The 72,089-nt window shown below is 37.9% G+C and overlaps 2 protein-coding genes and 1 pseudogene across 4 annotated transcripts in view; all 3 read left to right on the forward strand.

Moving 5' to 3' along the window:
• The first annotated feature begins 18,524 nt into the window (after window positions 1-18,524).
• LOC106878871 (uncharacterized) lies at window positions 18,525-54,888 on the forward strand. Of its 3 annotated transcripts, XR_016242565.1 has the most exons (12): window positions 18,525-18,725; window positions 20,209-20,359; window positions 23,343-23,460; window positions 29,018-29,474; window positions 34,788-34,939; window positions 38,470-38,581; window positions 45,001-45,129; window positions 48,188-48,246; window positions 49,569-49,683; window positions 51,044-51,187; window positions 53,256-53,443; window positions 54,620-54,888. XR_016242565.1 is itself a non-coding variant. In XM_089354997.1 (11 exons), exons 2-10 carry the CDS (start codon window positions 20,229-20,231, stop codon window positions 51,172-51,174), a joined length of 1,404 nt encoding a protein of 467 aa, XP_089211123.1. In that variant the 5' UTR covers window positions 18,525-18,725; window positions 20,209-20,228; the 3' UTR covers window positions 51,175-51,187; window positions 54,620-54,888. The 3 variants fall into 3 exon arrangements, 2 of the variants coding, with proteins under 2 accessions (XP_089211123.1, XP_014783698.2); XM_089354997.1 differs by lacking the exon at window positions 53,256-53,443; XM_014928212.3 differs by lacking the exons at window positions 45,001-45,129; window positions 53,256-53,443 and having other exon boundaries at window positions 18,546-18,725.
• Window positions 48,836-48,954, forward strand: LOC128248431 (5S ribosomal RNA; annotated as a pseudogene).
• A 7,584-nt stretch (window positions 54,889-62,472) lies between the features above and the next one.
• Window positions 62,473-72,089, forward strand: part of LOC106878869 (uncharacterized) — a 31,022-nt gene continuing 21,405 nt past the window's right edge. Inside the window, exon 1 of the mRNA XM_014928210.3 lies at window positions 62,473-63,319. The gene's annotated coding sequence lies outside the window, so the exon portion shown is untranslated. The remainder of the gene's footprint in view (window positions 63,320-72,089) is intronic.

Below are 72,089 nucleotides of genomic sequence, written 5' to 3' on the forward strand. Positions count from 1 at the left end.
GAATATGAACTTAGATCGTGAAGACGGACGAAATGCTGCAAAGCATTTTGCCCGCCGTGCTAACGATTCTGTCAGCTGACCGCCTTAATAATACTAATAATAATAATAATAATAATAATAATAAGGATCTTTCTGATTTGGCGGACACCATTTTTTATTTAGTTTTTATTTAGTGTGTTTTCTACCGAAACACTTTAAAACTTCGTATACTTGTATATTTTGTCTTATAGAACAGAGAAAATTTTTTATATTCGAAGTTTATCTCGAACCAACAACCCGTATCCTCAACCTACCAATGCCGGTAGTACTGCCAGGCCAAGAATTTCTGGAAATTATCCATAGGAACCGGCCCGAAAGTCCCCTGGAACAAACCAGACAGTTGGTTTTCATCGGCGCCCAGAGTTTCCCAAATTTTAGGATGAGGGGTTATTCAATATAATTGATCCTAGTACTTTATTCTATCGATCCCAAAATGGTGAAAAGGCAAAGTAAAACTTGTCGGGATTTAAATTCACAAAGCAAAAACCAGAAGCAACACCTTATATATTTTCCCTATAGCATCCAGGCGCTTGCAACAAAAATTCCATTCAAATCACAAATTACCCACACGGCTATCCAAGAACAGAGGACACTGTTCTTATGGACGCACTGGGACAAGATTTTTACCACATTAGTGATAAAACACGTTGACTCTCATCGAGGGAAACTTTTTTTATATAGGCGCAGGCGTGGATGTTTGGTAAGAAGCTTGCTTTTCAACCACCTGGTTCCGCGTTCAGTCCCACTGCATGGTACTTTTGGGTAAATGTCTTCTACTATAGATTCGGACCGCCCAAAGTGGATTTGGTAAACGGAATTTGAAAGTAGTTAGTCGTATATATCAATATCTATGTGCGTCTTTGTGTCAGTGTTTGTCCCATATCACCGCTTGACAACCGGTGTTGGTATATTTATAAAAATAACATTTTATAGCCGGTGACGAAATACGAACTTATGAACCCTCCAGTTTGTGTTCTGACTCCGTATCAAAAAAGATCACCCTTGTTTGATTAATTCTCAGAAAATCCGATTCTCTACAGATTACTGTCAATGACGCTAATCCACCAGATAATAGTTCATTAAAAGTATTGATAACTTTCATTAACACAATGTCTCAAATTTACGGTGAAGTTCACCGTGGACTATAATCGACAATGGTACTTGTTTGCTATGATATTTTATCAACACCCGCTGAGATAACACTGGAAAGTTGTCATCGGCGTGATTAGAACCCACAACGCAATGATCCGTAACACACTGCGAGGTTTTAATTTTTTTTTCTTACGCTCCAATGATTCTCTCAATCCGCTGTTCAATGCTTCATTCAGAATATTAACATAAAAAAAACTTGTTTTGATGTACGACGACAAACTTGAAAACACAAACACACACGCACAAACCGATATACGGGCAGAAAGACAGAGCAATAAACAGGCAGGCAGACAAGCAGACAGAGAGGCTGAGCTAGAGAGTAATTGTTTGCAAACATAAACAATACAATATACTAGCTAAGAGGACAGCTTAAGAGGAATCAGTCCAAGGACAGCCCTAGAATTATCTATAAATCAATGAAGTAGTTAGTGTACAACGCCGAGCAATTAACGAAAAGGTTACGATGTAATACCGTAGACACATGCACACACACGCACACATATGTATATATATATATATATATATATATAACATATTATGTTCAGTGATAATCCGACATGATACTGCACAAGATAATAAAACTACAAGCAGCTTCAGTAGTGTGTTGTTTAATGTCAAGGTGACGAATAGACGCAGCGAATATGGCGCTATAAACAAACAAACAAGCGAAAAATTACAGTGACCGAACCCTCAAGGCCGATGTGCGGGGAAAGGGAAAGTAAAAAGAAAGTATGTCGACGTTTCGGACTTTTGATCTTCGTAAAAGAAGGAAAAAAAGAGGGAAAGAAGAGATTGGAAGAGTGAAAAATATGACGTTGCATCAGACATATATATGTGTGTGTGTGTGTGTGTGTGTGTGTGTGTGTGTGTGTGTCTGTCTGTCTGCCTGTATGTATATGTATATATATATATATATATATATATATATATATATATATATATATATATATATACATATATATATATATATATATATACATGTATATATGTACATACTTAAGCATATACACAGCTGTGTTTATATATATACATATATATACATATATATTTATACATGTGTATATATAAATATATATGTATAGATGTATATATATATATATATATATATATATATATATATATATATATATGTTCATACTTAAACATATACATAGGTGTGTGTGTGTGTGTGTATATATATATATATATATATATACACATATGTATATATATATACACACACACATACACACATATATATATATACGTACATGCTTAAACATATACACAGGTGTGTGTATATATATATATAAAACTATGTATATATATATATATATATATATATATGTGTGTGTGCGTGTGCGTGTGTGTATATTTATATATATATATATTAATATATGTATGTATGTATGTATGTTTAAATATATGCATGCTTGTATTGATGCATGTATGTATGCATTTATATACGTATGCATGCCTGTATTTGAATGATGTTCCTTTTCTTTTGCAGAATTCAAACCAATCGCTAACACAGTGAAAGGTTCTTTTATTTAAGTCTAAACAACTCTTTGTGTTTAGTGGTTAGTCTATATGTGTGTGTGTGTGCGTGTGCGCGTGTGTTTGTGTGCGATAAACCCTGCACCTATGAATGAGGTGTGCATGTAGACTTCATTTCTGTTTTCATGTGTGTGTATGCCTGTTATTGCATTTAGTATAGGCGCGTTTTTGCCAGGCACCTCAAATGGAGAATCCCTGGAATGCTTTATAAATTTTCACTTATGCCTCCAATCGGTTGTATTTGAATATGGACCAATTTACTTCGTTTGTTCTTGGAGAACCTCGGCATTTTATGCTATCATTTAATTTTATGGATACATAACCTTGGCAATAGGTACAAATGGAGAAAAAAACCATAAACTAGGTATAAGAGCTGTAAATTTTTCCCTAGTTCTCCATAGATATTTCCCCTTTTCCAATATTTTTGACAAAGATTGTATGTATGTATGTATGTATGTATGTATGTATGTATGTGTGGAGGCGCAATGGCCCAGTGGTTAGGGCAGCGGACTCGCGGTCATAAGATTGCGGTTTCGATTCCCAAACCGGGCATTGTGAGTGTTTATTGAGCGAAAACACCTAAAGCTCTACGAGGCTCCGGCAGGGGGTGGTGGCGAACCCTGCTGTACTCTTTCACCACAACTTTCTCTCACTCTTACTTCCTGCTTCTGTTGTGCCTGTAATTCAAAGGGTCGGCCTTGTCACACTGTGTCACGCTGAATACCCCTGAGAACTACGTTGAGGGTACACGTGTCTGTGGAGTGCTCAGCCACCTGCACGTTAATTTCACGAGCAGGCTGTTCCGTTAATAGATTCAACTGGAACCCTCGACGTCGTAAGCGACGGAGTGCCAACAACATGTATGTATGTATGTATGCGTGCATGTAAATATGCATTGTTCTTCTCTTTCTCTTTTCAATTTTAGAGTAACTATGACAGGCCATCTACATGGAAGCAAGGTTATGAAGAAAAGTATCTTGGTTTAAACATCATCCTTTAAATCTTAAGGCCTTTCAGATTTTTATCGTCCCAGATATTGTGTTCATTTATAACATTTGAATTAAGGATTTGTATTCTCTCCTCAAGAACCCAAGTTCAGCCATACTTTGCTCCAGACGAGTTGGTACGCATCCTGTTGCTCTAATAATAATAGGTATGAAGCTGAAAGTGTATATTGGGTATTGAATTTGCTAACTCCTAATCAATGATCCATAGATTTACTACTACTACTACTACTACTACTACTGCTACTGCTGCTGCTGCTGCTGCTATTATTATTGCTACTACCACTGTTATTGCTGCTGCTACTACTACTACTACTACCACTGCGTCGAGTAGTGTGGGGGTATTTGGCAACGGTCCTTGTTAGATAGTTCTGCCGTTGCCAATCAAACTCCATTGAATTAAATGTTCTTAGACATTTCCGTCCAACTCTGACTCAATTACTTGAGAATTAATTAATAGATATTCCTCCTTCATTCATTAACTGACGTCACGTGATCTGGTCACTGAACAAACGTAAAAGTCTCTTCTGTAAGACAAGCTCTGTGGGTGGCCGCTGGATAGTTGGACAGTTAAGCAGACGGTCTCTAATGGTGGGTTTGAGAAGGAAAGTGATTTATCGTTTTCAAGGACATAGCTAGACTGGATTCGACTGGACTGGAGTGGAATCGGTTGATTGAGCCGGACTAAACTGAAATAATCTGGTGATGTGCGTACTGTACATTGGGTTATATCTCCTATCCGTCTTGTGGAGGCGCAATGGCCCAGTGGTTAGGGCAGCGGACTCGCGTTCATAGGATCGCGGTTTCGATTCCCAAACCGGGCGTTGTGAGTGTTTATTGAGCGAAAACACCTAAAGCTCCACGAGGCTCCGCCAGGGGATGGTGGTGAACCCTGCTGTACTCTTCCACCACAACTTTCTCTCGCTCTTACTTCCTGTTTCTGTTGTGCCTGTAATTCAAAGGGTCAACCTTGTCACACTGTGTCACGCTGATTATCCCCGAGAACTATGTTAAAGGTACACGTGTCTGTGGAGTGCTCAGCCACTTGCACGTTAATTTCACGAGCAGGCTGTTCCGTTGATCGGATCAACTGGAACCCTCGACGCCGTAAGCGACGGAGTGCCAAATACCTATCCGTCTTGAGACGCAGCGCAGTGTGCTTGAGTGTGCATGCGTAGGTTTTATTCATTTTTTCAAATTTTTTTTCTTTAGTCTTTTATTTTATTGCCTTCTGTTAGTGTAATACAGTCATGCTGGAGCACCAACTTCTTACATAAATACATGCATTAATACATACGTTACATTCATACATGTATACATACATACATACTTACATACATCCGTACGTACGTGTGTATATACATAAACTTAAACACGCACGAGCCTACATACCTTTTTGCATGCATACACACACACACACACACACACACACACACACACACACATATATGCATGTATGAATATATATACAATATATATGTATGTATGCATGTGTATGCATGTATACATATGTGTATGCATGTATACTTTTTTACTTGTTTCAGTCATTTGACTGCGGCCATGCTGAAGCACCACCTTTAGTCGAGCAAATCGACCCCAGGGCTTAATCTTTGTAAGCCTAGTACTTATTCTATCAGTCGCTTTTGCCGAACCGCTAAGTTACGGGGACGTAAACACACCGGCATCGGTTGTCAAGCGATGGTGTGGGGACAAACACAAACACACAAACACACATACATACATATATATATACATTTATACGACGGGCTTCTTTCAGTTTCCGTCTACCAAATCCACTCAGAAGGCTTTGGTCGGCCCGAGGCTATAGTAGAAGACATTTGCCCAAGGTGCCACGCAGTGGGACTGAACCTGGGACCATGTGGTTGGTAAGCAAGCTACTTACCACACAGCCACTCCTGCGCCTTGTATGTATATATATGAATCATTAAATATATATATTTATACATATAATCATATATATACACACATATACAGATAAATCTATATACATATATACGTGTGTGTGTGTGTGTGTGTGTGTGTGTGTGTGTGTGTGTGTGTGCGTGTGCGTGACAACAGAAAAAGAGGTTTGTATGACAAGGAGCGTGATATACGATATATTAACGTCTAAATCAATTCTGTTGCTTTTATACTGTTAAAATGTAAAAACTTCAATTGAAACGTACGTGACTTCGTCGACCGGTGTCAGATCAATCGTGCTAACGTTAAAATACTCATCCTGAATCCTCAATTGTCCTTGTACAGCGAAATTATTCAAACGCATTTGAAGTCAAAATTGTCGATAACTGCCGAAGATCTTTTGTTGGCCAAAATTAGCTGTGTCACTAAATTTTAATTTTTATCTCGAATCTTTTTTAAAACGGGGGCCACATTTTTCATTAATGTTTTACGTAGTGTTTTTGGTAACGAAAGACTTTCAAACTTCGTATACTTATCTATTTTGTGTTATAGAACAGAAAAATATTTTTGTATTCGAATTTATTTCATGTAAAAAATTGTCTTATTTCGATAATTTCAACCAATCACTGACAAGTATTCAGTTGTTTATATTTACTCCTTTGGCTGATTAAGCCATAGCTTCGTTTTATTTGCTTTTTTCTTTTTAAATTTGCGGATCTTTTTTAAAACGGGGGCCACATTTTTCATTAATGTTTTGCGTAGTGTTTTTGGTACCGAAAGACTTTCAAACTTCGTATACTTATCTATTTTGTGTTATAGAACAGAAAAATATTTTTGTATTCGAATTTATTTCATGTAAAAAATTGTCTTATTTCGATAATTTCAACCAATCACTGACAAGTATTCAGTTGTTTATATTTACTCCTTTGGCTGATTAAGCGGTGTAAAGCGTATTTAATTTCCATAGCTTCGTTTTGCTTTTTTCTTTTTAAATTTGCTGTTTTACCCTAACCCTAACCCTATCACCGATAGAATTGTTTCAGAATCGTTTGTTTATGTAGTCGGCACTTAATGTATATCGGCTGAATGGACGTCAGTGATTGGTTGAAATTACAGAAATACGACAACTTTAACATGGAATAACTTAGGGATTTCTTTTTTTTTTTAAGAAGACTAAGAGAAAAAGATGTTTTATATGACACATTCTACCAGTGTTCCAAGTTTCAAAGTGTTTCGTTAATGAAAAATGTGGCCCCCGTTTTAAAAAAAGATCCTTTATCTCCTTTGATTTCAGTGTTTCTATCTGGGTTTTGCTTTTTTTTATAAATCGTTTTTAACGGTGTAAGAGAATGAGCACATAAAGGCTATAAATAATAATTTCAAATTTTGGCACAAGGCCAGCGATTTCGGGGGAGGGGAAAAGTCGGTTACATCGACCCCAATGTTCAACTGGTACTTATTTTATCGACCCCAGTGTTCAACTGGTACTTATCTTATCGACCCTGAAAGGGATGAAAGGTAAAGTGGACCTCGGTAGAATTTGAACTCAGAACGTAAAGACGGACGAAATGCCGCTAAGTATTTTGCCCGGCGTGCTAACGATTCTGCCAGCTCGCCGCCTTACATAGATCCATAAATAATAGCGCGTAGAATTTTGGGTTAAAAAAATTAGATGACAAGGCGCAGGAGTGGCCGTGTGGTAAGAAACTTGCTTCCCAACCACATGGTTCCGGGTTCAGTCCCACTGCGTGGCACCTTGGGCAAGTGTCTTCTATAGCCTCGTTCAAATTCCGTCGAGGTCGACTTTGACTTTCATCCTTTCAGGATCTATGAAATAAGTACGCTGGGATCGATGTAATCGACTTATCCCCTACCTCGAAATTGCTGGCCTTGTACCAAAATTTGAAATCAATACATTACAGTGGTGGATTGGGAGAATCGTTTGAATGTCGGACAAAATACTTCGCAGTATTTGTTCCTGATTTTTCTTTCTTTTTTTTTGTTTTTGTTTTTTTTGTTTTTACATTCTGAGTTCCATTCCTACTGAGGTCGACTTTGCCTTTCATCCTTCCGGAGTCGATAAAATAAAGTACCAGTCTAGTACAAGGGTCGATGTAATCTCGGTCGTGGGCCGAAAATCAAACAATTATTTACATGCGTCGAAATAATCTTTAGAGAAAATATATCTCCATTACACTTGTACATCAACCGTAATTTCTACGTATATACATTATTATAATTTCTTTCATATATCTATGAAATTATGACATACATAGACGTATATATACTATCATAATTCCTGACGCACACACACTTTTATAATTTCTGTCATATGTTTATGATTATGACATACATATACTGTCATAATTTGTCATATATTTATGACTCTATAATACACATAGACTATCATAGTTTCTAACGTACATACACTTTCATAACTTCTGTCATATGTTTACGATTATGACACATATACTGTCATAATTTCTGTCATATATTTATGACTCTATAATACACATAGACTATCATGATTTCTAACATACATGCACTTTCATAACTTCTGTCATATATTTATGATTCTATGGCACACATAGACACACAATCGTGATTTCTGTAAGATATCGGTAACTATGACATACAGACGATCATACACAGTCGTGATTTCTGTGTGATGTTAGTGACCACAACTGTCAGTAGTGCAAAATACTTTCACATATTGACTATATATGTGCAATTGAAGAATTTCTTTTTTACTCATTGGTTAATATTGGGTTAAATGAGTTTTGTTGTTCTGTTGTTTTATTTGTTGTTATTCTTTTTTTCTAATTACATTACCAAATGGAATCAGATGCACACTAAACACAGACTTGTTTGTCTCCTTTTAAAATAAATGGAGTTGTAAAATGAGTGATATTTTAGACTCGAATTATTTTCTATTCGGCTTTAATAAATGTTTAAACAAGGCAAGTTCTTTATTAATATGTTGTTTTCGTTGTTGGTAATTAACTCCGGGTTAACCCTGATTGAGTAGTCACGACCCAAGGCACTTCAACCGTGACCATCCGTCTTCTTCTTGGCACACTAGAAGCAAGGTGTGCTTTGGGGTAAATTTGACTGCTATTTCTACCAGGTCAAGTATTCGCGTAGCCGATCGCTTTTTTGACCCGTAAAAACTTTATTCAAAATAGTGGGTTATATCCAGTACTTGATTTTTATGAAGAGAGGCCCTAGGATTATGCAAGTAAGGTCCTTCCCAAATATTATACACCTTAACCAGAAGCACTCCTAGGTTTTGAAGTTCCAGCCAGCCAGGCTTATCGGGTAAATCCGGTACTGTCACTAGCCAGGTTGTAACCCTACCAAAATGTGACATCAACATCAGTATCAATGAGTTTAAAGGTTATAATGGAGGTAATGAGACAGATGCTGTTCTACATCTTGTAATTTAATCTTTATACTTCGTTTTCCCTTTAGCATAATAGGCAGCCACGTAACCAGCCGATTGTAACTGGGGTTTTTATCTTGATAGCTGGGGGTGCTGAACAGGGGTACCGACAAAGGCCCCTACTTAAAGTGTGAAAGTGGACAAAAGCCCCATGCTTATATTTTACGGTTGTTTTTCTTTTTTCGTTCTGAAAATCGAGATCGAGCGAGCTTTTGCCTTTTTGCTCGACGTGTGGTTTCCGTCCACGCTGAGCTCGCCTTGGGACACCTGCGTTGCCCTTTGACAGACGTACCGCCCCAGTCAAACTCCCCGGTTCTCGACCAAGGAGTAAGAAAAATTATTCAGTGAAAGTGCTCACTTGAAAAATACTTTCTGAATGTATATTTTGGGAAATTTCAAAAATTTTCTTTCCTTTTTCGCGAATAATAATCCTCTCTGATTAGTAGAAATAATATGACTTTTTAATGTCCGTCTCTGTTCATATAGATACGTGTGTAGTGATGCGTTTACTACCATAAATCTTTAACTACAGCAATAATTCTTCACATACTTTTCAACAGCAACAAGGACAATCATCAGCACCGCCGTCGCCACCACGAGCACCACCACCATCACAACAACAACAAAAACAACAACTGACCCAGCGTCAGCCACTCCTTAATTCAACCCACCGTTGATGACCGGGTCAGCAGCCAATTCTGTGACAACAATTACAGCTACAACAAACACTTTGACCAGCTCTAATTTACCCACGTTTTCGTATCACTAACTACTAAATCAAAAGAAATTCAATTTATTGCATCTTTAACGACTTCAGATATTGCTTATGAGAAAAAAGAAGGCGGCGACAATGTATTATTTCAAAAGTGGATAAAACAAATTCTCATACTGGGTGGGGCTGAGATTCTAACTAAGGGTGCTAAGCACCTCATAGCCACCCCCCTTCCACCCATGACTACGTGCCTGGATAACCAAGCTATGCATGTTATCCAAGGCTGGATGAAGATGAAGCGAGGCCCTAGACCATTCCACAAGTGATGTCCCTCCCAAAACGCCTTTGATAGTGTCAAAAATATTATACAACTCAGCCGAAAGCCTCCGAGATTATGAAGCTCAGACTTCAGCCTGGCAAGTCTACAAATAAATTCAACAGCCCTCTAGATTTTGTAGCTCTAGGTTTCAGCTTGTTTAGATTGGCATTTGCCCTGTCTACGACAGACATGTAGTTCAACCCCCGTACGTGATTATGTCCACAATTTTTATCCATCTCAGTGGTATATTTACTTGATATTTTAGGAGTTATTAAACGTTTATAGGCGCTTGGCCTTGCGGTAAGAGTATTGGCGTCATGGTCACAAGATCGTGGGTTCGATTCTTGGACCAGGCGTTGTGTTGTGACTTGTCTTTGGGCAAGACATTTCATTTCAAGTTACTCCAGTCTAGTCAATTGAAAATAAGTACCAGCTTTAGTGCTAGTACCTCTCTCTCTCTCTCTATCTTCCGATTGTCACATTCTCGATGATCAGCAAGGAATCGAGCGCTGGAGAATCAAGAGGTTGTCTATGTCTGCTCACGATTAAATAAGCGTCTAAAACAACTAGCGAAAGTATGGTACTTATTACTAAGTCAAATTCGCTCATGTGTGACGGCCATAACTGCATGCGTCCACATTGTTATGCTTATGCTTGTTGTTGGCACTCCGTCGCTTACGACGTCGAGGGTTCCAGTTGATCCGATCAACGGAACAACCTGCTCGTGAAATTAACGTGCAAGTGGCTGAGCACTCCACAGACACGTGTACCCTTAACGTAGTTCTCGGGGATATTCAGCGTGACACAGTGTGACAAGGCTGGCCCTTTTGAATTACAGGTACAACAGAAACAGGAAGGAAGAGTGAGACAAAGTCGTGGTGAAAGAGTACAGCAGGGTTCGCCACCATCCCCTGGCGGAGCCTCGTGGAGCTTTAGATGTTTTCGCTCAATAAACACTCACAACGCCCGGTCTGGGAATCGAAACCGCGATCCTATGAACGTGAGTCCGCTGCCCTAAGCACTAGGCCATTGCGCCTTCACATGCTTATGCTTATCCAGTGTTTACAAGCATGGTTTATAAATTATAGAGTATCGATGTTTCTAATTTTTTAAAATGTTGTTTAACTGTATATGTTTGTGTAAATTAATATTTTTAGTGCATGGGAATACAACATAAGTCTGTTTATGCATGTGTATGTATGAACGTATGTTACATATGCGTATATGCCTATGTGTCTTAATACTTATATATATATATGTGTATGTAACTATCTGTGTGTATATGTATGTAAATAAATTGTGCAGAAGAGTTTCTAAGAAACAACTGCTGTTATTTATTCGAGAAACACTTATCTTTTTAACTGTACAAATTTAAGTATATGTATGTCAGAGTAAGTGTGTGTGTGTGTGTGTGTGTATGTACGTACATGTGTGTGCGTACGTATGAGTGCATATAAATACATCAATTTTCTCAAGCAGACGACACTTAACCAAAGCTAACTGGCTCAAAACGCTGTGAAGTCGGTAATTAGGGTAAACAGTCTTAAAAAAAGTGGATGGCATTGTTCAGTTCACATGGTATGAAATGTGTATGAGAGTCTATCACCTCGCCTCTCTCTTTCTCTCACTCTCTCTCTCTCTCTCTCTCTCACTCTCGCTTGCTCTGTCTCTCTTCCTCTTTCTCGGCTGTTGACCACAGTAACAACTCAATGCCTTCCTGTTTTATTGTTTGTTTATTGGGTATTTTGCTTACATTTTGTTTTGTTTTTTTTTCCTATCTTTACTTTTGATTATAGTTCAACAGCTTTCGAGTACGTACTTACCTGTAATTGTATATATGCATATGCGCGCGTGTGTGAGTGCGTGTTTGTGTGTGTGTGTGTGTGTGGATAGATTGATAGACAGACAGACAGACAGACAGATAGACAGATAGATAGATAGATAGATAGATAGATAGATAGATAGATAGATAGATAGATAGATAGATAGACAGATAGATATGTAGGTATACAAATATATATGTATGACTGTATTCACACACACACACACACATACACACACAAATATACGTGAATAAACACGCACACGCACAAACACATATTTCCATTTTTGCGTACACACAGCTATATATATAAATGTATGTACACATGATGTGTGTACACACACACACACACACACACACACACACACACACACACATATATATATATATATATATATATATATATATATATATATATTAAATACAATTGGAATTTACTCATAAGGAACTGGAATCTTATATGTATACCATTATGCCTAAATTATGGCTCTACAAATGGAATATCCCTACATATCTCATATCTATTTTCATTCCTCCACTTCACTCTCTATTTCATATCTTATCTATAATAACTATTGCATAACCATTTTCTCACTCCGTCTCCGATGAAAGGATATATAAAATATCCCGGAAACAGCTGTAAGACCTTCTATTTATAAATGTTCTAAAATCTTTCACAGCCTTGGATTTTTATCTCATTCTGAAAATTTTTATATATACACATGCTGATATATGACCTACGTTGGACTCCTCATTCGCATAATCACCGAACCTGGAGCTTAACTATAGTCTATCCATAGCACTTACTCAGCATTACCTAACTCCTTTGGGTCTTCTTGACACCATTACACCTCATAACTTATATATATATATATATATATATATATATATATATATATATATATATATATATATATATATATATATATAAAACAAATAATAAATGAGTATATGCATATATACGTACAGGTATGTGCATACCTACGTCTACCTGTATATATAGGTGCATATCTGGGTACAGGACATTGCAAACAAAACGTAGACACAAAAATAATAATAACCAGTGTACAGAACACACACAGGCCACATAGAGAACACATTCCTTCATCAGCTACCCCCATTCTAACACAAGCGTTTATATGTATACATACATACATACAATGTGTGTGTGTGTACTAGCAGTAGGAGAAATAATAATATATACACACTCCTTTACTTTTGATGTGCGAAAAAAACAAGGATGGAGTCTTCTGACGAACAGTTTCTCAGTTTGTTGACCAGTCCCCCATATAAGTAGTATACAGTCTCCTTTCTCACTCAGTAGCATAAACCGTTCAACCACTGAGTAATGCAGTCATACATGAGGCAATCGTCGAGGTAGTGAACTTGGTTTACATATTTGTATTTTTGATGGTTCGTCATAATTTAGCAATATCTAGTTAATGCACAGCTCTGCATGAATCACAAGGACCGAAAAAAATTTAAATATAAGAATGCCTAGTTGTGATTGAAATGAAAATGTAAACACAATCTTTCTATGCTTTTCGTATTGGGAAAGTGGAGGCGCGTGGTTTAGTGGTTAGGGTGTGGAACTCATGATCGTAAGATTGAGGTTTCGATTATTGGAGCGGGCGACGTGTTGTGTTCTTAAGCAAAACACTTCATTTTACATTGCTCAAGTCTACTCAGTTGGCAAAAATGAGGGATCTAGTTTTTTCGTTTGCAAAATATGCATTTTTTAAAAGACAGTGAAAAATCTGAAAATAGGTTATAATAATGTAGCATTCCAGTCTCATTGCTTTGAAGGTTTGATGTTGCGGAGAAAAAAATTGGAGAAAAAAGTTACAGAGGTTTAAAACTCGAAAAAACTGTATATTTTTAGCCAATAGCGAGACAGAAATTTCCCACGATATCCCTCTCAGTTCCTGTTACGTGGGCTAAATTTCAGTTAAGCTGTTGAAATGTGAAGCTAACGGTTTAAGAAATACTCCTAATTCAAAATTTTATGAACAGAATTAACCTAGTGAAATCATAAATCCAGCTGAGCCAATGAGTCCCAAAAATATATGAAATTAAAAATACGTGAAAATACCAACACACAGAAAAATATGTAATGCACTAACACACAGAAAAATTAAAACAAAACACGCGGATGAAATGAAGCACGGAAGCTAACGTAGTATCTTGTTCCAGAAGTTAGTTCCAGAAGTTGCTTGGTGAATATTTTCCACTAAGGAATTCTTTGTCTTGAACATAACTTTGTTGTAAAGCAAGAAAAGCTTTGTTTAGCCCATTGATTATTGGGTCACTTCCATCCTCAGCACTTAATTTTGATGTACAACCGCGTGTATCAAATTAGTTTTGAAGAGAGCGTTGCAAGTGTTAACTTTCTAGCCGTGGATTTGTCACATCGTCGTGTTCACTATCTGGAATCTCCATATCCTCACTGTCAGCTCTGTCATTTTCATTTTTCTGATCGTTCGACTCCATGCAGTCGTCGTCACGATCAGCACAATGAGATTCATCTTTTGTGTTGTTGAATACAAGATTCACATGGCAATCGGAGGTCGCCATTTTCAATGCCAACCTTTGTTAACTTGACAACAAGGTCAAGGCGAGCTCCGATTGGCTGTATGCAAATGAGTTCATTACTGGGATCCGGAACTCTCGCGAGAAAAAATTTCGCATCCTGTCCAGGTGGGGAATATATACGCCACAGAACTCGGGAAACTGGCACTACGAATCTGTATGACTCTGACACGATCTTTATCCTATCAAATGTGGGAAAACTATGAGTCTCCTGCCTGACCGTTTCGCGGTTTGTCGACTACTTCCAGTCAATAGCAGAGAATATTCAGCTTTTATATTAAGAAGACATAAATTAGACCCACAGTGGTTACAGATTCTCACATAGTGTATGAGTAGGAGAGTTTTTTAATTGCAGATAAATCTATTATTATTATTATTATTATTATTATTATTATTATTATTAGAGATACACATATTATCAGCCACTAAGGGACATGCTCAACAAAAACAAAACATCCAATTATCCTTTCAATGCACCCACACGTTCTATCTCCGTCACCACCATTAATGCCATCACAGTAAACTGAAAACACGACACCTTCCAAATCTAGCGTTGGCCGGTTCGCTGACCATGGCCTGCCAAAAAGAAGAAATTTTATCTTTGAAAGAATTAAAAAGGCGAAAAACATTCTTACGAGGCCTGAAAGCAGCGTTGCGATCAATATCCTGGAATCCAGCCGGCATCGAACCAGCCTCAGAATTGTGGTATATAAAACCTTAGCAACAAAAAGTAGGAATACAACACGCGACACAGCAATAGATTGAAAGTACCTCAGACCAATCTGGGATAGGAAAACATACGTCACCAGAGGGGAAAATTACAGCACAGTAGAGGTGAGATTCCCTATAGGGGATGAAGTCAAGAAGCACTCAATAGCAACCCTTAGGAGTGACGAACTGGTTCTCATATCAACCTACCTTTGCTGCAGAGTAGTTAAAATTATGATATTCAACATGCCGCCAGAAATAAACAGCTGGTTGGCAGCAGTTGTCTTTTTGACATAGAGAACAAAACCAATTTCTGCTGGTCTAAAGACTGCAGAAACAAAATTGGTTGGGCCAAAGGATAGAGCTATTATCCAAATGGATCACCAAAGCATGGAATCCATCACAAACTTCATCAATCTGCCAGACGTTACAAAATTATACGTAACTGTTGAGAATAGAAAGCTGAGATGTCATTTATGTGAAGAGACAAAACATCTCAAAGCTTTCTGTCCATAGCAAAAGGAAAAACGAACGACCATCATTTCTGCCGTCACCAACAACTCAACAGTAACAACACCAACAGCGAAAACTGTAGCAGCACTTACAGTGAAACCGGTCACAATAGTAAAAACAGCATCAAAGATAGCAAGAGTAAAACCAATAGTTGCGAAAACAGCAGTAATAGTTGCGACAGTGACTACAGCACCTACAGCAACAACAGCAAGGGAAGCAAAAGCAACAAAAACAACAGAAAATACACCACCATCAAGAGCCGCATTGTCACAGACTGCAGGAGCAACAACGGCAACAGAAACCCCTGAAACTGCAACAACAGAACAAAACCACAAGCCTCCTCAAAACTTGCCCTTCCACGGAGACATGTGTGGCGAAGGTGACGGAGAGGATACTAAATGGCAAACGATAACAAACGGGAAAATAAAAAGAAACAAAAATACGCTAGCCACAAAACTGGGAGATACGATCAAATGGGAAAGGTCCCTCTAAGCAACGATGCAACAACACTACCCCTTTTAAAAGCGGATTTCAAAATTTTGGCCAAGGTGTTATCTAAGAGGTTGGCGTTTGTCATCGATGATTGGTGATGCACAAACATGCACCATCACGAACATATCTATCCACAGCAACTTTCTCCTCGTGCAATACATCATAGAGAGGGTAGATAAGGAACCTGGCTGGATCTTCTTATTCACATCGCAACATAGACAATTCCAGAAGTGAAAGAGATAGAAAGAAAGAGAAGAATCGATTGCAATACTAGAATGGTAACAGAGTCTCCGAGAGAAATTTGGGAGGTTTCTATAGTTTCCCTCAATTAAATTCATTCACAAGACATTGGTTGATCCGAGTAGAAGACACTTGCCCAAGATGTCACGCAGTTGGACTAAACTCGAAACCACGTTCTTGGTAGGCGAACTTCTTAACAACATAGCCATGTCTGTACCTAAAGAAGTTAAAACATCGCCTCGCAGAATCGGACCTAGTGCCTAATATAATGCAATAGCCGTGCTAACCATTACCCCAAATGATAATCGTTTCTAAGTCAAGTACAAGACAGTGGATTATTAGTGGTAAATATTTGCCCCAGTTAAATTCAGTAAAACGATGATCTACAGACTTTACGGGAACTTTCTTTTTTATTTATCGACGCTGGAAGAAAAATGAATTGGTAAAGTTGAACATTGTAATCGAACTTGGAACATAAAGGGCCGTAACTAAGTATTAACTCCGACGTATTACCGAATCATATCAGCCCAAAAGCGAGCCTCTGAGTTATTGCACAGCCTAGGAGATATTAGAAACCGAATCTCCCGCAAACCACTACCTACTATTCAGGGAAAAAAAGGTCGCACAGTCGTCTATACTTCTAAAGCATAGGAAATGGTCACAGTCGGAATGGTTTGATCATTGGTCTGCTCAAAGAAGGGCAATATGAGGCGAAACGGCAAAAAGTATTTCTTCAATATTACTTGAGGTTTTTGGGGTTTCTTTGTCTTTTTTTTAATAAGGCGGCAAGCGAACAGGATCGTTAGCACACGGGGCAAAATGAGCATTGGGGTCGATGTAATGCAGGGGTTTTCAAACTGTGGTCCGCGAACCACAGGGGGTCCGCAAGGACAAGACAGGGGGTCCGTGGACAACAAATACATTTTATGGGCAATTTGATTTTATATATGTTTTTTAATCGAAATCTTTTAATTGACAATAAACCTATTTTGTTAAATACTGTTAAATAAATAAATGTAAAAATATATGTTATTTTAAGCAAATATTTATGTATAAATTTCATAAGCGTTTATAAGGGAGTCCCTAAGGTAAAACCTGAAATATAAAGGGGTCCGCAAGTCAAAAAGTTTGAAAACCCCTGATGTAATCGACCTCTCTTTAGTTTGCTGGTCTTGTACCAAAATTTGAAACCAATATTCGTTTCGAATAGTTATCAATGGCTTAAGGGAAACAACTCTAGTTGGATTGGTGATAATCTGTTATAACAATGAAGAATAACAACGGATGAGGAGGTGAAAAAGACAGTAATAAAAAGATAGGGAAAACAAGTGAAAAGAGCATAAGTGTAGACGGCCGTGTTATCAGTTAAAGAGAAGATGATAAAATGTAAGAAAGGACGACAGATCCTTTTGACAGGTCCCGGGTTCAGTCCCACTGCGTGGCATCTTGGGCAAGTGTCTTCTACTATATAGCCTCGGGCAGACCAAAGCCTTGTGAGTGGATTTGGTAGACGGAAACTGAAAGAAGGCCGTCGTATATATGTATATATATATGTATGTGTGTTTGTGTGTCTGTGTTTGTCTCCCCACCATTGCTTGACAACCGATGCTGGTGTGTTTATGTCCCCCGTAACTTAGCGGTTCGGCAATACAGCCTGATAGAATAAGTACTAGGCTTCCAAAGAATAAGTCCTGGGGTCGATTTGCTCGACTAAAGGCGGTGCTCCAGCATGGCCACAGTCAAAAGCCTGAAACAAGTAAAAGAGTAAAAGAGTAAAGAGAGATAGAAAGACGCTAGAGGGCGAAGAGAAAACGTAAAGAAAGCAATGAATTTAGAAAACATTTATTATTGTAAGTGGAAAGATTAAAATACTTTGGAGTTACAAAGTATAAAGACCTAAGGCGATAGTAGAGCTTACATCACTTTTACAACGATAAAAGTATATTAATTTTATCATGCCAAATCCTTATCAAGATCGTGTTTTACTTCTTTTTTTTAATAAAAGTTTCACTTATTGAAGGGCGATTACTTAGTTTCACCCCATTTTTTTTTTTTTTGAGGCGAGGGTATTTTACAAAACCATAACAAAAGATATCCTCGTTCTCCAAACATTATTATTTAAAGTTATCTCCCTTGTTAACTCTCTCTTTATTCATTTAAATATTTTCAAATGTGATTATTGTTTAACCTTTATTTTCCTTTATTTGTCCCCTTCTGAGACCAGACGGAAATAAATTGTAAGTTACTTCATTTTTACATCTTCTGTGACTTTTATGCTTTAAATAAAACTTTCGTTATTGTATTAATAATGATTGTAAGTAACCGTGCGACGACTGTTTGTTTTTTCTAGTTACGAATATATTGTTCTCTTTTTGTTTATTTCCTTAACAGAATTTTCATCTTGTATTTACATTTTTTTCTGTTTTTGCTGGTAATTTCACTTAGATACCTGCACCAATATGGAAATCTTGTACCAAAACTGCTCATCTTTGGGTTCTTGTTTCTTGGAATGGTGGCTTTCTGTCAGATTTTCCCATCATGTTTAACTCGGAAGACAACAGCTGCTAACCCCTTATTCAGTAAACAACACATGATGTCCCTTAATTCCGTAGGCAACAGCTGGGGGGGGGGGGGGGTCCCTGTCTCTAGACAATTGATAACAAAGTCAAAGTTAGCAGTGTTGTTCTAATGGATCACAGTGCCTTCTTTTTTTTTATTTTCTTCCCTCTCTCTCTCTCGCTCACACTATATATATCTCTTTTACTCTTTTTTACTCTTTTACTTGTTTCAGTCATTTGACTGCGGCCATGCTGGAGCACCGCCTTTAGTCGAACAAATCGACCCCAGGATTTATTCTTTGGAAGCCTAGTACTTATTCTATCGGTTTCTTTTGCCGAATCGCTAAGTTACGGGGACGTGAACACACCAGCATCGGTTGTCAAGCGATGTTGGGGGGGGGGGGACAAACACAGACACAAACATATACACACACATACATATATATATATATATGTATATATATATACATATATACGACGGGCTTCTTTCAGTTTCCGTCTACCAAATCCACTCACAAGGCTTTGGTCGGCCCGAGGCTATAGTAGAAGACACTTGCCCAAGGTGCCACGCAATGGGACTGAACCCAGAACCATGTGGTTGGTAAGCAAAGTACTTACCACACAGCCACTCCCGCGCCTATTATATATATATATATATATATATATATATATATATATATATATATATATATATATATATATATATATATATATATATATATATATATATATATATATATATATATATATATATATATATATATATATATATATATATATATATATATATATATATATATATACACACACACACACACACACACAGTAAAAATATAGCTTAATCGTTTAGCATTCAGATTATTCTGTCCAATGTAATGCTTATTTATTTACATTGTTTTGAATTAGTTATATTGCATTATCTTGTAGCTTTGAGATTTTGATGTGATTGTTTATTTTTTAGAGTGACTTTGAAGTGTAGGTATAAGAGGCCAGATCTGGCCAGTTTGAACATAAAACTAATAGAATATTTGGGCTGGATATGGCCTGTATAAATGCTATGGGTTAATGTGACATTACTAAAACCTTCACAAATTATGAAGTTTTATTTTATTTTTTAATTCTCTCTATTTTTTTTTTTTTTTTTTTCATTTTTCATTTTCAGTTAATCGAAAATCTTCCAAAATGCAAAGAACCAAAAAAGCTTCTCGTTTAAATAAGAAGAGAGAAGAAGAACTCCTTGATATTTCAGACATTTCCTGTCCAGATTTGGACGTTTCTGATCCAACAACGAAGAAAAGTGATCAAAAGAGAAAGTAAGTTGGCCAAATAATAATGTGACAATCAAATATCTACTACAATCACCCCTTTGCCCTTATTCCCTACATTCACCTCTGCACCCATCTCAAGCCATCTGCTTCTCTCCTCTTGCACTCTAATGAACTTACCTACCCACTTCCTGTGAAGGCATATGGCTCAGTGGTTAGAGTGTCAGGCTCACAATCATGTGGTAGTGAGTTGGACCAGCTTGTGTGTTGTGTTCTTGATCAAGACACTTCATTTCACGTTGCTCCAGTGCACTCAGCTGTAGAAATGAGTTGCTGCATCACTGATGCCAAGCTGCATTGACGTTTGCCTTTCCCTTGGATAACATTGGTGATGTGAAGAGGGGAGGCTGGTATGCATGGGCGACTGCTGGTCTTCCATAAACAACCTTGCTTGGACTTGTGCCTTGAAGGCTAACTTTCTAGCTGCATTCCCATAGTCATTCATGACTGAAGGGAGTTTTTACTTTTACCCACTTCCTGATTCTTTATCTGTGTTCTCTCTTGTACTCGCTTTCCATGGAAACATATCCAGTCATCGTATCATTCATGTTTGAAGGACTAAGGGAAATATTACCTGTTGCCATCCCTCATTTCACAGATCATTTGACCTTACTCTTTTACTTGTTTCAGTCATTTGACTGTGGCCATGCTGGAGCACCGCCTTTAGTCAAGCAAATCAACCCCAGGACTTATTCTTTGTAAGCCTAGTACTTATTCTATCAGTCACTTTTGCCGAACCGTTAGGTTACGGGGACATAAACACACCACCATCGCTTGTCAAGCGATGTTGGGGGGACAAACACTGACACACAAACATATACACACATATATATACATATATACAACAGGCTTCTTTCAGTTTCCGTCTACCAAATCCACTCACAAGGCTTTGGTCGGCCTGAGGCTATAGTAGAAGACACTTGCCCAAGGTGCCACGCAGTGGGAATGTACCCGGAACCATGTGGTTGGTAAGCAAGCTACTTACCACACAGCCACTCCTGCGCCTAAATAAAGTGCCTTGGGAATTTTCCCACAATGAATCTCATCTGACCCTTGCAGGGATGAAAAAGTAAACATTGAAATGATCATGATGATGGGTCAAATGTTTTTTCTAATTTTGTAGTGGAATGTGAGATGGGTTACAACAAAGTAATTCTCCCTGATGTTTTTTATTGTAGATATGTCATGCAACGTTGGTTGGTTTGTTTCTAATCATTCCTTCATCGTTAATTACAATACTCAGTAAATAATATATTATCAATGTATAAAATTTCTTAAAATATAATAATTTAATAATCGCATTTTATGGTCTTGCAAGTTACTTGGTGACCCCTACCAGGGTGCTGGTGCCACTTAAAAAGCATCCAGTTCACACTGTAAAATGACTGGCATTTGGAAGGACATTGAGCTGTAAAAACCATACCCAAACTGACCTCACCTGTGCAAGTGCCACGTAAAAAGCACTCAGCCCATTCTGTGAAGTGGTTGTTGCTAGGAAGGACATCTAGCCATAAAAACCATGCCAGAACAGACACAGAAGTATGGTTCTGTCTTCTGCATGGCCAGCTCCTGTCAAACTGTCCAATCCATGCCAGCATGGAAGGAGGATGTTAAACGATGATGATGAACTTATAAAGAGAGTAAGTATGCAATAGAATTCAAAGAAACTAGAGAAAGCTTGTGTTGGCAAATAGGGAGTACAAATGATTGGTTCTAACATAGGCAGGAAATTTGGAACTGGGGAATTAGTCAATTAACCTTTTTGATACCAACCCACCTGAGGTCCCACTCCCCTAGTTCCTGTTTTAAAGTCATCTAATTAAAACCTCCCATCATTTCATTTTATGTTCCAAACACCACCTTACTAACAACAAAGTTATTTTACTAAATTCTTCATTATAGATACCAGCACACATAAAAGTGCTTCTGGTTCTTTGATATCAACTTCATGTTTTAAAGTGATCTAAATTAAAACCTTTCATCAAAATTCCATTTTAATTTGTTGTGAACATCAACTACCTCAATGAATTCCATCCAGCCCCTACAAACATTGCCAATCATTATCATCATCATTTAACGTCCGAGATCGTTGTCAGTGCCCCTGGACTCTCTTGTGTGGGTGGCACATTAAATACACCATTTTGAGCGTGGCCGTTGCCAGTACCACCTGACTGGCCTTCATGCGGGTGACACGTAAAAGCACCCACTACACTCTGAGTGGTTGGCGTTAGGAAGGGCATCCAGCTGTAGAAACTCTGCCAAATCAGATTGGAGCCTGGTGTTGCCATCCGGTTTCACCAGTCCCCAGTCAAATCATCCAACCCATGCTAGCATGGAAGGCGGACGTTAAACGATGATGATGATGATGATTTCCATGCTAGCATAGTTTGACAGGAGCTGGCCAGCTAGAGAGTTGCCCGGGCTCCATGTTTGTTTTGGCATTGTTTCCTAATGCCAGCCACTTTACAGAGTGTAACTGGGTGCTTTTACACAGCACCAGCACCAATGCTTTTATGTGGAACCAGCACAAGTGCTTTTTACATAGCATTGACATCCACAAGCTTGCAAGATTTGGAACACTCAGCTGAAAAGGGAGGAATGCAGGGGACATACCTGTATGCAAGAACAACTGCATATTTACTTAGCTTGACTTGTCTTCTCAAGTACACCAAACTGCAAGAAGTCTTGGTCCCCTGTCATCCCTTCTGTGAGGCCCAACATCTGAAGATACTTTCTCACCACTTCATCCCGTGTCTTCCTGGGCCTACTCCTTCCACTCATTCCCTCTACAATTAGAGCTCAGTACTTCTTGATGCAACTATTTTCATTCAAAGTGTACATTAAAATGATGGTATGTGTGTGGTTTTTATTCAGAAAGACATCTTTTATATTTCTTTGACTAACTGTACTTCCATATTGTCGCAAATCTAAAATTTCTAGACTTTTCATTACCTTTGGTTCTGTTCTTCAGGAAACGGCAGAAATTCTCCCATGCTGAAGACATCAAAATGCTGAAATATATCATGACAGAAAACAGATATGATGAGATTAAAGGCATTGCCCTCTGGAGAAGAATGGAATTATTAGAGGTAAGCCCTTTTCTCCTCACATTTGTTTGGCGGCATTTTTTAACCATGCCAGCATGAGAAAAGACAGAAATTTATTTGATTCAGGATTTTACTGTCACTTCTCAACCATATGGTTTTGATTTCAGTTCTACTGCATGGCACCTTAGACAAATGTCATTTACTGTAGTGTTCAGGCCAACCAAAGCCTTGTGAGTGGATTTAGTAGATGGAAACTAAAAGAAGCCTATTGTATGTATATATGTGTATATATTTTTGTCTCCTTGTCTTGACATTATGTGATTGCTGTAAATGAGTGTTGCTGTCATACAAGCAGTGCCATACATTTCTAATATTCTGCAGAAACAATATCTGGCCATGGAAAAATATTATCTTGCTTGAGAAAAGTTAGAGTTGATGATATTTATGGGATACTGATTTACAACAAGATAAAAACCAGATTAAATTCTCAAACCTCTCTTATTGCCTACCCGATAGGTAATGTGGACTCCTGATTAGGGTAATCAATGAAATTATGATAGAGTGACTTTATATTAAGAGAGTAGAGAGAGTGGAAAGCCTATTAAGTTGATAAATCCTAGATGACTAGTTGACAGTTCACATCCCATATACCAATGTTGTTGTGTGTCCCACACATGATCAAAGCACTAAATCTTCATTGGCTCAATTCAGTTAACTGTTAGTAGTTATTGATTATTGATATGCTATGCTTATGAGTTGAACCAAGTGAAATCGTAGTTGTGGCCATTGCCAGTGCCATCTGACTGGCACAGAAAAAGCATCATTTGAGTGTTGGGCTTCATGGAGTCTGTGGCAGGTGACAAAGATCCTTGGCAATATACCATGCTTGTGTTCACCTATCAAGCCAAGTGAGACAGTAGTCATGGCTAATGCTGGTGTCAGGTCTATGGGACATAAAATGCATAAAATACACTCTCAGAGTGACTAGCATTAGGAAGGGCATCCAGCCTTAAAAACCTTGCCAAGTCAGATTAGAACCTAGTGCAGTTTACCAATTTTCAGTCAAACCATCCAACCCATGCCAGCATGGAAAGTGGACATTAAACAATGATGATGATGCCCATCCAGTCTTTAGGTGCCTCTTATGAAGTATCTGGACACAGTGCACCTACTGTAAAACCAGGATACACCTGGCATTGGCATTAATAAAAGAACACTACTTTTAAAAAGCAGTTGACTTAATCTAAAGAATCAACAATGAACAAAAGGCTATGTCTTGCTGCTGCCAATGTGCCCACACCTTACTAGTGCATCATAGTACCACTAAAAGGGTAAAAAACAAAATTCTCAATGTAATACCATTTAGTTTAATTGTTCAGTGTCTTAACCTCACACACACCTTTGGGTCTCAGAATAAAAGGAATTTCTCAATTCTACCTATTTTTGTACCTTGCATGTGTTTAAACATAGGTTACCCACTTCACCCCAATTTCTCCTACCCTCTCCCATATAATATGAGTTGTCATGTAGCAGCTCTACAACAAATATGATCTGCACATATACCTATTTATATGAGTGTGTGTGTGTGTATACAAGTTTCTATCTATCCATATATATATATATATATATATATATATATATAATCCAAGAAAGTTAGGGGTTGTGAATCCAACCGACTAAGGGATAATATCTGTCACTAGATGTCCTTTTTAATTACTGATATGACATAATATGTCACATGTGTTTGTATATTGTTTTTATTGTCCTCTTAGTTAAAAAATAAACAGGTAAATTGACATAATACAATGTCTGCAAGTTGATGAATACTGCATATTCCCCTCCATTTTTTTATTGCTATATATATATATATATATATATATATATATATATATATATATATGGTCAGTGTATCGTGTATTACGAACCAGGTGATACACGAAGGAGTCATACCCAATGACTGGTGTAGCAGCACCATAGTCAACTGCTACAAAGGTAAAGGTGACGCTTTAGATACTAATAATTACAGAGGCATCAAGCTGTTAGATCAGGTTATGAAAGTTACGGAGAGGGTCATAGCCCAACTAATTAGGGAGCGAATCAATTTAGATGAGATGCAGTTTGTGTTCGTGCCAGGTAAAAGCACCACTGATGCCATATTTCTAGTGAGACAGCTGCAGGAGAAATACCTAGCCAAGGATAAACCTCTGTACCTGGCTTTCGTTGACATGGAGAAAGCCTTTGACAGGGTCCCCCGATCCCTTATCTGGTGGTCAATGAGGAAACTTGGGATAGAAGAATGGTTAGTGAGAGCTGTGCGAGCCATGTACAGAGATGCTGCCAGTAAGGTGAGGGTTGGAAATGAGTACAGTAATGAATTCCGGGTAGAGGTAGGGGTCCATCAAGGTTCCGTCCTCAGCCCCCTCCTATTTATCATAGTGCTCCAGGCGATCGCAGAGGAATTCAAGACAGGTTGCCCCTGGGAGCTCCTCTATGCTGATGACCTTGCACTAATTGCGGAGTCACTATCAGAACTAGAGGAGAAGTTTCAGGTGTGGAAGCAAGGACTAGAATCGAAGGGCCTTAGAGTCAACCTAGCTAAAACTAAAATCTTAATAAGTAGGAAGGTAGATAAAACACAAACCCCTTCAGGTAGATGGCCCTGCTCAGTATGTAGAAAAGGAGTAGGTAGTAACTCTATAAGATGTACCCGGTGCAAGCTATGGACACATAAGAGGTGCAGCAATATCAAAGGCAGGTTAACTAGGAAGTTAGTTTTTGTATGTGGCAGATGTTCAGGTGCAATAAACACTGTAAACAAACAGGAAACAACTTCTATCTCATTCCAGGGAGAAAAACTAGAGGTAGTTGATAGCTTCCGCTATCTGGGTGACCAAGTTAGTGCGCTGAAAGTGTAACTGCTAGAATAAGAATAGCCTTGGCTAAGTTTAGAGAGCTCTTACCTCTGCTGGCGACAAAGGGACTCTCACTCAGAGTAAAAGGCAGACTGTATGACGCATGTGTACGAACAGCCATGCTACATGGCAGTGAAACATGGGCTGTGAGTGCTGAGGACATGCGTAAGCTCGCAAGGAATGAAGCCAGTATGCTCCGTTGGATGTGTAATGTCAGTGTGCATACCCGTCAGAGTGTAAGTATCTTGAGAGAAAAGCTGAACATAAGAAGCATCAGTTTTGGCGTGCAAGAGAGACGATTGCGCTGGTATGGACATATGGTGAGAATGGATGAGGATAGCTGCGTGAAAAAGTGCCACACCCTAACAGTTGAGGGAACCCGTGGAAGAGGTAGGCCCAGGAAGACCTGGGCTGAAGTGGTGAAGCAAGACCTTCGTACATTGGGCCTCACCGAGGCGATGACTACTGACCAAGACCTTTGGAAATGTGCTGTGCGTGAGAAGACCCGGCAAGCCAAGTGAGATTGTTGCCAGTGCCCCTGGACTGGCTCTTGCGCGGGTGGCACATAAGATGCACCATTTTGAGCGTGGCCGTTGCCAGTACCGCCTGACTGGCCTTCATAGGATTTTCGAGCGAGATCGTTGCCAGTGCCCCTGGACTGGCTCTTGTGCAGGTGGCACATAAAAGACACCATTTTGAGCGTGGCCGTTGCCAGTACCGCCTGACTGGCCCTCGTGCGAGTGACACGTAAAAGCACCCACTACACTCTCTGTGGTTGGCGTTAGGAAGGGCATCCAGCTGTAGAAACTCTGCCAAATTAGATTGGAGCCTGGTGTAGCCATCCGGTTTCACCAGTCCTCAGTCGAATCGTCCAACCCATGCTAGCATGGAAAGCGGACGTTAAACGATGATGATGATGATGATGTATCATATATCCTAAAAAGAAGCACACTCTAAAGTATAGAGCAGTAATGTATTTATATCCACTTAAGCATATGTCTAGTAATAGAGTGACCAATGGTTTCGCATTCATAAAGTGCTTAGCCTTGTGGATAATTCATCAGACTCTGATGACAAAGGCTTTTTTTTAATTCTACCTCTGAAGTTTGAAGAGCTATATAGCATTCGCCATTAGAGTCTGACGAGTCGTTCACTAGGCTAAGCACTTTATGGATGCAAAACCCTTGTTCCCTCTATGACCAGGTATATACTTATTTGCATATAAACATGTGTGTGTGTGTGTAACTATTTGGACTTTGAGTATGTATCATCATCATCATCATCATCATCGTTTAACGTCCGCTTTCCAAGCTAGCATGGGTTGGACGATTTGACTGAGGACTGGTGCAACCGGATGGCTACACCAGGCTCCAATCTAATTTGGCAGAGTTTCTACAGCTGGATGCCCTTCCTAACGCCAACCACTCAGAGAGTGTAGTGGGTGCTTTTACGTGTCACCCGCACGAAAACGGCCACGCTCGAAATGGTGTCTTTTATGTGCCACCCGCACAAGCCAGTCCAGGGGCACTGGCAACGATCTCGCTCGAAAATCCTACGGTTGCATCACAGAACTCCAGCAGTCTGGTTCCCTCCTCGTTGCGGGAACCGAAGCCATAGCCTCCATGTATGCCATGGAAGCCTCCAGCACGACGTCCGACATGACCGTTGAAGTCTCCAGCCACAAAGAGAAGGTCCCTGTCACTCGTCGACGAGGTAGTTTGCAAGAGGGTGTCATAGAATTGGTCTTTCAGACCATCTGGTAGCCCCGGTTGAGGTGCATAGGCTGAGATGACAGTAGCTAATCTATGATGAAGCACTAGTCTGATCTTAAGTACTCTGTCACTTACTCTAACGACCTCGATTACCTTATCCACCCATTTCTCCGCTAGAAGTATTCCTACGCCCCCGACCCCGTCAGTGTTCCCTGCCCAGAAAATCTTGTACCTGTGTTCTTTGCCTGTGAGGAACCTCGCAGAACCTCCTCTCCATCTTACTTCCTGGATGCAGCACATATCTACGCGTCTCCGTTCAAGCATCTCAACAATTTCACCAGATCTACCTTTCAGCGTGCCGACGTTGAGAGTGCCAATCCTAATCTTATCTTATCTGCATCTTGGAGACTTCATCGTAGTATGTCAGCGGAGAAGAGATTGAGATAATTTAGAATGGATTTCTCATTTATATATAGCCAGAACCTGAAGACCTTAAGGAAAAACTACGAGAGAGAGAGAGAGAGAGGATATATATATATATATATATATATATATATATATATATATATATACATATATACAAGAATGCATCTATATATATGCATGTGTGTAAGGGCTCATGGCCCTAGTGATTACAGTGTTACACTCACAATTACAAGATTTTGGTTTCAATTCCTGGACCAGGTGGTGCATTATGTTCTTCAGTAAAACGCTTTAATCTCACATTGCTCTACAGTCACTTTGACACCTGGTGTGTGGTACACCATGCACCTGTTCAGGCAATGTCAGTCTGATGGCGGGAATGAGCTAATGTACCACACAAACATTTGATCTCTATAAACAAATCATTTGTGCAGGTTGTTCAGCAAGAAATTGCAGAACTATCTTTCTCAGTCTAGAGTGACTACCATCATGCATTAACCACCTCATCATATTTACTTATTAATGAGTTTTCTTCTAATTTTTTTATTGCAGGTCACTAGTCATACATCACAGTCGATGAAGTACCATTTTCTTAAAACAGTCATCCCAAACTTAAAGAAATATAACGTAGAGAAAGGTTGGATTGACATTCTCTCCAACACCTACCCTGATCTAGTTCCATCTCCATGCAAAGAGAGTTCCGATAACATTTTGGACAGCCCAGAGCAAAAGAAGTATGGTCTACGGAGATCATCTCCTAAAAAAGCTGCAAATAAAGCTCTCAGTGGATTGACGGATCTTCAGAGTAAAAAGAATTCATTGCAACAGGAACAAGAAGAAGAAGAAGAAGAAGAGATTGCTGAAAGTAACAAAACTGAAGCAGATGACTCTGAAGATGAGCTGAATGATGATGAAGAACTGTCATCAAAACAGAAGCAACGAAAGCATAAAATCCAGCGAAATGTCAAAGCCCAAAGGAAGTTCAGCACCTCAGAATCAGAGATTGAAGGTAAGATATTTATCTTACTTGTCATTCTTTCTTTATGTTCACTTCTTTTTTTGCTGATAGGGGTTGGACAAGAAATCTTCAGGCAGTAATATTCTATGGCTAGATGCTTCTCTCTAAGTAAGGAACATTATTCACCGTGAGACATTTTGTATAAGCAGAATATAATCATATTTTTGATAGTTTCCTATTTTGCAATAGGTTCTTTTTTTTCTCTCCCCCCCTCCCCCATCCTTGCAACAAGAAATACCAGTCATTTTCCATTTTTGGGGCCCCATGACTTTTAAAGAATAGATGTTTCCCTGGTCTAAAATCAAAAGTGTGTTGGTATTTTAGTGAGCCATTATTTTAGAGCTTTCCATGTTGTACACCCACTAATTCTTGAGCTCCATGAACTGCACAAAAAATACCTTTTCTTAAAACATGTGTGAGTAATGTCAATTTATTGCTAGGAAATCCTTTGGGACATCATTATGTATCCATCTGCATGCTGTAAGGCCTTTACTGAATTCTATATCCTCACCACAACCAGGACAAAATCAAATGGAATGAAGAAGGCCATTATTTTACAGAATAGTAATTGTGTTTCATGCATTTCTTAGTCGTTCTATCTTCTGTTAACATCATCGTCAACGTAATTGATCAACCAGTCCCAACCAGTCAGGATTCACAGTACGGGCTGTACAATTCGTTCTTTCAATCTCTGAATAGAAAACATGGCTCACAAGACCTCCATTCAGGTGATTTGCCTGAGTCACCATCTTACCCTTGTATACCAATTTGTCATAAGACTACCCATTTATAGCCGAGTGAACTAGAACAACATGAAATGAAGTGTTTTGCTCAAGATGACAAAACACAGCTGGTCTGGGAATTGAAGCCATGATCTCATGGTTGTGAGTGCCACACCCTAAATACCAGGCTATGTACCATAACCCTTTTGATACCAACCCGCCTGAGACCGCCTCAGGTTCTATAACATAAACTTACTCTTTGAAAGTGGTCTCAATTATAATCTTCTATCAAAATCTTATGCTAATTTGTTTTCAGACCCCCCCCCCCCCCAGCTTAATAATGAGAAATTATTTTACTAAATTCTTCATTATCTTCAAAATAAATTGAAACAAAAGCGGCATATGTTGACAGAAATATGGTAACAAAGGGGTTAACACATTATTGGATAGCTGTTGAGTCTTCTTGAGTTCTGTCTTTTCACAGTTTCTGTTTTTCATCCCACAGGATGTCCAGTAAGTCACCCTCCTCACCAAGCAAGCTAGATAGGGCTACCAGTTTAGTCACCAATGACCAAGCATATAACAGGTTGTACTGGGTGACATGTTACCAGTAGTAACCGAGAGCAACCTGTTAAGAGTTTGAAACACCTAAGTAGTTAATGGTCATGTTTTTCTTCATGTTAAAGAAGAATTTAAATATAATATTGAGGATTCCACTAAATATTCAGACTGGATTCTTTATAGCACTTTGACAACACTCTACTGTTTGCTTATTGCTGTCATTTTTTGGTGATGGGAGGAGCATCTGCCTCAGTGAATTCCATCCGACCCATGCAGGCATGGAAATGTGGACGTTAAGAGTGCCTGCAACTTGAAACCTTTTAGTTCTTAGTACAGTGAAAATTTCATTGTGCTGTGTTTATTCAGAATTAAGTTTCAATAGGTTAATGTACTTGTCCTACCATTCCATGCTCTCCACTCATTTGCATACATAAGAAAAGAAAAAAATTTTTTTTTATTTGCCCAGGAATGGTTGTGTGGTAAGTAGCTTGCTTACCAAACACATGGTTCTGAGTTCAGTCCCACTGTGTGGCACCTTGGGCAAGTGTCTTCTACTATAGCCTCGGGCCTACCAAAGCCTTGTGAGTGGATTTGGTAGACGGAAACTGAAAGAAGCCCATCGTATGTATGTGTATGTATCATCATCATCATCATCATCGTTTAACGTCCGCTTTCCATGCTAGCATGGGTTGGACGATTTGACTGAGGACTGGTGCAACCGGATGGCTACACCAGGCTCCAATCTAATTTGGCAGAGTTTCTACAGCTGGATGCCCTTCCTAACGCCAACCACTCAGAGAGTGTAGTGGGTGCTTTTACGTGTCACCCGCACGAAAACGGCCACGCTCGAAATGGTGTCTTTTATGTGCCACCCGCACAAGAGCCAGTCCAGGGGCACTGGCAACGATCTCGCTCGAAAACCCTACAAGGCCAGTCAGGCGGTACTGGCAACGGTCACGCTCAGGATGGTACATCTTATGTGCCACCCGCACAAGAGCCAGTCCAGATATATGTTTGTGTGTCTGTGTTTGTCCTCCCAACATCGCTTGACAACCGATGCTGGTGTGTTTATGTCCCCGTAACTTAGTGGTTTGGCAAAAGAGACCGATAGAATAAGTACTAGGCTTACGAAGAATAAGTCCTGGGGTCAATTTGCTCGACTAAAGGCGGTGCTCCAGCATGGCTACAGTCAAATGACTGAAACAAGTAAAAGAGTATATCCATCATTCTGTAAGAATCAAAAGTATCAAGAATGTGATTTTATGGTATGACGCCATCCTTTTTTTTTTTTTTTTCTTTGGCGAGTGATATTTTTGCTGTGCTATTGCTTGTTTTGTGTGTCTTTTGAACACTTTGTTTGACTTGTTTTGCTGCCTTACGGCAGGCTGTTGATGCTTCCCCCTTCGAAGAGGGGGTGTTAGCCCAAGTATGATGCAATATGAAGACTTCACCTCCTCGGAGCTAACATCTTCTGAGGAGGAGCTGTTGAAGTCGATTGATAAAATGGATGAACGGCTGAAGAAGAGGAACTTTGCAGATGTTGCAAGGAGCCACAATAATAAGGTTGATTTATCGGTGCTAAAGAATTATAAGAATATGCTGAGTAGAAAGGGATATGATGCAAAGGAGTCCCCTTCTCAAGAGATGATAATTGACACAAAGGAGAGAACAATAATTTATAGAACCTATTCTACAAAAGCAGGGAAGATAGAAATAATGACAATGACGCAGATAGAAAAGGCGTTAAAACCAGTCTGGCATGAAATCGCGTATCTTGCCAGAGGAATGAAATATGGGACAGTGGAGGTGTGTTTCTGAGAGGTGGCTATTTCCATGCTACACTTAGCAACCCCGTTAAAAACTGAAGACGTGGTACTTCTACCCACATACCTTGGGAGGCATGCTTCCAGGGTGAGGGTAGGTATACCACCAGAAATTGATGTAGCCTGGATAGTAGCCACTACAGTACACGGAAACGAAGAAAAAATAACGGTTCTCCAGGCCACAAAAACAGCATACAAAAATTAGAAAGGACAGACCCTGGATATTATTATCCAGGGGTCACCAGAAAATATAGAAAATTTGACCGAAACTGTCACGATAGAAGATGTAATAATAAGGGTCAAGGTGGAGGGCAGGACCCTGCGATGTTTTAAGTGTAACCTAAAAGGCCACATTAGAGCGGACTACCCTTCGCTGCCCAAAAAGCTCCAGGAAGGACCCTGAGAAAGACCCGTGAGCAAGGAGGAGGTCGTGCCACCAGCAGCCACACAAGAAAAGGAAAGTAATGAAACGAACAATGAATGGGAAATGACTGGGGAAAGAAAGAGGAAGAAGAGAAAAAGGGCATATTATATGGATATAGACCCCCACCCAACACCCGCCCACACTCTCTTTACCCCATCCTCCCCCTACAAACACCAAACCTCCCCACTCCCCTCCGACACAAAGAAGAGCACACTAGAAGATAAAAATGGACATAAGTGAGCTACATAGACTATATGGACCTTCTAACGAAACACATTAACATTTTTGCAGGAACGCAGATCGAAGTAAGGTATAAATGAAGCCACTCAGAGGTGGGGCTGAAAAGCTTCATTTCATTTTTCATTTCCAACTCATCTTACTGTGATACGTTTTTGTTTTTGTTTTGTTTTTTTTTTTGTTTCTTGTCCCCTTTTTCTTGGCCCCTTGTGGGTAATAAAAAATCAAGTATCAAGAATGTGATTTTATGAGGATACCTTTTCTAATGAAGGGGATGTTGTCCACATGGTTTGTAAGATTAATTTTTCTGCCAGGACGTGAACTCTAGAAATACATATATACATATATACGACGGGCTTCTTTCAGTTTCCGTCTACCAAATCCACTCACAAGGCTTTGGTCGGCCCGAGGCTATAGTAGAAGACACTTGCCCAAGATGCCACGCAGTGGGACTGAACCCAGAACCATGTGGTTGGTAAGCAAGCTACTTACCACACAGCCACTCCTACGCCTATATATATATATATATATATATATATATATATATATATATATATATATATATATATTTTATATATATATATATATATATATATATTTTATATATATATATATATATATATATATATTTTATATATATATATATATATATATATATATATATTTTATATATATATATATATATATATATATATATTTTATATATATATATATATATATATATATATATATATATATTTTATATATATATATATATATATATATATATATTTTATATATATATATATATATTTATATATATATATATTTTATATATATTTTTTTTAAACATTCATATGTGTCGATATGTATTAATATATGTATACGCATTTTAAGTCGAATTCATAAATGTAGGAGTATGATTGCCTAATTTGAGTTTATATCTTAATTGTAGCTTTTGTCCCGGGTTCCTCCCAAGCACTTCTTTTTTAGCAGTTCTATATATTTTGTAAGAAAGAACAATAATAGTATTATATACATATGTACATACATATGTATGTAGATACATACATCTTATATATGTGTATGTGTATATATATGATAGATCGCTGACCAAAACATTCAATTTTTTTTCTCCGTGTTTTTCTCCTTGTTTTCTCCGTACTCTTTCTGTTGAAGAGCGTAGCTCGAAAAGTTAAAGACTTTCTCTATTCCTGAGCGTTAAACTAATACATCCTTTTGTTGTTTACAACACCTGTCCTCGTCTGTTGTTGTTTTTTTCGTAAATTCTCCCATATATATATATATATATATACATACACACACACATGCATACCTATATATGTGTATGTGTGTGTCTATATATATATATATATATATATATATATATATATATATATATATATATATATATATATAAATGCACATACATATATGTTATGTATATATATGCATATATACATATGTATATATTCATGCACATGCATACACTCTCTCTCTCTCTCCCTCTCTCACACGCACACACACACATAAAATAACATGTACTTTATTATGTTAGATGCCAGTATTGCTACATCAACCAAAGAGACTGACCACTGTGTGCCAAATCAGCAAAACTCCCTTACTGAAGAACTATCAGATACTTCGGACTATGACAGGAACTTGATCGACATGGCTAAGAAGACTGTTAGCAAAAGAAGCCCATCCCAGGTGAGCCTGTCTCCATTTCTTTCTCATATAAAGCCAATATAGAACATCCAACCAAAGGGCTCTCCCCTGTTATCATAATCAAAATTTGAACATTCACTTTTCCATGCTTGCATGGGTTAGACGCAGTTTATTGAGGCATACATTGTACAGCCAATTGATCATCCTGTCTCAAACCGCACCATCTTCTGAGCAAAGTGATATTTCTCCATAATCAAACATATTTTCACAGAATATTGTCAATGAATGACAGTGATACTCGTTTACAACTGTTATGCAATGTCAGGACAAAGTTAGACTCACGCACACACGCACGCACATATATACAGTAGGCTTTTTTCAGTTTCCATCCACCGGATAAAGAGAACTCCCACTTGACTGAGTGGAATTGAAACCACAATCTCGCTATTGTGAGTGCAGCACCCTCACTACAGAGCCATGTGCCCTCACATATATATGCATATGGATATATACAAGTATACACGCACACCCTCATATAAATACGAATGTGTGCATGTGTATGTCTGACAAAGTGTATATATGCCCTCATCTAGACATGTGCACGTGATTGTAAGCCTTTCTAAAACAGACATTGGAGTTCACTATGGTCATCCAGTTTGTTTGATCCTGTCAAACTGTCCAACCCACACCAGTGTGGAAGACAGACACTAAATGATAATCATGATAGTGTGCATTCCTGTGCATGGGTGTGTGTGTGTGTAATGTATGTTTGTGGGTGGGGATTTTCTCTCACTGCATGATTGTAAACAAACATCATTGTCACACAAGTGGTCTCACCTGTTAAAAATTTGTGTGTGGTTTAAGGAAAAACAAAAACAGGGGAGGGTTAGCAACAGAAGGAACATCCATCATCATCATCATCATCGTTTAACGTCCACTTTCCATGCTAGCATGGGTTGGACGATTTGGCTGAGGACTGGTGAACCAGATGGCTACACCAGGCTCCAATCTGATTTGGCAGACTTTCTACAGCTGGATGCCCTTCCTAACACCAACCACTCCGAGAGTGTAGTGGGTGTTTTATGTGCCACCAGCACGAGGGCCAGTCAGGCGGAACTGGCGACAGCCACACTCGTAATGGTGTATTTTACTTGTCATCTGCATAGGGGCCAGCCCATCGGCTCTGGCAACGATCTTGCTCGAATGTCTTTTCACGTGCCACTGGCACAAGTGCCAGGGAGGCAACGTTGGTAACGATCAACGGCCACGCTCAAAATGGTGTATTTTACGTGTCATCTGCATAGGGGCCAGCCCATCGGCTCTGGCAACGATCTTTCTCGAATGTCTTTTCACGTGCCAATGGCACAAGTGCCAGGAAGGCGACGAACAATCTTGCTCGAATGTCTTTTCACATGCCACTGGAAATTCAAAATGTTGTTCCATCTCTACAGAAAGTTTAATATTTAAAACCATTATTGTCTTCAATCATCATCGTTAAACATTTCCTTTTCATGTTTGCATGAGTCAAACGAGACTTCATTAAGGCATAATTTTCTGCAGCTGGATGCTCTTTCTAACCCTAGCCAACACTTGTTTCCATATAAGGTAATAATTATTCCAGTCTATCAAACAACAACCAGGCTGGACATGTATAAATGGTGATGTTTTGCATACAATCACATGTATGTGTCAAGATGAGGGCAAATATACACTTTGTCAGGCATACACATGCACATGCACATATGCATATTTATGTGTACATGTATATATCTAGTGTCCTAGTGGTTAGGAAGTTGCACTCATAACCATGAGATCATGGTCTCAATTCCTGGACCAAGTGGTGCATTGTGTTCTTGAGCAAAACACTTCATCTTGCATTGCTCTGCAATCACTTTGACACCTGACATGTGGTACACCTTGCACCTGTTCAGGCAATGTTGATCTGATGGAGGGAATAAGCTAATGTACCACACAAACATTTGATCACTACAAACAAATCATTTGTGCAGGTTATTCAACAAGAAACTGTAGAACTGTCTTTCAAACTACAAGACTACTGTCATATATTTATATATATGTGTGTGTATATATATATATATATATATATATATATGTATTATATATCTATATATTTATATCATCATCATCATCGTTTAACGTCCACTTTCCATGCTAGCATGGGTTGGACGATTTGACTGAGGACTGGTGAACCAGGTGGCTACACCAGGCTCCAATCTGATTTGGCAGAGTTTCTACAGCTGGATGCCCTTCCTAACGCCAACCACTCAGAGAGTGTAGTGGGTGTTTTTATGTGTCACCGGCATGAAGGCCAGTCAGGCGGTACTGGCAACAGCCACGCTCAAAATGGTGTATTTTATGTGCCACCTGCACAGGAGCCAGTCCAGGGGCACTGGCAACAATCTCGCTCAAATGTCTTTCCACGTGCCACTGACACAAGTGCCAGGAAGGCGACGTTGGTAACGATCACGCTCAAATGGTGCTGTTTACATGCCACCGGCACTGAAACCAGACAGCTGCTCTGGCAACAATCACGCTTGGACGGTGCTCTTAGTGCTCCACTGGTACAGGTGCCAAAAAAATAGGTAATAGGTGTCTGTGAATAGTTCAGAAGGTTTTGTTCCTTCTTCAGCACCAATCTATTTTTCTATCTTCGATCACATTGTTTACATAGATGTGTTCATATTCAAAACATCATAACTTTCAATTCTGACTCGCATCTCTACAAAAAATCTTGAGAGATAACTTTAAAATGTGAGATATATTTGTATATTTGCTTTAATATAAGTAAAAAATTTAAATATTAGATTTGTAACCAGCCAAGTCCTTCAATATTTTCTGTCTCATTTCAAATAATGGTGAGTGGAAGAATGAATATACAAGTACCTGAAAAAATTCTATGTATATTTTAAACATCTTTTTCTTTATTTTTTTTATTTTATTTAAATATCACCTACTGAAGAGGACAAATTCGACCTTTATGATGTTCTATTTATGGAAATCTTGGTCTTTTGTCCGAAACAATTGTATGGGAATATGAAATATGAAATAAAAACTTAATCTGTTTTTACATCTGATCTGATTCATTTATTTTATTTGATGAAATTTATTAAACTTTGATTAAAAAAAATAACTTTGATATTGATTATTTCTTTATATATATATATATATCCACACACACATATTTATATTCCCAGTTATTCCCAGCAACTTCTTGCTGTTGACACTACCAAAAATTAACAATATTATCTTTAAAGGCGTGAGATTGTAAGGTTTTGGGGATGATAACTGACAGGGAAAGAGTAACGTCAATGTCTTGTGTGTCAATCTTCCATTTGTTCCTTTGTTGTGTTTCTGTTTAAGTTTTAGAATTTATATACACATACACACACACACAACAAGCTTCTTTCAGTTTTCATCTACCAGTTTCACTTGCAAATTACTAATCAAGCCATGACTAATGTTGAAGACACCAGCCTATAATAAATCACCTCCAACTGTTTCAAACACTTGTAGAATTCAGTGAATTAAATATGTATTTTTATTATTTTCAGGAGAGGCTCTCAGAAAGTTCCAGTTCTTCAGAAGAGGCAGAACAAGTCCAACGGGACCGCAGATCTCGTCTCTTGAGAAAGCGGAAACGGCAGAAACAGGCTCGACAGTCAAGTGAGTATTTTGCATCAGACATCTCAGAAATCACCATGGTCATCAACAACACCATCGTCATTATAATTATCATCATCATCATCATCTTTATAACCATTGTTACCAACGTTTTACTAACACCATCAGCAGCAGCAACAGCAGCAGAATCAACATGCTACACAGTTTAATTAATCCTTGTTGGCCGGTAGCCACATCAATGGGACTATAGGAGGGGAGCTTTCTTACTCACTGTGCTATGAACATTTGCTATTCATCCCTCTGCCCTGCATTGTTGTTTGTGTGGAAATGAGAGTTGCAAGCCTGGTCAAGTGGTAATGGAATTTGACTACCAATACATAGGTCTTGATTTCAAACCCCTTACTGATATTTCATTGCTTACTTGAACTGAACACTTCATTTTGCAACATTGCTTCTGTTTCCCGGTGTATCAAAAAAAAAATAATTAAAATTAAAAATTAAATCAAAGAAGTCAATCACTGAGAGACACCATCTGCATGAAAAACAATAGTTAAGTTACTACATTTGTTAATATAGTAAGCCTTAACAATAAAAAATTTAATTAAAAATAATAATTACTTGATGAAAAAAAGATAGAATTAGCTCATTGAGTATTATTAGTGATTAAGTAATACTGCCTTTTCCTTATTGCATAATTATTCTTAATTACAATTTTTAAAATTTTTTCTGTATAAAAATATATTTAATTTAACTTAGCTATTGTTTACCTGGGTCTCTGACAAACTTCTGGTAATATTTCCAGAAATAAATAAACTTTCTGTCCTATAGGACTTCTGTCTTTCTTTTGGTAAAAGCCATGAAGAACCAATAATTTTTTTTTGTTTTGTTCTAAATCCATTTGATACCAACCTACCTGAGACTGTCCTGGTTCTGTAATACCATCTTTTTGTTGTAAAATAAACTAAAGTAACCCTTTAGCAGTTCAACCGGCCATATCAGGCCAAACAAAATATTCTACTTGTTTTATATTCAAACTGACCAGATCCAGCCTCTCAGATCCAGCCTCATCAAAATCTCAAAGCTGAGATAACACATGATTAATTCAAACCAATGTGAATAAATTAGTATTACATTTGACAGAGTAATCTGAATGTTAAAGGGTTAAAACCCTTTTCCATCAAAAAATTATATTAATTTACATTCCAAATACTAGATTAATAATAATAACAGTTATTTCACTAAATTCATCTTTATTTTCAAAATTAATTGAAGCAGTTTTATTTTAGTTTGGCTGTCTTCTCGGATGCTTCAATGATTTCATGCAAGCATGCCATCCATCATGGTTCCTCATGCATGTTGTTAAATTTCAACATTTGTGATTCCACTGTCCTGAAGCAATTTGTCCACATAGGTTAGACATTTTCTTTTTCTGTTGTCTCTTCCTTCAGCTGACTGCCATAAGACCAGTTGACACACTGGTTCTTCTGGGTGCCTGATGCAATGACCAGCAATTCTCATTCTTCTCTGCTGAATATTCTCAGTCACTTTGGGCAGATCTTGATAAAGCTGCTTGTTGGTTAAATGAGCTCTCTATGTAACTTTCTTGTGTAGCAGCCATCTATTTGATTTTCACACCTTTTGGTAACGGACCAAGTTTCAGCACCATATAACAAAACTGACTCTACCATGGAAACAAACAATCTAATTTTCAATTTACCATATTTCTGATGAAATATGTTGCATTTGCTTCAATTGTACAAATTGTGTAAAATCTGAAGTTATAACATGGCATGTAAATTGAAAGAAATTGAAAGATATTCTTAACTTCTTTCTTCCTAACAGCTTTGGTTTTCACTATGTTAACTTTAAGGCCTTTTGATTCCAGGTTTTTTTTCCATACCTGGAATTTCTTCTCTAATTCTGCTATAAGGCCAAATACTTCTCCTGCAGCTGTTTCACTAGGAAGATGGCTGGATAACTGAAGAGATGGTTGGAGCGGAACACCGCCTGGGCATTGGAAACTCGGAGTTTTATCATGGCTACTGAATAAGTGTCATATTTTTACAGATATATATATATATATATATATATATATATATATATATATATATATATACATATATACACCAGAGTAAGTACATAAATGTGAAACAAGATGGAAAAAATAGTACTCAAATACTGGAGGTAGAATATATATATATATATGTATGTATATATGACAATATATAATATATGCAATATATATATGTGGCACTCCGTTGGTTATGACAAGGAGGGTTTCATTTAATCTGGTCAACAGAACAGCCAGCTCGTGAAATTAACATGCAAGTGGCTGAGCACTCCACAGGCACATGTACCATTAACATAGTTCTCAGGGGAGATTCAGCATGACACAGAGTGTGACAAGACTGGCCCTTTGAAATACAGATACAACAGAAACAGGAGGAAAGAGGGAGAGAAAGTTGTGGTGAAAGAGTACAGCAGGGTTCACCACCACCCCCTGCCAGAGCCTCATGGAACTTTAGGTGTTTTCGCTCAATAAACACTCACAACGCCCAGTCTGGGAATCAAAACCACAATCCTACGGCCGTGAGTCAGCTGCCCAAACCACTGGGCCATTGTGCCTCCACGCATCTCTGAGTGGTTGGCGTTAGGAAGGGCATCCAGCTGTAGAAACTCTGCCAAATTAGATTGGAGCCTGGTGTAACCATCTGGTTTCACCAGTCCTCAGTCAAATCGTCCAACCCATGCTAGCATGGAAAGCGGACGTTAAACGATAATGATGATATATATATATATATATATATATATATATATATATATATACATACATGCCGGAGTAAGCACATAAATGTGAAACAAGGTGGAAGAAAGAGTACTCAAATACAAGAGGTAGAGTAATATGCTTTATTTAAAAGCAGCAGAAATATAACAAAAAACTCTTACTCAGAATGGTGAAACTCTGAGTAACAGCTTTTGTTATATTTCTGCTGCTTTTAAATAAAGTATATATATATTTATATTGGGTTGATGCATAATTACTGCGGCTTTTTTGCAACAAAAACAATAACATGTAACAAAAACATCTTTAAATGATTATTCCAGAGCATATTCACCATCTACTTCAATTACTGCTTCCCATTTGCTTGGCAGACGGTCAGACCGTCATTAAAGATGTTTTTGCTAAATATTGTTATTGTTTTTGTTGAATAAAATCTGTTGAAAAAAGCTGCAATAATTATGCACCAACCCAAGATATATATATATATATATATCCATTTTGTGTTAACTGTGGAATAAATAAAAGAGTAATCATTGCCATAGTAGAGATAAATAATATATTTTGGGCCAAATCAGTCTCTTGCTACACTGAATTTCACTTCTAGGTGCTCAGAAAGATCCTATGCTCCTACTTACAGATGACATTCACAGTATCAAGAGACTGGCTTGACCCAAGGGCAGTAGAATAATAGGAAAGTTATCAGAGGAAGTAGTGTTCATATGTGGAAGATGCACACAAGCCATAAAATCTCCAGATATTCAGGAAATTGATTTTCTCAAATGCCCCAGAGGCTCTTTAGAGGTAGTGGATAATTACTGCTACCTAAGGGACCAAACTAGTAGTGGGGTGAGAGTGTATAGAAAGTGTAATAACTAGAATAAGAATTGGATGGAGAAAATTCAGGAAGTTTTTACCTTTGTTGGCAACCAAAGGTTTCTCTGAGAAAAAGGAAAATTGTATGATGTATGTATATGAACAGTAATTCTACATGGTAGTGAGATGTAGGCCCTGAATGCAGAGGACATGTGAAGGCTAGAGAGCAATGAGGCTATGCTCTGCTGGATGTGTAATGTAAGCACTCTGTTCATGTGCAACAGAGTGCTTGTATGTTGACAGAAAAGTTTGGCATAAGAGAAATTAGATGTCGTGTGCAAGAGAAAAGACTGCATTGGTTTGATCATGTGATATGGATGGCTGTCAACAGCTCCATAAAGAAGTGCCAATCACTCAATTGGATGGAACTTGTGAAAGAGGGAGACCCAAGAAGACATGGGACAAAATACTGAAGAATGATCTCAGGACACTGAACCTTATAGAGGAGATCTGGTGCCTTACTATACTCAGGAAGACCCATCCTACACAGCAGAAATGTTAATGCCACTCCTCCTGCTGAAAATGATTGGCCTGCAAGAGCCCTGTGTCATTTCCACATAAAAAGAAAACTCTTGTGTCAGCACTATGTAAAAGTGCTTGTGCTAGTGCCATGTAAAAATCACCCATCACACTTTGTAAAGTTGTTGGTATTAGGAAGGGCATCCAGCTGTAGAAACCAAGCCAAAACAGACTGGAATTTGGTACAACTCTCCAGCTTGAAGTCTACTTCACCAGGCCTGAAATGGGTCAGACAGAATTCATTTAAGCAGATTTTTATGACCAGATACCCTTCTTATAGTCAACCTTCACCTTTTGCCCTTTTTCCAAGCCAAGATAATATTTCCCCATGGCTAGACATGCTTTTCATGTAAGATTGGATATCACTGTATCATGCTGATACTCTTTTACAATCATCACATGTCAAAACAAGGAGATACAGGTACATACATTCATGCACACAGGTGGCCAGTCACAAACACAAAATGTCATTGTCAAAAATATGAATTTTACATCATGTATTGTAATTTTCTTGTCTGAAATATGAACAATTACACAGTCTGTCTGAAATAGAACAGAGTTGAAATATAGTACTTATATAACATAGTTTATGATAAATTTATGCTTTCATACTTTATTTCAGTATACTGTTACTGCATTATTTTCACATTCACATAAGGCAGTGAGCCGGCAGAATCATTAGCACACTGGACGAAATACTTAGTGGTATTTCGCTCGTCATTACGTTCTGAGTTCAAATTACGCCAAGATCAACTTTGCTTTTCATCCTTTCAGAGTTGATAAAATAAGTACCAGTTGAGCACTGGGGTTGATGTAATCGACTTATCCCTACCCCCCAGCTGCCCTTGTGGCAAAAATTTGAAATATTTCCCCTACAAAATTACTTTAAAATATCTTTCAGAGATGCCAAAAGAGTTAGGCCAATAGAATAAGTACTAGGCTTACAAAGAATAAGTCCTGGGGGTGATTTGCTCAACTAAAGGCAGTGCTCCAGCATGGCCGCAGTCAAATGACTGAAACAAGTAAAAGAGTAAGTGTATGATGGAAGATACTAAGTTTGTTTTGTACTCAAAATATACTTTTGAAATAGAGTTGTGTCTTATACACTAACAAATACATTACTTTTTTTTCTTCTTTTGCTTATTTATGAAGTTATTAAAATTTTTAATCTTAGGTAATTATGTATAGTACCATTTCTTTATTTTTAGAAATCATCAGCATGACGTAACTCAAGGTATCTAAATTAAACATTTTATGGAGCAAGACGTTTTTTAGAAATAGAAAATAATTAGTCTAGAAGAAATTGATGGAATGTGTTTTTCCCTTTCTATTTTTGCTTGTCTTTTTCTTCATGGAATATTAATACTTTAGCAATCTAGAGAGAAAAGAGAAAAAATTCTTTGTGTCTATATACAGAGTAACTATTTGTAGGGAGTTCTTACCTTGTGAAGGTGCTTTTTTAGTAGCTGATATTTTAGTTTTAACTTCAAACAAAATTTATAAGCCGTTACTGATATATTTGAGGTGCTGTTATTCAAATCAAACTGCTACTACATAGTAGTAATCCCTTGTTATGTAGTAGAAGAAATATCTCTTCATAGACATAACACCTCAGCTTACAGTTTACAGTTTGAATGGATCTTTAGGATTCTCAGCTGGAGTATTTCAAGTACATGGAGTCCCACAGAAAACAATTAGTAGGAGGATGATAATCATTTCTTTGTAATATTTGGCAAAATTACAAGTTTGAATTTGAAATTTAGGATCTATGCAACATAGAATATACATTTTTTTCTTTTTTATGAATATGAAGTTCTTGAAATTTATAATTTTAGGTAATCATGCATAGTACCATTTCATTCTTTATTAGAAATCAACAGCATGACAAAATCTGAGGTATATAAATTAAATATTTTATGAAACGAGACATTTCCTATAGATGGAAAATAATTATAGTCTAAAAGAAATTCATGGAATGTGTTTCTTTCCTGTTACCTTTTTCTTCTTTTTTTTTTCTTCATAAAGCATTAGTTAGAGAAAATTCTTAGTGTCTACACAGAGAGTAACTGCTTCCAGGGAGTTCTACCTTGTGAAGGTATTCTTAAAGTAGTTAATATTTTAGTTTTAACTATGAATAAAATTCACAAGCCATTATACAAGAGATCTTCATAAATTAGCCAAAACTCTTCATAAATTAACATAAAAATCTTCATAAATTCACATAAAAATCTTCATAAATTCACAAAAGAAAACTGGTCTTGATATCTTTCCTGGCACTTCTATTCAGGTGTATCGCCATCAACTTCAAGAAGTGAGCTTTCGCCAAACACTTCAGCATCTGAACCCAGGAAGCAGAAATCATTGACAAACTTTGTAATCAATGAGGAAACGGACAGTTCTTCCCGCCCAAAAAAGAGTAAGTGATTATTGACATCTTCTTCACTATTCTCTTTATTCTTTTCCTAGTCTTACCTGTTGGTTTGCAGCCATGCTGGGTCACTCTTTTTAAAAGTTTTAGTTAATATGTTGACACTAGTATATATTTTAGTCTGCTTGCTTGATGTTTTAACAATTGTCTAAAGTTATAAAGCTTGATGCCTCCATACACTTTGAGATGTGCACACACACACACACACACACACACACACACACACACACATACATGCATGCACTTATTAGATATGTCTAATATATACTTTACGTGAAGATGCATGGCCTAATGGTTATGATGTTACACTCGTAATCACAATATCATAGTTTCAATTCCTGTGCCAAGTGGTGAATTTTGTTCTTGAGCAATACACTTCATTTCACATTGCTCCAGTCTACTCAGTTGTAAATGAGTTACCCTGTGATAGACTAGCATCCTATCCCTTGGGAATGTTGTGATCTCAGTCACTTATACGCCATGGAAGCCAGGTCACCAGCCTTGTGAGTCCTAGGACTTGAAATCATAATGTGTAGGAGTTGATGATGATGATGATTATGAATATATTCTTTGGTGGTATGAAGAACCATGGTAGGTAGTATGGCAAAACAAAGAACTGCAGTATGTCTGCCTGTCTAGGAGGACAGCAACTCCAAAGAAGAACTGATACAAGGTAGAGGTGTCTCTTCAGTTTTGCTTTGATGGAACAAACCTTTTTCAGTGCCAATGGTTATAAGATGTACCCTGTACATTCTGAAAGTAGCTAGTGATAGGATAAATATCCAGCCTTAGAAATCATGCTAAAAATGTAATGCACAAGCAAGATGTGGATGCAGCATGACAAGTTACTTCTTTATTATGATGTTGAAGAGATAAAAGAAAGAAAAGATAGAAAGTTATAACAGTCTGAAACCTAGTGCCAAAGAGGAGAGCAAATTTGACAAAAAAAAACCAGCCAAGTTTTGATAAATAACCAATAAAAGCTGGAAAGGACAGTCAAAGAAGAACTTGGTAAGAAATGTGAAAATGCAGTAATCATTGTGGATGGTACAAGTGAATTTGACTCAAATAATTTAACTAAATAGAAGAGGAAAGAAAAACAAGTATGTTTAAAGTTATTTTAATGCTTCTAAAAATATTTCACTTTGGAGAGAAAAAAATGATATTTTGATAAAATTGTCTTAGTTTGGCTCTCACTGGAAAATGTTAGAGAAAAAAATGCAAAGGATTGATAGTTAAGATGTTTTTATTTATGTTTGTTTCATTGAAATAAACAAATTATTTGCTAATTCATGCTGATGTCTGCCAGATTGGGAGGCGCAATGGCCCAGTGGTTAGGGCAGCGGACTCGCGGTCATAGGATCGTGGTTTCGGTCCCCAGACCGGGCGTTGTGAGTGTTTATTGAGCGAAAACACCTAAAGCTCCACGAGGCTCCGGCAGGGGATGGTGGTGAACCCTGCTATACTCTTCCACCACAACTTTCTCTCACTCTTACTTCCTGTTTCTGTTGTGCCTGTAATTCAAAAGGTCAGCCTTGTCACACTGTGTCACGCTGATTATCCCCGAGAACTACGTTAAGGGTACACGTGTCTGTGGAGTGCTCAGCCACTTGCACGTTAATTTCACGAGCAGGCTGTTCCATGGATCGGATCAGCTGGAACCCTCGACATCGTAAGCGACGGAGTGCCAACAACAACTGCCAGATTGACAGTAAATTTATCATCATCATCATATGTCATATGCTTTTCCAACACATTAATAACTCTATAACTCTGTCTGATTGAGAGTGGGTTCTCCCCTCAGATGAAGCCATAACATTACTTCATTCTGACTTTCTCATATTGTTTTCTTAGCAGAGATATTGGGGTGGTTTGCCATTGCCTTCTCCAACTGATGACTGTTGGCCCACAAGGGCAGTAAATTAATTTGGGCTAAAAAAAAATCCTTAACCATGAAGAACCTCTTGCAACCACACCACTGTTTGAGATAAATTTTTAGGTGTCTACATGTAGCTTTTTGTCAGTGTCACAACACTTAACTTATATTTACATTTCAAGTCTGTTTAGCTATACTTGATCTATGTAGCTTTGCTTGATTTGTGTCGACATTTAGTTTCTGTGACTATATTTGATCTGTGTCACTCTATTTAAGTTTTACCTATCGGGATGGCACCTGTGCCCAGCATCGCCTTTCAGACACTTGTGCCCGCAGCATGTGTAAGGACTTTCAAGCGAGACCATTGCCAGTGCCACTGGACTGGCTCCTGTGCAGGTGGCACATAAAATACACCATTTTGAGTGTGGCTGTTGCCAGTACCGCCTGACTGGCCTTCATGCCGGTGACACATAAAAACACCCACTACACTCTCTGAGTGGTTGGCGTTAGGAAGGGCATCCAGCTGTAGAAACTCTTCCAAATCAGATTGGAGCCGGGTGTAGCCTTCGGGTTCCACCAGTCCTCAGTCAAATCGTCCAACCCATGCTAGCATGGAAAGCGGACGTTAAACGATGATGATAATGATGTCCATATGCTTTTATTAAAGCTACAAAATTATCACAAAAACTGTAACTCAGAGTTCATGTTTCTGTTTGTCAGTCAGTTGTGATGAAAACTGAATTAAGATTTTGATGATGCATGTAATATGGTGTTATGTAACGTAATTCAAATACACCGAATAAGCATTTATGTGTGTGTGTGTGTGTCTCTTTGTCTTTATATCAGGTGATAGTTTTAAATAGATTGTTACTGCCATTGCAACCAGTGTCATTCAATATTCTGCAAGAATATGTCTGGCCATTGAGAAATACCACTTTGCTTGGAAAGAGATAATGAAGGTTAGTGACAGGAAGGCATCCAGCTGTAAAAAAATCTGCTTTGATAAATTTGACCTATGCAAGCCTAGAAAAAGGATGACCTTCACTATCTCTTCCCCACCTCATTTTACACATTTCCCCCCTCTTCCTCTCTCTTTTTCCTACTCCATATTCTTACTTCTCCTTCATCATCAACACCACCACTACCACCACCTTTTTTTTTCTGTTTCAGAATCAAATAATAAAAAGGTGAAGACAAATGAAGAGGATTTTGCCATTAAAATCATCAATGTGAGTTGATACCGTCTACACATACATATACACCTGCATGTGTATTTACACACACGCACACGCACGCACACACACACACACACACACACACACACACAGGCAATGAAAGCACCTTCGCATGCAAATCACTTGTCCTGCTAGAAATAACTGCCAACTCTCCTTCAGACCACACCCTACTGCCTTTAATAAGGAAATGATGCATTAGACTATTTGGTCATACATACCTGTAAAAATGATAGGCTGGCCATGGCAGGAATACCTTTGGCCATAGGTCTGCTTTATGAGTGTTGACCTCTGTCTAATCATTGGTGTTGCCTTGTCATAGGTTTGCACTAAGGGCTCTTGTTATTATTGATTTTACTTAATAAATTCATTTTTCACTTTAGACAAAACTTAAAGTACTAATTAGAAGCTGAGTTTTGTTTGTCTTATGTCATTTAATTATTGTTTAGTGACATGTCAGCTAAGATTCAGCAGACATTTGATCAAACGTGTTCCAACCATGACTATCCATTGTTATTTTGGTCAACTTTGCTTTTCATCATTCCAGAACAAGGGTTGATAAAATAACTTACTGCTGTTTTACTTAGTTTACAGCCATACCATGTTGAAAACACTGGTTCTTGTCTGATCACCGAAGTTAAGCAACATCAAGCCTAGTTAATACTTAGATGGATGACTGCTTGGGAAACCTTGGTGTTGTAAACGTCTTTCATTTGTGGAGGCACATGGCCAAGTGGTTAGAGCAGCGGACTCACGGTCGAGGGATTGCAGGTTCAAATCTCAGAACAGGCGATGTGCGTGTTTATGAGCAAAACACCTAAGCTCCGCGTGGCTCCAGCAGAAGGTAATGGCAAATTTCTGCTGACTCTTTCACCACAACTTTCTCTCACTCTTTCCTCCTGCATCTAGCAGCTCACCTGCAACTGATCAGCGTTCTGTTTAGGTGGGGAACCTATACGCCAATAAAACTGGGAAACCGGCCCTTATGAGCCAGACATGGCTCAAGAAGGAACAGACAACAACAACATTCTACTTGAGATATCTCCTTGCTCAACATGAACCCCTGGACCAAAGCAAGGATATCTATAGCAGAGTCCATTCTGTCGCAAGTATTCAGAGCAGATTTGCTATCACTCTTTACAAGACAATGTAATTTGAGAGAGATTTAACTGCCATTTCTAGCAGGCTGACTGACAACATAGTGACCCCTTCTTTGGCTTGTATGTTTCATCCAGTTTCATCCAAAACCATTTTATGATACAAATATCTTTTATAGATTTTGTCTTTCAATGTAATCCTTTCTTTCATCACCTCTGTAGGATATATGCAAAAATTTCCAACTGGATGTTAAAGAAGTTCTAGCAACTCTGGGATCAACCAATGGTGATGTGAACCAAGCCATTTCTTACATCAAATTTGGACCTGAATTATCAGGTGAGATTTTAGGACTTTTTATTTATTTATTTATTTATTTATTTATTTTGGACTTTATTTGTATTTGTTTTTTCTTTTTCTGAATGGCCATCTCGTCACTTTTCATTGGTCATCTCATCTGTTTTCAGGGGTCATCTCCTCTATGTTTTTTCCACCTTGATTTGCATTTATATGCTTACTCATGTTAGGGAGGGCATCCAGCTGTAGAAACCATGCCAAATTAGCTGGAACCTGGTGCAGCTCTCTGGCTTACCAGTTCCAGTCAAACTGTCTAACCCATGCCAACATGGAAAACAACCATCAAATGATGACGATAATGATTATATATATATATATACATAAATGCACATCAACATATATGTGTGTGTGTGTGTGTGTGTATATATATATATATATATATATATATATATATTTGTGTGTGTATATATATATAGGGGGAATTCACAAAAAACACAAAAGACGAAGACAGGTGGTGTAGACAGCAAACAGATGTATTAGCATAACGCTCAGGAAGTGAAGAAGTCTTGAACGTTTCAAGCCTATGCTCTTCCACAGAAAGGAACACAGAAAGAAAAATTTTCAATAAGCTAGTGTGTCAAACAAAAATATCTTGTATTTTTATTTTAATTGAGGCATCCAAGATATATCATTGCTAATAAATTATGGGATGATCACAATTGGAATGTCTTTTATCATAGGTTTATGGCATCAGGTCTGACCTAAAGAGAAACACCAAGGGGCTGAGAATTGTCTTTGTTTAACTCTCGGTGAACCCTATTTGAGTAAACTTACTCCATTATAGGTTTACAGGATCAAGTCTGGCTTGGTGATAAACACCATGAGCAGGGAAGTTGTTGTTTGACCCCAAGTTTAGACAGACTTTCTTCATCATGGGTTTACAGGATCAAGTCTGACCTGGAGATAAACATCAAGAGCAAAGAGGTTTTCTTTAACCCTAAGTCAATCCTGTTTGAGATGACTTATTATCTTAAGCATTCCAGCCTTAACCCTTTAGTGTTTAAACCGGCCATATCTGGCCAAGATATTCTACATGTTTTATATTCAAACTGGTGATATCTAGCCTCTCACACCTAACCTACATTGACATTCTAAAAATAAACAATCACATTATTGAAACCTCAAAGCTATAAGATAATGCATGATTAATTCAAAACAATTTGAGTGAAAAAGTATTACATTTAACAGAGTAATCTGAACACTAAAGGGTTAACCATCTTGTCTTTTTGTATATTCCAGGCATAATAATATATTGTCCAAAAGCATTCTGTCCAATTAATTAAACAACTCTACCAATTTGCTGCTGAGATAACCATTCATTTAATGTTTAATTTTCTTGCAGGTGTGTTACCATGGACACAGGAGGAAGATGCCATTATTTCATCAACAGATGAGCAGCAATTTAGTGGAATTGTTCAAAAGCATGGGCAAGTTGCTGTAGCCGAAAGACTTCAATTTCTGGAGAATTTGTAAATGTTCCCTCATGGTAAGCGATTCTATTTCATTGAAAAAAAAGTATATTTGTCATTTGAACAAAGGAGACTTTATACAGTTGCTCGGCCTGCAAGAAAACCATAACCCTTCTGCCTTAGATACTCCCTAAAATCACACCCTACTTTCTTAAAGAAAAGTACATTGAACAGAATACTCTGATATACATAAAGGTATGATCGCTGGTTGAGATGCTTTAATGATAAGTCAGATGAATCGGGACTAGCCAGGGTCTAAATGACAACTTTTACTTGCAATATACTTACATAATCATTAAGACGGTGCACTGGCAGAATCATTGGCACACTGAATGCTTAGCAGCATTTGGTGTCCTTATGTTCTGAGTTCAAATTCCACTCAAGTTGACTTTGCTTTTCATCCTTTCAGTGTCAACACAATAAGTACCAGTTAACTACTGGGGGTGGGGGCAATGTAATCAACTTACCCCTACTTCCCTGAATTTGCTGGCCTTGAGCCAAAATCAGAAACCAATATACTTACATAATCAAGTGTGATTATCTGTGAGACTGGTTACGGTGGCTTTAGTCTGTGATCTGCTGTTGTCATTTAGGCCCAAGTTGGCCTGGTCAAAGCCAAGACTTGCAAAGCATGAGTCATATTCTTCCTGTTGAATAACATCTGGAAGATAAGACTCATCTACATCATCATCATCATCATCATCGTTTAACGTCCGCTTTCCATGCTAGCATGGGTTGGACGATTTGACTGAGGACTGGTGAAACCGGATGGCAACACAAGGCTCCAATCTAATTTGGCAGAGTTTCTACAGCTGGATGCCCTTCCTACAGTATTACTTAAATCCACATCCTCAATTCAAGTGTGACGTCAGTTAATTTGTATTGGATTGTGACATGGAGATATACAAAAGCCTCTCTAAAGAGAATCCAGAACTTAATCAACCACTGCCTCTAGAGGATATTCAGAATCCATTGACTGAAGAAAATCAACAACATAGCCCTGTGGGAACAAACCCAGCAGTCCCCTGTTGACATGTAGACTAAGCGTAACACCTAGCACTGGATTTGGTATACCTGCTAAAGGCCATGTTTCAACTTTATCAGGTTGTTGTTGTTGTTGTTGGCACTCCGTCGTTTACGACGTCGAGGGTTCCAGTTGATCCGATCAACGGAACAACCTGCGCATGAAATTAACGTGCGAGTGGCTGAGCAATCCACAGACACGTGTACCCTTAACGTAGTTCTTGGGGATATTCAGCGTGACAAGGCTGACCCTTTGAATTACAGGCACAACAGAAACAGAAAGTAAGAGTGAGAGAAAGTTGTGGTGAAAGAGTACAGCAGGGTTCGCCACCATCCCCTGCCGGAGCCTTGTGGAGCTTCAGGTGTTTTCGCTCAATAAACACTCACAACGCCCAGTCTGGGAATCGAAACCGCGATCCAATGACCGCGAGTCCGCTGCCCTAACCACTTCATCTGGTAATGTTGGTAGAACCCACAGGCTATATAAGGAAGAGATGAGAGCCAGGAAAAATGAAGTGAGATCTTGATGGAGCTGGGGCTACAACTGGAATGGAAATCCCAGGAGAGAGATGAATAGAGGGAATTTGAATAGGGGCCCAATGAAAAAGTAACAAGTTTGATGAAACAAACTCCTGATCATGCAAATGTGAGCCACAACTAATTAGTCATATTTCCAGGAATGGCATAACCTGGACTACATCATACAGTGTGATTCGAGGGTGGTTTGGATGCTATTTCCAGCAGAGTATGTAATTATGTAGAGGCTCTTACATATTGATCAGGATCAATATAAATCGGTGGGGAAAAAGCAATCAATGAGATCTCACACATCTGAGATTGTTAATGAAAATAGAAACATGGATTTAGCAACAATTGTAGAAGCCTTTTAGTATTAAGTTTTGTTTCGGTGTTTAGTTTATGTTTTTATTCTTTTATTCTTTTGCTGTATTCAGTCAGTGCACTGTGGCCATGCTGGATCTCTGCTTTCAAGGGATTTACCTAATCATATTGTCCCCAGTATTAATTTCAGTCTCTTATTTGTTTTATTGACCTATATTATAGGAGCGGACATGGATGTATGGTTAAGAAGTTTGCTTCCCAACCACATGGTTTCAGGTTCAGTCTCACTGCATGGCTCTATAGCCCTAGGCTAATTAAAGCCTTGAAAGTGAATTTGGTACACAAATACTGAAAGAAGCCTGTCACATGTGTGTGTATCCTTGTCTTGACATCACATAATAAATAGTTAAGTGAGTATCAGTGTTGTACAAACAGTTTCATTCACTTTCAGTATTCGGCAATATATGTCTGGCCTGGGGGAAAAATTTTCCTTGCTTGGAAACAATTGAGGCCTGGCAACAGTAAAGGCATCCAGCTGTAAAAAAATCTGCTTCTTCCAACTCTCTCCAACCCATTCAAGTATGGAAAAGTGGACGTTGTTGTTGTTTTTATGATGATGATGATGATGATGTAGTAGTAGTAAAATGCTCCACATTGTATAAAGGTAGGCAAGAATAGCTGGAAAGAAGACAATGATGGTTTTGACAAGATGTCAGAGTATACTCTCAAGATACAAGTAGATAAGTATAAGAAAGAATTGGAAAGGGTTAGTAGATAACTTCATTGGATTGTAAAAAGAGAACGGTAGATGGTTAATCATTTAGTGTTTAAACCAGTTATCTCCGGCTCACAACCTATTTTATGTTCAGACCAGCCATATCTAACCTTTCACGTCCTCACCTACAATGTCCTTCTAAAAGATAAACAATCAGGCGTGGCTATGTGGTAAGAAGCTTACTTCCAAACCACTTGGTTCTGGGTTCAGTCTCACTGTGTATCACCTTGGGCACATGTCTTCTACTATAGCCTCAAGCTGACTGAAGCCTTGTGAACAAATTTGGTAGACAGAAACTGAAAGACGTCCATCACGTGTATGTGTGTGTTTGTCCCCCACCACCATTTGATAACCGGTGTTGGTGCGTTTACGTCACCATAACTTAGTGATTCAGTAACAAGTGACCGATAGGATAAGTACTAGGCTTTAAAAAATGTAAAAACTGGGGTTGATTCATTTGACTAAAAAGTTCTTCAAGGCAGTGCCCAAGCGTGACCACAGTCAAATGACTGAAACAGATAAAAGATAAAATTACATCATTGAAGTCTTGATGCTGCAAGACAATGCATGGTTAATGTAAAACAGTGTGAATAAATAAGCTTTACAATTGACAGAATAATCTGTGGAATGGAATGGAACAAGGATAGAAGTTTAGTCAATGCTAAATATCAGTGCAGAGGAAAGGTGAAAGAATAGGAGTAACTTAGGAAGGAAGTAACAATAAGTAGAGTGTAGAGCAGCTGTATAATAAACCTGTTTGATTGTATGATAATTTTAACTAATTAAATTTTTCTGTTCTGTATTTTCACAGTTCATCCCCCGCATCCCAAGGAACAACAGCAACCTTCACCATCTGTATTATATATCTGTCTCTGTTTTTATTGAGAGAGAGAGAGTGTGTAGATGTGTGTGTGTGTGTAACAGTTGTTGTGGGAGAGAGTTATAACAACGACTGGTATGGACTGAGTCCTCAGCTATAGTGCATGTATGTGTGTATGGTTATATGTATATATTTGTGTGTGAGTGTGCTTATATGTATTTATTTCTTATATGTTTTTTTTTTTTTTTTTTTTTTTTCATGAATGAGCTGCTCCACATTGGTCACCGGAGTGATATTTGGTCACTTTACAGAGTGTCGGTTAGGTGTCTGGAATGGGACGGCTTACCTCATGGGCAGGTAGAAGCTCTTTAACCTTGGTTGGTAATCTACCTAGGAGAAGGAAATCTCAGAAATAAAACCTGAGGCCTTGGAAGTTCCTGGTTTTGTCAATTCTCTTGTCACACCGGTGAAAATCTTCTTGGGCTAATAAGTGGGGGTAGTGCAGTGCAAGCTACACCCACTAAAAATTATTCATCTGCACAGGTACTTCCTGTACTCCAAATCTTAGTAAAATCATTCAATTGGTTGGTTGGCAGAAACCTAAAAATGCTCCTGTAACACCATATATATATATATATATATATATTCTCAGTATAAAATAGTGTACATTTAAATACAAGAGAAGCTGCCTTTAACAGGCAGCTTTACACGCTAGAAGAAACAGTCAAAACGACCAAAGCAATTTTGAAGGGAATGAAAAATAAAAACTTTTACCTTGTTATTTTTCTATGGTCATACCTAGGTTTCAAATTTTATTTAGCAAATAAAATAATTTGCTAGGCGAAATTCTCATCAGTGACCGCGCCATAACATTAATATATAATTTAGAGACAAATAAAAAAAAAAAAAACTTGCTACCCTATATATTTGACATGTATGATTTTAGCATTTTCAGCAGATTAGTTTGGCATTTTTGCATCTGTTGCCGACTGAAACTGCGTTTGCGCAATGAATTTGAAAACTTATAATATATAATGATGAGACAAAATTCAAAATCTAGTATGGACTGTAAAAAAATTTACAAGGTAAAAGTTATTTTTCATTCCCTTCGAAATTGCTTTTAAATGTGGTTTTGGTCGTTTTGACTGCTTCTTCTAGCATGTAAAGCTGCCTGTTAAAGGCAGCTTCTCTTGTATTTAAATGTACCCTATTTTATATTGAGAATATGTTGTCTATTGACTTTTTATACATGCTAGGCTACTGGTAGTGAAATTTCTAAAACAAAAAAACTCACTACCCTATATATTTTACATATCAATATATATATATATATATATATATATATATATATATATATAATTATAAACATAATTATAATCAGGGGTCAGCTAATTGCTTCACAATGCACTGAATTTAGAAATAGGTGTTATACCTTTTCTGCTACCATAAAGATCTCCCAGACAGTAACACACTTTTTTACAAAGGCCAAAAGAAAAAATAACGAATCCACACAACTCAGATTTGCTGATCCCTGATTATAATTATGTTTATAATTATAGAATATCTGTATAATTTTACCTAAAAAGGTTATTTTAACGTACTGAACTACTTGGTAAAATTATTAATTATTGATTAATTTTACCGTTTTATTATTATTATTATTATCATTATTATTATTATATATAACTCTGTTTACCATCTATATATATAAAACTCTGGTTTATATATATAGATGAGTGTATATGTGTGTGTATGTATCATTTCATTATAGTAATCTAAATAAATGAAAATGTAAAATATAAAATAATAAATGGTGCAAAAGACAAACTGTTGTTTTTCCTGGTTATTATTTACTTAAGAATCAAGGAATGTATTGATGTCCTATGTCACTACATATTAATACAAGTCTCTTTCATTTATTCATTTAACATCCATTAACATCCAAGATGACGACAAATATCCGTCAATTGTAAATAACGTACATAATCCCTCATCTCTTAAATATAGAACTGTGCTACCTTGCATTTTGTGGAGGCACAGTGGCCCAGTGGTTAGGGCAGCGGACTCGCGGTTTCGATTCCCAGACCGGGCGTTGTGAGTGTTTATTGAGCAAAAACACCTAAAAGCTCCACGAGGCTCCGGCTGGGGATAGTGACGAACCCTGCTGTACTCTTCCACCACAACTTTCTCTCACTCTTACTTCCTGTTTCTGTTGTGCCTGTAATTCAAAGGGTCAGCCTTGTCACACTGTGTCACGCTGAATATCCCCGAGAACTACGTTCAGGGTACACGTGTCTGTGGAGTGCTCAGCCACTTGCACGTTAATTTCATGAGCAGGTTGTTCCGTTGATCGGATCAACTGGAACCCTTGGCGTCGTAAGCGACAGAGTGCTAACAACAACAACCTTGCATTTTACATGAGTGGAGATCAGGGGAGTGGTGCCAGAAAGAGAGGTCAATATGGTGGTAACAAGGTGCCATAATGTAGCCTTGCAGTGGAAGGGGAGGGTAAGGTTGCAAGAGTATGGTGGAGAGAGTGAGGAATAGGTAGAAAGATGGAGTGGGCGTGGTCCAAAGGTGGGCACCATTAATTGAAAAGTTAACTGTTAATCAATAAATTTATTTAAAAATGTAACAGAAATTATTGATAAACTGTTAATGTTAATTTTTATTATAGAAAAAACAAAATATCAGTTTTTACTCTAAAACCACCTAAAAACACCTTTAAAAAATGCCAAAACTATAAAATCAGCCTTTCTTTTTTTCAGCATTTTTAAGGGCTTTAGAACCCAAAAACTATAGTTTTTTTTTTTTACTTTAGAGTTTAAAAAATGCTGATTTTATAGTTTTAACATTTAAAAGACCTAAAAAAGGCTGATTTCATAGTTTTGGCCCGTTTTTAGAAAAGAATAAAAAAAAAACTCAAATGAAACACAACATTAATATCAAACTAAAAAAGTTTAATGACAAAGTGGCCATAAAAATTTTTTTTTTAATGAAAAGCACGGTAGATAAATAATTTAATTTTTCCTCTTCTTCTCATTCTCCATTTTGTTCATGAGATGCATGTTGCCTTTCATGAAAATTAGCATGTCAAAGCTTGCATCAGACAGGGATGATCCCTTGGCCCTCAAGATGTCCTTGCCCATAGAAAACAAATGCTTCACTGCAGCACTGGAGGGGATGACTGTGCTGAACTTGATGAACAAGTCCACCAATACTTGCTCACCCAAAAAGGCAGCTCTGTCAGCAAGTCCTTGGAATTGGTCTCCAACCAGGTCTTGACCAAATTCTGGGCCTGGTCCTTAAGTGACCTGTGGCTCATGCTGCTCTCTTTTGACTGGGTGACACCACTGAAGAAGTCATCTTTCTCTTCATCAGACTGCTGTCTCATGGCTTCCTTGACCTTACCCTCCTAGCTTTTCCTCACCTTAGCGACCTTGGTGTTGTCATACTTATCCAACCAGATGAGGCGAAACCTGGGCTGGAAGGCAGCAGCCACCTAGCATTCTTCATCCTCCAGGAGGGTCCTAAACCTTTTGTCGATGCCTGCCAAAAGTGCGTTGACCAAGGGGCTGCAGTAGATGAGGCCCTTGGACATCAAGCCCTTGAGCCTGAAGATCATCACAGCAACTTGAGTTAACAGAAGTTAGTCTGATTATGATTTCCAAAGTTAACTTAAAAGTTAAATCATTAACGAAAATGTTAACTTCGTTAATTAACAGATTAATGGTTTGATGCCCAATGTTTGGTGTGGTCTGATGGGTATAGGGTGAGATATAAACTGGTACTCCATAAGTTACAATGATGAGGGTTCCAACTGATCTGATCAACAGAACAGCCTGCTCATAAAATTAACACACAAGTGGCTGAGCACTCCACAGATACATGTACTCTTAACGTAGTTCTCAGGGAGATTTAGTGTGACAAGGCTGGCCCTTTCAAATACAGGCACTACTCATTTTTGCCTGCTGAGTGGACTGGAGCAATGTAAAATAAAGTGTCATCCTCAAGGACAATGCATCGCCAGGAATTGAACTCACAATCTCATGATCATGAGCTGAATACCCTAACCATTAAGCCACATGCTTTCACGTGTAGTAAATGGCAAACAGGAGTGAGTGTGGTCAATGGGAAATGTGAAAGAAGGGTGAGAATGTAAGAGTGAAAGATGGTTGTCAGTAGGGTGTTACTCAGGGGAGGAATGCTTTTAATGTGACACTAGCACCTGCAGAGTCAACAAGTAACTCGCAAGACAAAGAGAGGAAGGGGTCATTGGAGGAGGTGGCCCTGTGCCAGGTGATGCGAGGTAAGAGTGTGACAAAAGAACAGAAAAAGATGTCTTGCTATAGAAGAGATACATCGTTACCCCAGCCAGAGAGAGAAGCAAGAGAATGAGTGAGAGAGATGGTGCCGATGTGTCAGGCTCTCGAGGTACAGGGATGAGAATATAAATGGGATTCTAGAATATTGCCAAGCATGCATGAGTAGGGAGTAATGAGTTCACCTGAATGCAATGAGGGAGATGTATATATAGGTGCAGGAGTGGCTGTATGGTAAGTAGCTTGCTTACCAACCACATTCCAAGTTCAGTCCCACTGCATAGCATCTTGGGCAGGTGTCTTCTACTATAGCTTTGGGCCAACCAAAGCCTTGTGAGTGGATTTGGTAGACGGAAACTGAAAGATACCGGTCATATATATGCGTGTGTGTATGTATGTATATATATATATATATATATATACTACACTCTCTGAGTGGTTGGCGTTAGGAAGGGCATCCAGCTGTAGAAACTCTGCCAAATCAGACTGGAGCCTGGTGTTGCCATCCGGTTTCACCAGTCCTCAGTCAAATCGTCCAACCCATACTAGCATGGAAAGCGGACGTTAAACGATGATGATGATGATGATGATGATATATATATATATATATATATATATATATATATATATGTGTGTGTGTGTGTGTATGTTTGTGTGTCTGTGTTTGTCCCCCCCATCAACACTTGACAACCAATGTTGATGTGTTTACGCTCCTGTAACTTAGCGGTTTGGCAGGAGATCCAATAGAATAAGTACTAGGCTTACAATGAATAAGTCCTGAGGTCAATTTCTTCGACTAAAGGCGGTGCTCCAGCATGGCTGCAGTCAATGACTGAAACAAATAAAAGAATATATATATATACTCACACACACATATATATATGTGTGTGTGTGTGGAGGTGCAATGACCCAGTGGTTAGGGCAGCAGACTCACGGTCGGAGGATTGCGGTTTCAATTTCCAGACTGGGCATTTTGTGTTTATTGAGCAAAAACACCTAAAGCGCCACGAGGCTCCGGCAGAGGATGGTGGCAATCACTGTTGTACTCTTTCTCTCACTCTTTCTTCCTGTATCTTGAGTGATGCTGCGATGGACTGGTGTCCCATCCAGCTGAGGGGAACACATACACCATAAAAGCTGGGAAACCGGGCCCATGAGCCTGGCTATATCATACATCATCTTGTGATATTCTTAAACATGTCAGTGATGTTACCTGGACTCATTGACTGTTTCAGATCTTTCAACAATCAGACGCACCCCCACCCCCACCCCCGATCAGGAGAGGCCAGCTGGAGTCGATGAAACGCCAGCTTGTATCTAACGAGTACTAGTCATCTTGCTAACTCCAAAGCTACTTATTATAATCACTGGTAACTGTTTTCAGACTGTTGTGAGTCCCAAACCTGTATCCTCCTGTTTAATCTTATAATATCATAATTAGCCGGTTAATGTTATCAAAAAAGACAACCTAAGCAATCACTGTATGCATGCGTGTGTGTGTGTGTGTGTGTGCGCGCGCTATATATAACTTATATACTTACGTGAGTGCGGGAAAAACAATAGAAGGCAAATGGAGCTCGTTATGCCATTAAAAATATAATTAACGTTTTTGCGCGCACACGTGTTTGTTGTATATGTGTACATGTATGTATGTTTATGCGTGAATACGTGTGCGTATCTATGCACATATATGTGTTTGTGAGTGAGTGGGAGACCACGCACTTGTCAGCAACCACTATAGAAAGGCAAGTTGCTGTTGATAGAATCATTTAAAATCAATGAGGGAGGCTAAGTTAGACAATACAACAAGTCGTGTTGACAAATAGTTCAGTAATTAAAGGTGGAAGAATATCATAATAGCGGGAGATGAAAAAAACAAAAAGAGGGAGTGATGCTTATAATGGCAAAGAAAGGTGGTAGCGGTGGCGATGTTGTTGATTGTTGGGGTTTATAGGTACAGAATCGATGGTTATAGGTACATTATAAATAAACATGTTGAGAAAATTGATGACCAGATATTGAGAAGGAAAGAAGGCATATAGACGAATAGAGAGAAAAAGAGATGAAAGGAGTCGTGGTAGAGAGAGAGAGAGGTGGGCTTAGAGATGGTGATATTTAGCTGAAGTAACAGAGTGACTCAAGGTCCAAGAGTTTTGTGCGTTCGCACTTCTCAAACCTCTCGGACCTTGAGTCACTCTGTTACTTCTGCTAAATATTCTTTTCTACTCTAGGCACAAGGCCCGAAATTTTGGGGGAGGGGAGGGGTCCAGTCGATTAGATCGACTGCCAGTACGCAACTGGTACTTAGTTTATCTACCCACAAAAGGATGAAAGGCAAAGTCGACGTCGGCGGAATTTGAACTCAGAACGTAAAGACAGACGAACTTCTGCTAAATATTAATAAAAATATACTTACATCAACATAACTATATATATATATAGATAGATAGATAGATAGATAGATAGATAGATAGATAGATACATACATAGATAGATAGATAGATAGATAGATAGATAGATAGATAGATAGATAGATATAGATATATATACATAATTAAGGGATCAGCAAATATTTGCTTCACCATATACCGAAGTTCAGAAATAGCAGCTAAAAAAGCTGAGAATCCCACAGATAGCATCACTTGTAACTCACAAAGTTGTTTTTGCCTTTGTGAGTTACAAGTGATGCTATCTGTGGGATACTCAGCTTTTTTAGCTGCTATTTCTGAACTTCGGTATATGGTGAAGCAAATATTTGCTGATCCCTTAATTATGTTTATAAATATATATGAGCTTTTAAATAAGTTCTCCACCAATAATGGTGCTTTCATACCGATGGGCTTGGTAAAAATTATTAATTGTTAATTGATTTATTAATTAATAAATTGATAATCTTTTACCCTTTTAATTTGTATAGATATATATATAGATAGATAGATAGATATAGAGAGAGAGAGATGTGTGGACTGGTGCGAAGACATGAAGAGGGAATGAAGCGATGTAGAAGGGGATAAAGGTATGGCATGAAACAAAAAGAATGATGGTGGGAGAGACCAGAGACGTAGAGAGAGAGAGAGAGAGTGTGTGTGTGTGTGTGTGTGTGTGTGTGTATGATTGTGGAAATATAATGGAGAAAGTGAAAGTGAGAAAGAAATTTGAAATGGGAAGAAAGAAGATAAAAAGAAAAGGTGAAATTGAAGTTATGGAAAGTGTAGAGGAAGAGAGAGAGGAGGAGAGTCAATGAAGCGATGAAAGAGAAGAAGGTGAGAGAGAGAGCGTGAGTGGAGTGAGTGAACGAAAACGTATGGAGTGTATCAGAAGGGGAGGATTGTGAGGAAAAGGTTAAACAGATAGAGAGAGGGAGAGAGAAGCGATCCGAAATACAAGTAGGAAAGAAAGAGCGAAAAAGGAGCATGCGGTAGGGGAAAGGATGGATTGATTGAACAAGAAGAGGAGGTTAAAAGTGGGAGGAAGGAAAATGAGGAAGGTTATGGAAAAGGTGGAAACAGTGAGGAAAGGGGAAATACGGGAAGTGGAATACTTAAAGGCAGAAGTGGTGGGAGGAAGGGGAGTAGTAAGAAAATAATGAGAATGAGGGAGAGAGGGGTAGAGCGTAAATTTAATGTATGTGTGTGTATATATACACACATATATATATATATATATATATACATACACACATGTATACACATCAAAAATATCTGTATTTGCACAAGCGTGAGTGTGTATGTGTGTGTTTGTGTGAGAGAGAAACAGTTAAAGAACTGTTGAAATAAAACAAATATACATACATGTACATATTGAGTGTGAGATCAATCGATCGATCAATAGATAGATAGATGGATGGACAGAAGTGCTATTAAATTAGCAACTATGGGATTTAAAACAATGTGTGTTGAAAGAAGCGAGAAAGTGAGATGGAAACACTGCGATCTATCATCAACAGAAAAACACAATCGATTAAATTAATGAACAAACTCTCTCTTTCTATCTTCTTCTTTTACTTCCTCTCAAGCACAATATATACTGCCTCTAAAGCTCTTCTTTCTCCTTCTCTCTCTCTCAAGACACTTTTTCGACCTCTTCTCTCTGTTTTCTCTGTTTCTCTCTCAATCTTACTCTTCCTATCAGTCTTTCACACACACTCTCTCTCTTTCTCTCTCTCTCTCTCTCTCTCTCTCTCTCTCCCACCTTTTCTTGTGGTTACCAATCACTGCCGACACTACCATCACTGCCACTAAAATCAATACAACCACAACAGCAGCCAGAGCTAACATTTCATTCATTGTAGCAGATCTGGGCATTAATATCATCACCTATCTTCTATCATCAGGTTTGTAGCCGCTTCAAGGCGTACGGATCAACCCAGGTGAGAGATATGTATATAAATACATGTACATACGTTTATACATTTAAAAAAATCCTTTTGTTCTGAACCTTGCTTCTGTTTTAGTTTATTTTCTTCAATGCTCGTCACCTTCTAAATAAATAACTAATTTTATTTTAATTTTCGGTACCTCAACACCTCTCCCGTATTTTTTTTTCCCCTTTGTACACTGTAACACTATGTGCGTGTGTGTAGAGAGAAGTATAGACATGTATTATGTTCGTTTACAAATGAATACACTCAACAGCATGTATTGAGTACGTAATCCATTTCTTTGTTTATCCAACTATATCTGGTGGTGGGGTCAGTGGTATGTATGTGTGTACATCTGAATGAGTATTTATGTTTGCATGTATGTATGTATATTGTATCTGTCTGTATATATGTGTGTGTATATACACACACACACATCTATATATATATATATATATATATATGTACATGTATGTATATATAAATACATATATATACGTATATATGTGTATGTGTGGATATACAAACATACATATAGATAGATGTGTATATATATTTCTATCTATATACATATATATAGCTATATATATATATATATATATGTATATATATATGTGTGTGTGTGTGTGTGTGTATGTATGTATGCATATATATCTATATCTACATGTGCGTGCATGCATGTGTGTGTGTGTGTGTGTGTGTGAATGTATGTATCTACATTATCCTCCACATTATTGAATTTTGTATTCTTGAAAATTTTGCCAGCATGTGAAATAATTCTATTACACAAAAACTTATTTTGCTATTGGTTTCCACATAATAAATTTTAAAAAAAGCCTCCTTTTCTTTTGCTAATACGAATGGGAATAATATAACAACAACAATAATAATAATAATGGTTTCTGATTTAGGCACAAAGCCAGCAATTTTGAGGGGAAGGTGTAGCTTTATACCACTCCAGCCTCATCTGGTATTTCACTGCTGCTTTTACTTTTATCGTGCCCTGAGGGATAAATGGCAAAACTGACCTCAGTGGTATTTGAACTCAATTAGGAAAAAATACTGCAAATCATTGGTTTTAATTTTTATTTTTTCACAATACTCTAACGTGTCTGCCAGCTCACTACCATTTCTATGCATGAAAATATCAATTTTTAACACGTACTCAGTGTACATAAAAAAGAAACTTTTAATGTAAAATACATTAGGAAAGAAATAAGAACACAGTAATGTCAGTTTCTGCTATGTACTTACCACAAATAATGTTGACTGCTGTGTAATAGATGGTGATGTAATGGAAGTTGGTGAGAGGCACTATCTTCTGCCATGCAGATCACCATCATAGGCATCTGTTTCAAGGGTGAACAGCTTTCCAAAGTTGTTTGACATCTCCATATTGTTTTCTGTTTCTTGTTTATGAAACAGAAAATGATATAGAGAAGGGTATCTTATATTGCAAGCTGCATGGCGACTTCACTAGTGCTGGTGCCATGAAAAATAGCACCCAGTACATGGTGTAAAGTGGTTGGTGTTTGGAAGGACATCCAACTGTAGAAACCATGCCAAAGTTGACATTGATGCATGATGCTGTTCTCTAGCAATTCAGATCCTGTCAAACCATCCAACCTATGCAAGTATGGAATATGGACATTAAATGATGATGATGATGATAAAGAATTAAAAGTTTAGAATGGTATAACAATGCACTATAGAACAAAAAATGGACTATACACCTGTTGTAATTTGGTTATCTATAGTCCGATGATATTTCGGAATTACTATTCCTTCGTCAGATCTTCTTTGCTGGAGGACATACCATTTCTTTGTATGGCTCTGTGTATAAAAAAGAGTTCATTATGAACTCCTCTTGTAATTATGCTATGTTATCATGAGAATTGTTATCAGCAAAGACTTGAAGACCTTCTTTTATAAATGCCAACCCTTTAGATATATTCCTCACAGTCAACTGAAGCGGTGTGGGTGAAGTGTCTATGCCCTGTCCTTGTCCTGCAGTTCCCTCTGCTTCTAACATCATCACCTCCTTATCAAACATACTTTCTTAATGACACACTAGTAACTCAAACGCATCATCCTCTATGACTTCATCAAACTTACATCATATGCGAATTCAATATAGACAACTTGCTGATGATGGAAAATCTGCAAAGTCACTGATCTTGTCAAACACCAGTCATAGCTGAGGGTTTCACTTCATCTCATGAGTTGTTTAGGTTATCCACTGCATCCATTATGTTGCTCTTTTCCCAGCTTTATGTTTCCCATCAGTTTCCTTTATAAATTATTCCAAAGTACTTCTCAGGTAATGTCTTGATGTTTGCTATCACACCCTGTTCCATCAGCTGGAGTTAAAAAAGTGTACTTAGGGATGTATTCCACTTTCACATTGTCAGAACATTTATGTTCACTGGGTGGCTTGGTGTTTTGTCTAAATGAAGCAATCCTTTGTTGGAAATATTATGTCTGACATTGTACCTTTCTATATAAGATAAAACATAATTCCCTAAACCAGTCTTGTTTCAACATCAAATCACAGACAGGTTAAACTTAGCATAGTCCTTGAATGCTCTTGGATTCTGAAAGTAGTATATAATTAGGGGCTTTAATTTTGTATCTTCACCAGTATTTCCTTCCACAAGAATTTTTGAGGCTTTAAAGTCTGATACTGATTTTTCTTAACTAAAAATAAAAATCCTAATAGGCATAGACTTCCAAAAAATCCTAGTCTCATTAATATCATTCATTTGTTCTGATGCCTCCTTCTGATGCCTTTGTTCTGATTGCCTCCTTCACCAATAATTTGCTTCAGCTCAGCTCCTTAGGATATTTTGAAACCAATGCTGTGTTAGCACTGGCAGCTGCATTAGTAATTTTAATGTTATGGAAATGAAGCCATTTCTTAAACCTTTCAGACCATCCTTTACAAGCAAAAACATGTTATACATCTGAAATTGTGTTTTCTGCTTTCTGCAAATCCTCGTGCAAAGTTTTAATTTACACGTGAATGACTAGCATATTTATTGATACATTATACCCAGTCTGATCCATGCCCTCAAGAACCTTTCCATTTTAAGCATCACTTCAAACTTATGAAAAAACAATGTCCAAGTATTTAATGAAGTAGGTCTGATGTAGGAGAAAAACTCAATCATATTACAAAAACATTAAAGCTTACAATGTCTACTTTGGAAATAATATGTGACTATAATGCTAAGATTAGATCAAATGCTTAAAAGCCTGGAACAAGTGATGCTTAAAATAGAATGACTCTTGAGTGTGTGTAGATCAGCAATCAGACTGGATATAATGTTCTGAAAGACACTATTGTTATTCAAGTGAAAGCTAAAAGGTTATTTTACTATTTGCAAGAAGCAGAAGGTGCAATTTCTAATGTAAAACATTTTGTTTCTAGTAAAGGCTGATTTTAACGTTTAAAGAGATGCACTAATTTTCATGGCATTAAGATGACTGATAAAGTTGCCAGTGTTGATACAAGGGTTGCTATTAATTTTTCCAAGAAGCTGAAGAAAATAATTCCTTAAGGAAATTATGCAACAAGTTTAATGCCCAACATAATCTCTTTACAAATCTTGTTGGTGCTACTGCCTTCACTTCTATAGGGAACCAAATATATTTTTTAAGGGGACCAATCTTGACGAGTGCATTCTTTTGTGTATCTCTGCAGCTCTGTCTCTAGAGATGGGTCCCTAGACTTTGAAAATCAAGGTGTAGGTTGTGATCTCAGTTGCATTTGGGACATTGGAGAAATGAGTCTGATCAGCCTAGAAGCTTGAAGCTGTTAATCAGGCTTAGCATCGACGTTACTTCTGTCATTACATCCCTGCTGTACTCAGTCGGAGACAAGGACTTGATCATCATCATCATCATCATTTAAAATCCATTTTCTATGCTGGCATGGGTTGGATGGCTTGACAGGATCCAACAAGTTGCAGGGCTGCATCAAGCCTGAATGTTTGTTTTGGTATGGTTTCTGTGGCTGGATGCCCTTTCTAACATCAACGAATTCTGTCTGATCCATGCAAGCATGGAAAAGTAGATGCTTAAACAGTGATGATGATGATGATTATGGTGTATCCCTTTTACTTTCTGCGCTGAGTGGAAAAGATAGTGTTTTTAGGACGTTGATGCAGTTGTAATGTACTGAGGTGCTGTATATGTACAGGGTTGTTTGGAGGATCATCTTTTGTTTTTAGTATTTTTATATTTATGCAAGTGACCACTGGATGTGATGTGCATACATATGTACACTGTTTTTGTTTCTTTGTAATTTATTGTAGACTATAGTGGAGAAATTAGGGTCCCAGATGAAACTGGTATAATCCATAATGGATCTTCTCTATTGTTTGAATATCATTGTTGTTGTTTCTTTATGTTTTATTTGTGATTAAGTATGTTTGTGTGTTATTTTGTCCTTTTTTTGTGTGTATTTCATTGCCAATGTTGTGAACATACTGTATGCAACTTCCCATATTTGGGTCTCCCGTATGTGTGGCATGTTGATGTCCTTGAGTAGAATGGTTGGTTATACCTGATGCTTTCTAATGCTGCTGGAAAGAAAGGAAACATTAGATTTGATAAGAGTAGCATTAAATCTGTTGTTGAACAAAACTTTTCAGTGATTCAAAAAGTGCCTGGGTAGTTCTGCAACTGTGTCTAGAGAATAACAAACAAATATGTGCTGTCATCTGCATATGAAGTTGTCTGTATGTTTCATGAAAGTGTGGAAATTCATGTCAATCATCATCATTGTTGTTGTTTAACATCTGCTTTCCATGCTGGCATGGGTTGGACAGTTTGACTGAGAAATGGCAGGCTGGGAGGTTGCACTAGGTGGCTGGGAGGTTGCACTGGGTGGCTTGGTGTTTTGTCTAAATGAAGCAATCCTTTGTTGGAAATATTATGTCTGACATTGTACCTTTCTATATAAGATAAAACATAATTCCCTAAACCAGTCTTGTTTCAACATCAAATCACAGACAGGTTAAACTTAGCATAGTCCTTGAATGCTCTTGGATTCTGAAAGTAGTATATAATTAGGGGCTTTAATTTTGTATCTTCACCAGTATTTCCTTCCACAAGAATTTTTGAGGCTTTAAAGTCTGATACTGATTTTTCTTAACTAAAAATAAAAATCCTAATAGGCATAGACTTCCAAAAAATCCTAGTCTCATTAATATCATTCATTTGTTCTGATGCCTCCTTCTGATGCCTTTGTTCTGATTGCCTCCTTCACCAATAATTTGCTTCAGCTCAGCTCCTTAGGATATTTTGAAACCAATGCTGTGTTAGCACTGGCAGCTGCATTAGTAATTTTAATGTTATGGAAATGAAGCCATTTCTTAAACCTTTCAGACCATCCTTTACAAGCAAAAACATGTTATACATCTGAAATTGTGTTTTCTGCTTTCTGCAAATCCTCGTGCAAAGTTTTAATTTACACGTGAATGACTAGCATATTTATTGATACATTATACCCAGTCTGATCCATGCCCTCAAGAACCTTTCCATTTTAAGCATCACTTCAAACTTATGAAAAAACAATGTCCAAGTATTTAATGAAGTAGGTCTGATGTAGGAGAAAAACTCAATCATATTACAAAAACATTAAAGCTTACAATGTCTACTTTGGAAATAATATGTGACTATAATGCTAAGATTAGATCAAATGCTTAAAAGCCTGGAACAAGTGATGCTTAAAATAGAATGACTCTTGAGTGTGTGTAGATCAGCAATCAGACTGGATATAATGTTCTGAAAGACACTATTGTTATTCAAGTGAAAGCTAAAAGGTTATTTTACTATTTGCAAGAAGCAGAAGGTGCAATTTCTAATGTAAAACATTTTGTTTCTAGTAAAGGCTGATTTTAACGTTTAAAGAGATGCACTAATTTTCATGGCATTAAGATGACTGATAAAGTTGCCAGTGTTGATACAAGGGTTGCTATTAATTTTTCCAAGAAGCTGAAGAAAATAATTCCTTAAGGAAATTATGCAACAAGTTTAATGCCCAACATAATCTCTTTACAAATCTTGTTGGTGCTACTGCCTTCACTTCTATAGGGAACCAAATATATTTTTTAAGGGGACCAATCTTGACGAGTGCATTCTTTTGTGTATCTCTGCAGCTCTGTCTCTAGAGATGGGTCCCTAGACTTTGAAAATCAAGGTGTAGGTTGTGATCTCAGTTGCATTTGGGACATTGGAGAAATGAGTCTGATCAGCCTAGAAGCTTGAAGCTGTTAATCAGGCTTAGCATCGACGTTACTTCTGTCATTACATCCCTGCTGTACTCAGTCGGAGACAAGGACTCGATCATCATCATCATCATCATTTAAAATCCATTTTCTATGCTGGCATGGGTTGGATGGCTTGACAGGATCCAACAAGTTGCAGGGCTGCATCAAGCCTGAATGTTTGTTTTGGTATGGTTTCTGTGGCTGGATGCCCTTTCTAACATCAACGAATTCTGTCTGATCCATGCAAGCATGGAAAAGTAGATGCTTAAACAGTGATGATGATGATGATTATGGTGTATCCCTTTTACTTTCTGCGCTGAGTGGAAAAGATAGTGTTTTTAGGACGTTGATGCAGTTGTAATGTACTGAGGTGCTGTATATGTACAGGGTTGTTTGGAGGATCATCTTTTGTTTTTAGTATTTTTATATTTATGCAAGTGACCACTGGATGTGATGTGCATACATATGTACACTGTTTTTGTTTCTTTGTAATTTATTGTAGACTATAGTGGAGAAATTAGGGTCCCAGATGAAACTGGTATAATCCATAATGGATCTTCTCTATTGTTTGAATATCATTGTTGTTGTTTCTTTATGTTTTATTTGTGATTAAGTATGTTTGTGTGTTATTTTGTCCTTTTTTTGTGTGTATTTCATTGCCAATGTTGTGAACATACTGTATGCAACTTCCCATATTTGGGTCTCCCGTATGTGTGGCATGTTGATGTCCTTGAGTAGAATGGTTGGTTATACCTGATGCTTTCTAATGCTGCTGGAAAGAAAGGAAACATTAGATTTGATAAGAGTAGCATTAAATCTGTTGTTGAACAAAACTTTTCAGTGATTCAAAAAGTGCCTGGGTAGTTCTGCAACTGTGTCTAGAGAATAACAAACAAATATGTGCTGTCATCTGCATATGAAGTTGTCTGTATGTTTCATGAAAGTGTGGAAATTCATGTCAATCATCATCATTGTTGTTGTTTAACATCTGCTTTCCATGCTGGCATGGGTTGGACAGTTTGACTGAGAAATGGCAGGCTGGGAGGTTGCACTAGGCTCCATTCTGATTTGGCAAAGTTTCTACAGCTGGATGCCCTTCCAAATGCCAACCACTCTGAGAATGTAGTGGGTACTTTTTATGTGCCACACCTCCATTCAAGCATCTCAACAATCTAACTAGATCTACATTTCAATGTGCCTACATTGACAGTGCCAACTCTGAAAACTTGGAATGGAGGGAACATGGGAAGGAGAGATGTTATTCAGCACCTGAAAAGAAGGTTTCCATGAGAGTAGCTCCTTGTGGTTCTCTATGTGACAGGTAGTTTATTAGCAGGTATTTTGTATTGTTTTTTAGGTGACATTGAGCTTTATTTTGTATAGAGTCAAAAGCTTTGTTTATGTCACCAAGAGTTTAAATGGTACATGTGGCAGAGTTCTTTTTTTAAACAGCATGTTTTTTTTTTGTGTTGAATTTGGGAGTAATGAGCTGGTTGAGTCTTGTGCTGTAATTTAAAAAGCAAAGCATGATGGTTAGTGATGTCAAAGATTAGCCTTTCAAAAATATTTTAGAGTGTGAGTAGGAGAGTGATGGGTCTACCTGATGTTACTTAGGGCTTTAGAATTATTGAAATTTTCACCTGCTTCTGGATTCTGAAAATTTGGCGATATTGGTACAAATAATAATAGCTGCTGGTGAATGCAGAGATTTCTTCAAACTCTAGATGTTTTAGGTATGTTCATGAATTTGTCTTGCCCTGAAGCTTTGAACTTTTTAAGTTCCTTTTGCTTTTTGAAGGAAGAAGCCAAAATTAGGATCTAGATGTTTTGTGCTGCCTGTTTTTTTTTTTGTTTTTTTTTTTTGTTTTTTTTTTTACATAGTTTTTGGTGACTGATTTTCCAGAAATATCTAGGATTACTGCCACTTTTCATCATCAGAGAAAACCTCCTTTTAGATGATTTGTGTTCAGAACATAATTCACCAGTGTAAGAGAACATTGAAACACTGCAGTGTTTTGATTTTTTTGTGTATCATCCTTTGGATGTGATGATACCCAACTGGACCACTGACTCTATACCCAACTGGATCACATACCCAACTGGACCACTGAATCTAACTAGAGCACATGCTCTTGTTAATAGAAATCAGTAAACAAATTGCATGCTGATGTCTGCCAAACTGATAATAATTCATGAAGTGCATGCAGAATAATGAGAATCCAAACAATAACATGTCTATTCATTCTTAATATACTCTGGCAGATTCAAAGGCAAATATCTGAATATTGTTGTTTTTCTTCATCATAGAAAGCTTCTTTTAGACAATGTTTGCTCATCACATAAGAGACTCACTGGTGTAGAGGACTTTGAGACACCACTGTGTTTTGGCTGTATTGTAGGTCTCAAAGTCAAAGTTATTCCATTGAATTGATGTATCTAACAAGAATATGATCTCTTATTTATAGAAATCATCAAACAAATTATTTGTTTATGCATGGTAATGT

This window comes from Octopus bimaculoides, chromosome 7 (genome assembly GCF_046866305.1).
Source record: "Octopus bimaculoides isolate indiv1 chromosome 7, ASM4686630v1, whole genome shotgun sequence".
In the NCBI taxonomy this organism is placed as follows: domain Eukaryota; kingdom Metazoa; phylum Mollusca; class Cephalopoda; order Octopoda; family Octopodidae; genus Octopus; species Octopus bimaculoides.

Excerpts from the sequence above, each read along its gene's own strand:
- LOC106878871 (XM_089354997.1), top strand. The coding sequence starts at position 20,229 with ATGCAAAGAACCAAAAAAGCTTCTCGTTTAAATAAGAAGAGAGAAGAA. Across the intron at positions 23,461-29,017 it reads GAAGAATGGAATTATTAGAG|GTCACTAGTCATACATCACA; the intron begins GTAAGCCCTTTT and ends TTTTTATTGCAG. Across the intron at positions 49,684-51,043 it reads ATTTGGACCTGAATTATCAG|GTGTGTTACCATGGACACAG; the intron begins GTGAGATTTTAG and ends ATTTTCTTGCAG.